We start from the raw sequence: 71087 nt of genomic DNA on the forward strand, positions 1-71087 counted from the left end.
GCATAATAATTTCTATAGGTCAATTAGAATAGGAATAACCCAAAGACTAAGTAAGGTGTCTATTTATTATAACTTTATAAGGCTTGATCTCTAGTCATTAATAGAGTTAGTATAGAAAATCTTAAGGTGCAATCCTTAAAAATTGGATGTAAATCGTAATACTAAACCATGATAAATCATAGTATTCATTGTCTTTAAGTCTTGCACTTAAAAATAAATCTAATTTACTTACCATCTTATTAGATGTCTATCATGAAAAATAAGAAATAAGTTAATTGATAGACACGTGACTGTTTTAAGGCTTGCATAAAATATTAAGGCTCTACGTTCTTTCACTTATCATATTAAAACGGAAAACCATCCCATCTACCTTCACTTTTAAGGAATTTCACAAATATACTCTCACCTTTAAATTTGAGCATTTCTATTTATTACCTTTGCATTTTTTATCAAATCTATTCAAGCTTATTTAGGTGTATGTCTTTGGTGATGTAGCATATAAATGTGTCTTATTCTTTTGCCAACATGGGATCTAGCCTGCACAAAGTCATCTCATCTATCCTAACTTTTGGCCATTTTTACAGATATACCCTTATAAAAAAAGGTAGAAACAACATAATTCTTCTTTTTGATAAAGTGATTTAGAGAGGGAAAGCACATGAATGTTTGCGTTTATAGAAAGAAAAAGGGAGAGAATGAGGATGGTGAAAACTACAAATATAGAAGAAAGAAAGACACAAAGCCGTCTTTTCTAAGAGCTTTTTCATTTTTGTGATATAGACTAATTTTGGGTATGAATCATATAGATGTTTTGATTGGATTTGTGAATATTCTATAGTTTGTCTCTCTATGAACACAAATCTTATTTTATTTTCTCCCTCTAATTTTTTTTTTCTATCAACATACCACTTGATCTAGAAGATTTTGATAAAGAAGAAAAGATAAAAATGGTGTCTTTATACTTTTTTTTTTCTTTTCATTAAAATTGATTAGTAAAATTGTGTGCTTTAGCTTGATGAGTGTATATATGCGAAAATGGATTTCATTGGGCTGTATTCCATGTTGGCAACAAATAAAATATGTTTATATGTCACATTATCAAAGCCACACGCCTAAATAAGATTGGATATATTTGGTAAAAGAGTTAATTACAAATGCCCCTCTGAGGTTGTACATATTCTGCACTTACATCCTATAGTTTTAAAAAATAGGCACTTTCATCCCTTCTTTTTGTATGCCGTTCATCGTAATAGTCATTTTGTTAGTACTCTATTAATTTAATGAATTTTAAGTTGGTCAAAGTACTGAGGTGTCATGTTTTATTAACTTAGGACATTTTTACTCTTATGTGAATCTATCTTAAACTAGAATTTATATTAAAATGAAATAAAGATAATTTTTCATTTAAATTAGGGAAGAAATGCAACATTTTATTTCTTCCATCTCAAAAAATAAAATTTCATATTTAAAAAAAAGTAATAAAAATGTAGAATTTAGCAAACTTTATAGTCCTTTTTAGTAATTTCATACAATACACACACCTAAATAGACGGGAGTTAATAGGAGGGATGAAAGTCCATATTATTAAAAAATAAGGAATGTAAGTACAGATTATGCCAAATCTCAGGTAGGTGTTTATAAATTTCTCTTAGTAAAAAAAAAACAAAAGTAATGGACCAAAATATAAAAATTTGAAAGTGCAGATATAATTACGAAAATAACCAAAAGTCAGGATAGGTGGAATGGTTTTATCTATAAAAAATATTTTATTCAATGGCTTTTAATTCAAAACAGTTGAAGTATCTATTACGATAGCTGCTTTAGATATCTAACAATGTACTTTTCAGTATAGTTAGATGTCTATGCATTTTACTTTATACAACCTATAAAACTCTTATATAATCTCTGAAAGTGTAATTAACCAGATGATTGCATTATCAACAGAACATTGATCTTGATATTCTTAATTCATCATTCCAATTGAGTGATAGACATCTTGTCGCTAGTTTGGCAACAAAATATTTTTACATCAATTTAATTTTATAAAATTTGTTACTAATGTATTGCTATTTATTTTAGCAATGAAATACTATAGTTTAGTGATAAATTTCTCCATCGCTAAATTATATATCTTTTATAGCCACTATGTCGAAGCTAATTGAACAATTTTATGGTAATTTTATTTTCAAAATAAAGCTTGTTATCTATAGAAGCAATGGAAAAAGATAAGCAATGAATACCACTGTAATTCGACTTGTAATTACAGGTTCTTGAATAAAAACAAGAATTACTGAAATTAAAATAGTATTAGAAATCTCAGCACTTGTAAACTTCGCAAAAAACAATGTAATTTATAAGATAATATAAAAAAATGCCATTTTCATGAGATAACATGATTACAATTTCTTTTTTATTATTCAATTTAGAAATTTATTTCTATAAGATTATTGATTTACATAAAATGAACCACATTTCATGAATTCATAAATTCTTATAACTAAAAGATAGCATGAAAAAAATTATTTTAACCTACCAAGAAGTCTAAAGATTTCGTTACATTTTGTAAGAAAATAGCTTTTTTGTGATTATTAAAAGTTATATTATTCTTTTGTTGATTTAGCAATTCATCTTAATTAGCAGTTTTTTGGGTTAAATGTTAAAAATAGACTTAAATTTTTAAAAGTGTCGATCATACTTATTTTAAATTAAGAATTTAATACAATTGAATTCGAAATTAAGGATTAATATAACAAAGTGTTCTTATATTTTTAAAACAATGCAATAATATATATAGCAAGAAAGTAAACTGATTTCCAATCTTAATACAAATCAAATGATGAATCAGTAGATATGTGTAATTGAGGAATGTAAGTGAACAAAGTAAAGAGAGGAAAAGAAAAAATAAAAAATAAAAACAAAGGCAGAGTAAGAGAGAAAGAAAAATAAAAACTAAAGCTCAATGGTTAAATATTCTTATAGTTCCATTAATATCATTGAGCTACAAATTTTGCCACAGTAAATATCAAAGAACGAATATGTAATGCTGAAGAAGCTTATTTTATAGAGTTAGGGCAAAGAAAGCTTAGTTGATTGATTCATGATAAATTATGGTTTTAGACTAGATTATCGAGAGGAACGAAGCCCATATCCTGAAGAACCTTGCCACATTCAGGGGAAGCTTTTTGCTTCATGAACCCAAGAGGATTAGTATAGCGGGTTGGCTGCACTACCCCAACGTTGTGGGTAAGGAGAACTCTTGCACGATCAACGCTCTTGAATGCTTCGGCACAATCGGGCTTTCCGCTCTTGATCAACTTCACCTCACATAGATCCTCTTCATGCTCACCCTCAACAGGTAGCCTGTATATACCTGATGCATCTGTCACACCCTCTACTGCATATGTCAATGTGTTGTTTTCACGGTTTTTGCATTCCAGCTTCACCCTAGTTCCTGCATTTTAATCAATCAAGGATTCACACCAAATACTTTCAGCATTCAGACCCTTGTCTCCAAGGAATATGAAAGTTCCATTTAATTACTGATTTATTATTACCTGGAATGACCTCGCTGAGCTTGGTTTCGAACTCGACCCGGCAAGTGTCGCAGTAGACTTTGCCTTCAACGTACAGTCCGGCGGTAGCCAAAGCGGAGCTGAGGAGAGAGGAGAAGCAAAGAGCCGAGGCGATGAGGGCACCGAATGTGAAGCTCTTTGCCATTGTTGTATAATTATGTTAGCTCCTGGTGTTTGATCAAGTTACTCTTAATGTTGGATGGATTATGAAGGTTTTGTGATATACTTTTATAGGGGGGAAAAGTTAGGCAAAGCTGTTAGTTTTGTGTGGGAGGTATTCATGCTTTTCTATTTTGAGGTAATTATAAATAGGGAAGCAGACTTGTTCAATGCTATTTTTTTTTTCTATTTTACTTTATTTATTCTGCAATGGCAGCCTTTATTGTTTCCTTAAGATATGCGACAGAATATGTAAACCTTTCGATTTTTGAAGACCTAAAAGAATGAAAAGGAAAATATTGAACAGGTCTCTACTGCTATACATGTAGCAGCGTTTAATTATTAAATTTATATTATCAATTAAAGGCTTAATATTCATTTATTCTTTTAAATCTATTAAGATTTCAGCAAGTTTTTTCCTTAAAATCGACACACTCTCGTGGAAAGGATCGATTTCATATTTAAAATAATCACTATAATCTTTCTATATACGTCTATATAAAAAACTGAAAATCGAACCATTTAAAGAGACAAATTAATAATTAATCCTCAAAAAGAGTTATATATTCATAATCATAACATATATAAAAGTGCGAAAGGGGAGAAGAGACAGAGAGAATTACTGAAAAAGTTTTCTAATTAGTGTTGTTAATATCGGTCGATATAATCTTTTATTAATTTGATATAATTATTAATAAGGAAAGTAATGGATAGTAGTAATATATGAATAAAATTTATATGGAAATAGGAAATTAAAATATTATAAAAAAAGAATAAAAATTATATAAGAAAGAAAAAATAAAAGAAAACATAGGTAGTTAGCAAATATAAATACCAAAATCATTAACAAATGTTAAAATACGATAGATAGCATTAAACAAGGTTGTTGGTGAATGATACTTTTAATCCCAACAAATATTTTAATATTTATTATTAAAGTGTTTTATTAATTAGATAAAACATCAAACAAGGTTGTTAGTTTAGTTTAACATTGTGGTAATTTAATAAACGCCACAATTATTAATATTTATTAATATTATATTAACAAGTATTGAATATTAAAATATTAAGAGTTTGAAATATAAATTTAAATTTTCATGCAAACAATTCTAGAAGTTTAAAAAAGATAATAAAATATTTTTATTATTAAATATAAAAAGAATTATAATATGCATATATAATTAATAGTACTTTTATAAAATTTATCACTTAAGTATTAATTAATATAATTAAAATTAAAAGTAATTATTATCAATACTTGTATAATTTAAAATAATAATGAATCAATTGTATTTAAGTATATATAATATTTTTTTATACTAAGAGTGCATGTGATTATATATTTAATGACTACTATTTACATATTAATATAAACATAAATCATATATATTTATATGCAATTTAATTAAATTAGAAAATTATGAATATACAATCTAACTAGAATATAAGGTGAGAATGATTAAAATAATTAATTAGTAACAATTTAATTTAAATAAGGAAAGAATTGATAGAATCCAACTAATATATAAGAAAAAATAGTTATTTATTATTAGTTCAAATATAATAAAGAAAACAAAATCTTGAATAGTTATTTATATAGTTATTTAGAAATAGCTATTGTGAATAGTTATAATTAGCACATGCATAAAAATTAGTAAATAGAAAATTATAAAAAAAAGAATTTAGTTTATGGGAATATTACTTACTAATTAAGCTAATTAATAAGTAATATTAATAATTCATTAAGCACATATTTAATTTTAAAAATCTAACTCTATTAAGATTTTTAATATTAACTATAAAATAGAATTTTTATTATAAAAAAAAGAAAAAACTATATTTTATGCATAATAAATAATTATTATCCAAGTAATTATTAATTATAGATAAAACAAAATTCATATTCCAAACAAAGATATTATTACATGCTTGGCCAAATAAAACTTAAATATTAATTAACAATGAATCAATTTATTAATGATAATAGGAGATTTCCTCATAATGGTGATATATGTTGTCCATCTAAATCTCAAGATCGGCACAATAATTTTATTTTTAATTATGAAAATTGAAATCAATTATTTAAAAATTCATGAATTAACTTAATTAATGTGTAGTAATAGTCAATCCTAATTGAAATATAGTTTAAGACTATGTAATATATTTACGAATTTATAAGTGTACAATTATTTAAGCTAAATTAATATATTTATAATGATATAGGTAAATTTTGATTTTTTTTGATAATATATTAAATTTATTTAACGCTAGCTATAGAAATAATTAATATAAATTTTATATATTATAAATAACTCATTTGTAAACGCATATAATTTAAAAATTTTATCATTATATTAATATTATAATTGTGATATTAAATTTTAAAATATATTTTTTATTTTTTAAATAATAACAAGTTAATAGTTAATATGTAAGTGTAACGCAGATGAATAAAAAAATTAGTTATAACATATATAAAAATACAAAGAGGGAGAAAGATGGATAAATTTACTAAAAATGTCTTATAATTGATGTTGTTAAGATTAGTTGATTTAGACTTTTACTAATTTAATAGAAAAATAATAGTTGGTTGTAGTATAAAGATAACATTTATTTAGAGATATGACATTATAATATTATTAAAAAAATAGAATTCTATTAAAATAAATAGGAAAATAGACACTAAATCTAATAAATTGAATAACAATTTTACTTAAATGTAAAAAGCAAACGTGTATCTAAGATTTATACAAGGAAAAGTCTCAGATTTTTATTCTTAAGAGGAAAATAAAAATTATGGATATTTAATTAGTTAAGATTTATAGTATAATAGATATTAAAGCAGCATGCTTTGTTTTCTTATAGCTTTGAGAAATATACTCCTTGAACTCGATCACGAATCTCTGCCAAGTCATCTCAACACCATGCAGATGGCACTCTATCCATCCATCCATCTGCCACCCCTTGCAAGAAAACCCGAGCTGTACTGATCTTCTTGGCATCTGACATGTCCATGTAAGTAAAAGCTTTCTTTATTTTCTTCAGTCAATTCACTGCCTTATCCGAGTCTAGAGAACCATTAAAGTCTTTTACCCTTATATGTGTGCAATGCCTGACTATATCCCAAGGCTTCTACTGATTTCTAACAGCCATTATTGCTGAGATAGCCTAGGCTAAGCCGTGCCAAAACTCGTATCAATTTGCAAAGCTATCACAGGAACTATAGCAACTAGAGGAACTAGTGTTGTTGGGGGGATTACAACACCTGAGGGAATAGGTGCTACTAGAGGAGGAGGAATTGGAATAATAGTAAGAGGTGCAGCAGGGCTGGAGGAACTCCAACAGTTGGAGGTAGAGCATAATGCGGAGGCAAAGCTGCTGAGCGGGAATCCGATATAGCTCCCTCAAAACCATAATCAACCTGTCACTCCTCTCCAGCTACAAACTCATACTCAACTGACTCTGGAGGTAAGGATGAAAAAGAGTCTATGAGGTTGGCCAACATCCTCTAATATGACTACATAACGACCTCGGCCTATGACACCTCTGATCTAGGGCGGCATCGTTTTGCATGAGAAGAAAAGGACAAGAATTAAAAATAAGACAACCCTATATAGTTCTATAGAAGTCTACAGAACTTGTAACCTAAGGTCTGACATCAAAATGCAACACCCGACCCTACACAGATAGTTAGGTGCCACAAAGATTATTACAATGATTTACTCGACAATACATCACTAAAATAATTATCATCAACACAAACCGGTGAACTAGAAAATCTAACTATTAATATCAAACTTTTAAAATTTGACAATCACTCGGAGATATCCGAACCTGAATTGTAAAATAAAGGTGATAAAATAAATTTAATAGCTCATAAGAAAATAAAAGAATAATACACAATTATAAATTAAAAAAAATAATAATTAAGTCTGTTGGCATAACCTCTACTAAAACTAACTAGATGCAGTGGAAACAATGACGATTCTTGAGGTCTATTAGAGGATCAGCAAATAAATCTGAAAGATGTTAAAAATAAAGGATGAGAATAAAACTGATTGAGAGGATAAGAATATAATAAGGATAACAACCAAGGGGCTAGTTCACAATATATATATATATATATATATATATATAACAAAACTTAAGTAAAACTTCACTGGCGGGATAAATGATGTCTAAATAAAATTCACTAAATTCGTAAGCATCAACTTCAAAGATAGATTACTAAGAACCCCTGCTGAAACTGTATCATGGGTGTTATGCTTAATAAGAAATATAATATTCATTATAGCACTATAAAATATAATATACAACAATATAAGCTCATCAATATTTCCTAAAGTATAAGAAATATATACTTCAGGTACTTAGATGTCTCATCTATACATATCCCAAAGTACAAACAACTAGTTATAACCGCACAAACAGCCCCCAAAAGGCAACCCCTAGTATACGCCCCAAAGGCATTGTGTACACTAAACGTTTGTCTTAAAGACAATATATTCTACTATCATCCGACGTCCAAAATGTAATTACATAGACTATAAAAATAAATATATACTTATTTATCCAGCTAATAAAATCTCTAGTTAACAGCATATAGAAAAAGAATAAAAATACCGTTATCCATTCCTAATTTCTCTAATAGGAAAATGAGACAAAAATTATAAATTACATTTAAATATACGACTTAAAAATAAATAAGTAATTAAATAAGTTGTAAAAGAAAACAAATATTATATTTGAAAAACTATAATGTTATATACTTATCCACTCATTTCGACTGTGATGGAGGAAATATTCTTAACTAGTAAATAGCCCACTAGGACGCGTAACAGACTCGAGTCATGTACCTAAAATAAAAATAAGATTTAAAAAGAGATAAGTATTCGAACCAACAATTTCCAAAAAAAATCGATTAAACGTGAATACAATGCAATAATTTCTAAAAAATTTCTACTGAAAATCTCATAGTATTTTTCCTAAAAATCAAACTAATTCCCTGGATAAGACAGGTCCAAAACCTACTAAAAGATCACTTTCATAATGTCCAAAATTCACTTGGCCTCCAAATTACATGTTATGCCTAATTAGTCCAATTCACGACACAAAAGGATTATCGGGCCTCATCGGCTTTTCAAACAATAATTTATAATAATATCACAATAAAATAAATTATTTTCTCAATCAAATTCCACTTAATTAAATCTTAATACTCGTATAATTTCTCACAACACACCATAATATAATAACTTTATTTATAGCATCCATATATAATTTTTCAGACCTATAATCATCCAACAACTCACAATTTAATGACAATTCATTCAAATTAAATATTCTAAATTTAATACCACAATTAACATTAAGAATTTATAACTAATTATCCGGAAAAAATTTAAGTGAACCTCGACACGCAAATGGAGACATCCCCACCCGCTGTGGCCGAAAAATTTAATGTTGCTGAAATCGTGATTCTAAACCAACTTGAAGCTTTCAATGCGAGGGTTCCATATATGCAGTTATTTTCATCTAACTCTTTACCATTTTTCTAAAAAATGGCTTGCAAGGGGGGATGCTTCGCGCGAAGCTCCACCATTCGATTCTAGTGATTGCAGAGTCTGGGGACGCTTCAGGCTGATGTCATTGGATGTGAGGAAGCTCCTAGCAGCCTTAACTTCCTAAGACAAGTGCTGGTTTGGCCGGAGAGACACCAACAGCCAATCACCATGTTGCTCCTTCTCTTTTGAGTCATTTTTCTGGCGATCGGGACACTTTTACAAATAATTGACGTTTCTGTCAGCGCTCCTTTTTCGGACCCATTGAGAGAAAAACGGAAGAACTTATGATGAGAGATACTGCTTTCTGGAGTCTCGAGAGGTGAAGAATATCAAAACTCATTAACAAGCTATTTGACATGATTACACAACTTCTATTACTAATCTAAAGGTTTTCTTTTCTTTGTCTGTGATGAATTAATTCCTGTAAACACAAATGACCATTTCCATACACTCTTTTATGTCATGCAAAGATTTTGATATATTTGTTTTCTGAGAAATGTAGATTGCTGTCCCCAGTCTGAAGCATCAGAATCCTTAAAGTTTCTGTTTCAGTCCCAGCTCCTAGCTCCTGTTAAAGAGCTTGGCCACTAATTGAACTACTTCATTGGCATTGAGGCAAGGTCAATGCTTCCATAAACGCTTAATCCCTTAGTTAATACCAAGGTCTTGGTGGGCCTAATATATCTTTTCACAATGCACGGATTAGCCAATACTAGAAACAGAACTTATGTAAACGCCTTGTGAATAATCTGCATTACATTTAACGATTCTTACTATGCAAAATCCTTAGGATTTCTCCATTAACTAGGCCTCAACGAATAATGATTCTAACTGTTATCATGTCCTTCAAAGCATAGTGCACACATCATAATCTATATATATATACATACGAAGAAGCTACGTGCACAGAGCAATAAGAAAAAATGGCAGAAAGAGAAGCAGAAGGAGCTGTGGTGAGAAAAGGTCAAGAAGGCCTGAAATTAGCAATCTCACTATACGAAGAATTTGGACTTCCACTTGGGCTATTGCCTCTCGAGGATGTGATTGAAGTGGGGTTCGTACGGAGCAATGGATACATGTGGATCCTCCAAGAAAAGAAAGTCGTTCACAAGTTCAAGATGATAGGCAAGCTTGTAAGCTATGATACTGAGATCACTTGTTACATTGAGAACAAGAGAATCAAGAAGCTGAAAGGAGTGAAGGCAAGAGAGCTCTTCATATGGACGCCATGCGGTGAAATCTTTGTCGATGACCCTGCTAGTGGGAAAACTCGTTTCAAGGCCATCGGTGGCCTTACCGTAGCATTTCCTGCGGAGGCTTTCGCCCTTGGTCAGTAATTGGATAATAATATAAATAATTATTGAATTCTAAATTTAATTTCAAATTTTATATCGAACATTTAATTTTAATTATGTTTTGATTTAATCGGTGAAGTATTGATTGACTCATGGTAAAAATAGCCAATATAAAGCAAATAATTAATTAAAAAAAGTGATGTTTTAATCTCATATTAGTATAATGATTAAATTATAATCAAAATTTAAATTGAGTTGTTGAAATAAAATAAATTAAGAAATGCTATAATTAAACTAAATAAAATATAAACTTCAGTGATATAAATTTGTGATGGTATTATAAACAAGGTGTCTAGTTGGTGTCTCTTATATATCATATTTGCTTTTGTTGCTTGAATGCCAAGAACCTTTGTCAAGCTCCATTCAGATTCTTAAATTACAATGGAACTTTTGGATGCTTGTTCTGGTAGGTTTATAATTGAAGTTGGAATAACATGATTGATAAATAGTGAATAATAATTTAAAAATTCTGAAGTCGTCTTCATCACCTAGAGGGAGCCGAATTTACCTAAAAGAATAATCAACGAATTTTAAAAATATTTGTAATATCTTTTAAAATAGATATTATACATATAGAAAATGACTTAAATGGCTATTATTCGAGACTTAAAATGGCTTATGTATTTCAAGCGTTCGCCATGCAGTAACATATTTTTTTCATTTTTTTATGGTATAAATATTTCTGAAAAGAAAAACGTCTTGCATTTTTTCAATATGCATCACAAAAATAATAAATTTTTTATAAATAGTCAAATATTTTTATTTAAGAATATTATATATACAGAGAATGAATATTACAGTACTAGATAATGAACATTGATATTAACACCGATGAATAATACATTAAACAAAATAAACATAAATATTAACCATAATGAATGTTAAGTTCATAGATAATAAATATTTAAATAAAAAATTAATTATTATAAAATATTACATCTAATGGATACTATACATATAGAAAATGAACTTTTTAGTATATGTAAATGAACAAAAAAAATATTAATATATATCTAGTCTAATAAAAACATTTTGACTTGTGTTACTATATTTTAATACATTTTATTTTTAATTTTAACACATGTACTTATTATTGACACGTAAAATTCAAGTTTATGTATAATTTTATAATTTTTTTATTAATTTATTTATAATTTTTATATTTCTGTATTGATAAAATCTTAAAATATAAAAAACCTAACAAAAATGTTAAAAATATTTAATTTATTATTATTTTTAAATATTTTAATTAATTAAAAATATTAAAAGATCTATTTAATTTTATATATAAATTTAATTTATATTATTATATTTATAATTAAAATAATTACGACAGAGTACAACATGCGAATAATCAACTAGCTTCATAAATATATAAGAAGATATATGTAAAATATTATTTTTAATAATAATATTAATTTATATTTTATTACAATTAAAAAATAAAAATTTTATGTGTCAAAATAAAAATTTTTAAATAGCGACAGTAAAATAATTATAACACTCACATAACACATAAATAAATAACTAATTTTTATAAATATATAAAAAATTTATTCAATATATAATTCTTTATATATAATATTAATTTTTATAAATTAATTTTGTTATAATTTAAAAAATTAAAACACTACTGTTTTAAAAGAATGTGAAGGTACAGGGATAAAAATTCCTGCATCATACAATTTGAAAAGAAGTGGAAAGCTTTTATATTCTCCCTTCTCCACACACACACACACACGTGCTGGTCCATGTAGAATCATGGACCGGAGTCCGTGTTGGAAGCATTGAAACCACATTGGTTAAATAAATATTTAACCCTTATTAATTTGTTAAGTTGACAATACATATGCATATATAGTCAATAATACAGATCATCTAACTGTTTAGCATTTGAATATTAAGAGTTTAACAGTTATCTTATCTCCTCATCAATCCTATACTTTTATACAAACAAAGAAATGGAACAAGAAAGAAAATATATTAGTAGCACAAATCCTAGAGAACTGAACCGCCTAAAAACAGCAAAAGGACCAGAACCAGATAAATAATTATACACCGGTCATGAGGACCCGAACCAATGCTATCCAAGGCACACATGAGCAACTGCATCTGAAAATGTAAGTTCAAGAATAAGACGGAGCCAAGCATTCATCAACCATATCCACTAGGTTTGGGTTTTCCAATGCTGCCGCCACCCGCTCTTTATCATTTAGCTGTTTGTTAACTGCATAAAATATAATAATTAGAAGAAACAAAACAGCAACTCTTTATAAAGACTTGATGAAAGTCAAATGCAAACAAGCGAAAGAGAAAAAATAGGATATAAAAGTTTCATCGCTTTTGGATGCAGAGGTTTGAAATTGCAAAAGATCAAATCTGAAAGTACATTGAACTTTTGTCATATCGCATATATAACAGGCAAATTTTATTTTAATGATTATCAGCACATATTGGAACTTCACCATATTTGTTCCTTGCCAATGATTTTGTAGCCACTACTCCTTTTCTTTTATCTCGTATTTTGCTCTCCAACCACTTTTAGCTTCAAAAATCTCTATGTTTTAAAAAATCGGTGATTGATTTTACTTACAGCTAACAAGTACCAAAGAGGAATTTTTCACCCTATTCTTCAAAAGACTAAGCTAAGTTTGATTTTCTTTCTTCTTTTCCCCCTTGTTTGTGGATTACTTACAGTTGACAACTTTGTTTTTAAGAAGTTTACTTTATACTATATTTGAAATGAATAACTAATTTCCCACACCGGAGTTCTGAACTTTTCACAAAATTTACTAAAGAAACCAAATCATTAACATCTCCCAGTGTCTTTTGACACTCTAATCCCGAAGGAAAGCTATCCTCTCCCTTCCAGTAAACCCATCAACATAAATAATAGATATCAATCAAGGTATAAATAAACTTTTTGATGCTTATTGGCAATCACAACTTATTTGATTCATTGAAAGTTGTATCAGAAATAGTAAAATCCTAACTGAAAATGGTCTAACCAACAAACTAAAAAACCAATGCATTGAATTGGTACAATCAGTAAACTACCAACCGGAAGATTTATTTTGGTTCGAAAGATTTCCTAGCAATTCAGTTAACTGACATGAATACTCCTACGAACAATTATGTAATTGATCCACAATAAAGAGAGCGGCAGTACCTGCAGCTTCAGTTGCATGGGTTCCAGGTGCCACCCTTATATCCACCTAAGCAAAATGTCAAATGGTAACTATGAGAGAGAGATATAAAGAAATAAAGCATTATTGTATATAAGCAATCAAAGAGTCAGCGAAACAATATTAATCTTAATACTTTTGCATGTACAAGTAACAATATTAGAAATAAGATTAATCAATCAAAAGCTATTATACAACTCTAAGATTGATATCAATAATTTAACATAAATGCACCAAAGAGTCAGCTTCGAATAAATCCAGACATACAAGTTCCTTCTCCTAGAAATGAATTCCTTACCAATGAACAACTACTTAGACTCAGAACTAAAATAATCATAAGAACTAAATTTAGTAGAAGCACAGAAATCCGAATAATCCATAATTAGTTCTGAATTAATATTTACTCTGGAATCTGAACACAATTAATACCTTGTAACGAGAAGGCAAGCTTCTCATGAGTTTCACTCGCAAGCAAAGACCAATAACAGTTGCCATGCTACAGTGTTCAACTGTTGGAGTAAACGTCACCCTGCATAACAGCAACATTAGTTTTACATGAAACCTAGAAACTCAGGACAACCATAAGTAAATAAAAAAATAGAAGCAAAAAAGATAAAAAAATCTTACTACCTGATGTAACTGTACTTATCATCAACCTCAATTGCATCTTCTGTAATGACTTTGAGCTCTTCCAAAGAGTAAGGATGCTCAGGGTCTTTTATGTCTCTAATATGATTTAAGAATGTTAAGAAAATATGTATTCCACAAAGATTGACTGACTTGCATAGTTTTCTACAGAACTCCTTAATCTCTTTCTGCAATATTTGGAACTAGATTCTCCCCATACATAATAATACCCACACATTGATAGACCCAAAAACTTATATCACATTAGACTCATATATCTAGGATTTAAGTACTTACATTCAAAAATCCTAAAATTGAATCTTTCTACAGGCTTTAAAAGACCGTTTACCAGCTCATGAGTGCTGAAACTTAAGCAATAGAGATGCTTTGATAGAAATAAATAAATAGATCTTTTAAGGAACACTTATAAAGAAAAAGAAATTTAAGACAGACATATTAATGTTAATAATTTTAAATTCAGCAAAGGAATAAGAAATTGGGAAAAGGATATCAAAAATTTCCTGTTGATCAATGGGCTCAACAGCATACTCATCAGCAGCAGCAGCATCAGTTCGGGCACTTCGAACCCTATTCTCTTTCTTTTGATAAACTATGGGATTGGGATTTATAAGCCCAGAAACCATTTTTCCTATAAATATAATTGCAAAGCAAAGTAAGCTATTGAAACTTAAATTCCACAAAAGAATAAAAATGAAAATTGTAAAAGCAAAGTCGCAACTCACAAATAAAAACAGTAATAATAGTTCAAACATTTCCAGGAAAAGTATAAAAATTGATAATTTTCCTTTATCTCTTTATAGCAAGTTCTTATTATCACAACAACATCATTCTCAAAATTGCCTGGAAGCCATTAGAAATAACTTATTCAGTATCCCATCTCAAAAAGAAAAGGCAGACATTGAGCCCTAAAAAAGTAACTTTAAGACATTTCCAGCCAGTAGTTTCAAGAAATGAAAACAGAAATTTCTCGGGCAAATTAAAACCATTGTAATACTTCAAATAACTCAAATATCAAGCTAAGACAATAACAAACTTCATTGCGTTGCGTACCAAGGCATATAAAGAAACAACCGGGCGAGCTGATTGCAATTTAACAGTAGTAGATATTTTGAAAATTTATGTGACAAATCACAGCAAATCACGACCACATGATATTTAATCAGGCTAGTCCACAGGAACTAAAATTTGCAGATATCTAATCAAGCTAGTCCAAAACGAAGGTAAAATGCTAACAAGAATTCAAACGAGGAGACAAATATGTGAAATGACAATAAAAGAAGCTATAATAGGCATATATATGGAGGGAGGGAGAGAGAGAGAGAGAGAGAAAGGTTTTACAGCCTCAGGCTCGCCGATGATCTCGGTGATGGTTCAGGCGGCCTCGGAGAGGATGCCGGAGTTGTCAACGCCGTCAAGAGTGGAAAAGACAAAAATTGGGTTCGAACTTGGAATATCGGATAAGAGTTACGGATCTGGGTTTAGGAATAAAACGGTGTAGGTTTTAAGGTTCATTTTTATTTCCTTTATTTATGGCCTAATTTTAAACCGAATTTTAATTAGTATTATCAACTTTGCACCATTTTCTCAATTGTTTTTTAAATATTATACCACCGTTTAAAGCTGCGGTTTGTACTGGTTGTATTCTATTAAAAAATTACAGCCAAAAGGGCAATTTGCTCTTTATGTTTGGATGTGATGTCCAATTAGTCTAGAATTTTAAATTTTGGCCCATTATAGTTATTTAATAAAATTGGCTAAATGACAAATATTTTCATATTTAATAAAATTGGCTAAATGACAAATATTTTCATTTTGGATGCTCGCGTGAGACTCAGATGCTAAATAAAATTTGTGAACTATATTATTTAATTTTTTTAATAAAGAAATTTAATTAAAAAGATAAAATTAGATTAGCAGGATTTCCTAAACCCAATTAACCACTTTTTTTTTTCTAGGCTCCATTTGTCTTTCTCTTTCTCTCTTTGTTTAGACAACAAAATCAAATCTCTAAAATTTGAAGTAGAAAAATTGAGCAAGATTAGGGTTTTGATATAAAAAAAAATCGAGAAATTTCTATAATGTATTACAATTGAGCATTGTGAGTTGAGAAGCACGACGACATTATGAGCTGAGAAGCACGAAATTTAGTTGTATTTTAAGCTAAGGCTTCTGCAATTAGGTGAGTAACTATAACTCAAACTGTATCTTTGTCTTTTTGAAACTTAAACTTTATTGTATTATAATGTGAGAAAGTGATAAGGAAGAAAAGCTAATTGAGGAAACAAAATATTTCACAAAGACAACAGAAACAAATATTACTGTAGAAAATCAAGGAAATATTCAAAGGAATCATTCTCATCAACTCATGCCTATAATTAAGGAGTTAATATAGTATACAGCTTGTATCTTGCTATCTTGCCTTTTTAATTCTCCTTTCTCTTTATATATAAGTCTGACCTGTTTTAGGAAAAATACACAGCAAATTGAATAAAATATTAAGTTTATAAGAGTTTTTCATGGTATTAGGAGCCTAGTTCCTCCATTTTCTTATTGATCAGTCATGGAAGAACCCAAGCTTACATTACAATCATTCCATCAATGTGCCAATTTGATTTCAATCAAACTAGGCTCCAATAACTATCTCATGTGGCGATCACAAATCCTTCATCTGGCTCGTAGTCTCAGCGTGCTTCATCATTTGGAAAAGAATGATGACAAACCTGAACGTCTGCTAAAAGATGGGGTTGTGAATCCAGCCTATACCTTGTGGTTAACAAATGATGGTCTTCTTATCTCATGGTTGCTTGACACAATGAAAGAAGTAGCTCAACCATCCATTGCAGAAGATGTTACTGCCTATGATGTGTGGAGTTCTTTAGAAGAACAACTCCTACAATCACAATTGAAAAGGAAGATCTTTTGAAAAATATGCTGATGACCATCAAGAAAGGATCACGATCCTTAGATGACTACACAAAAGAATTCAAATCAATATGTGACAACCTAGCAGCTATCAAGAAACCAGTGGATGATCTTGATAAAGTCTTTCAATTTGCACGTGGACTAGGAGCAAAATATGAAAGCTTCCGTCTAGCTATGGTAACTAAACCTCCTTATCCTAAATTTAATCAATTTTTACTTACTCTTCAGGAATATGAGCAGACCCTAGCTTCTCAAAAGGAAGAAGAGAATAGTTATATAGAATATAATCAAGCACTCTTTAGCCAACGTGGATGTGGATATAGACGTCACGGGAGTTTTAATTCAAAAGGTAGAAGATTTACTCCAGCAGGACGTTACAACAATACTGATTCCAATAACTTCAAAAAGGGGAGAGCAAACGAAGTTGTACAATAATCAAAAAGTGACAAACCAACATGTCAAATATGTGGTAAGCTGAATCACGTTGCTCTTAATTGTTGGTATAGATTTGACTATTCCTATCAATCAGAAGATCTACCACAAGTATTGGCAGCTCTCACCTTAAACAACAATGACCCTTCTTTTTACATAGACTCGAGAGCTACAGCTCACATGACCAACAATGCAGGTATGTTGTCTTATACAAAACCATATAAAGGAAAGGATGTTATCTATGTTGGAAACAGAAACAAACTTGATATAACACATACTGGAAATGCATATATTGGAAAATTAAATTTAAAAGATGTTCTTGTCGTTCCTAAACTGAAAAAGAATTTAATTTCAGTAAGTAAAATCACTAGTGATAACTCTTGTACTGTTGAATTCACACCATCTGATTTTGTTATTAAGGATCAAAACAAGAGAACAATAGGGAAGGGGCATAGATAAGGACAACTCTATGCTTTGGAACCTGATTTTTAAGAAGCTTTATCTGTAATAAAATGGGACAACTCATTCTCTTTGTGGCACCAACGCCTTGGACATCCAAGTGCAAAGATTTTATCTCTATTAAAAGGAAAGAAAGTCATTGATGTCACTAATTGGCAAACTAAGTCTTCTATCTACATTAGTTGCCAATCTGGAAAGAAATGTAAATTACTCTTTAATTTGAATAATGATATGTCTAATTATCCATTACAAAAAGTGCATTGTGATCTTTGGGGACCAGCTCCCATTGTCTTAAATCAAGGATTTCGGTTTTATGTTATATTTATAGATGATTTTTTAAGATTTTATTGGTTATATCCTTTAAAGAAAAAGTCAAATATTTTTCTTTGTTTTCAAAAATTAGTAGAAAATCAATTTGATAGAAAAATAAATTTTTTTTAGTGTGATGGGGGTGAAGAATTAACTCTTTTGATTTTCTCAGTCATATTATTAATTATGGTATTCAGCTCCAAGTTTCATGTCCTGGAACACCAGAGCAAAACGGAGTGGTCGAGAGGAAGCATCGGCACATTGTTGAGACAGATTTAACTATGTTATTTCAAGCTAACTTGCCATTATTTTTATGGATTAAAGCTTTTATTGCAGCTGTCTATTTAATCAACAGAATGCCAACCTCAGTTTTACACAACCAGTCTCTATACTATAAACTATATCACAAAGAACTAAATTACAAAAGCTTGCGAGTGTTTGGATGCTTATGCTTTCCTTCTCTAAGACATCAAGGAGGTGATAAATTTGTTAAGAAAATTTATCCTTGTGTATTTATTGGTATAGTCCTATTCACAAGGGTTATAGGTGCTATGAACCTCGAACAAAAAGAGTATATATATCAAGACACATTATTTTCGATGAAGGTAAATTCCTCTATAAACCCTCTGCTCAAGAATCAATTCATGTACCATTAGAATTTGCTGAATTTCCAGCACTTGATGAATGATTTAAAGTCACTCTCGAAGTTGAACCTTCAAAGGTAGAAACAAATGCAGAGTAAGCAACTCAAACATCTGTTATAACTACTAACGACTGTTGTGATGAAAATAATGATCATAACAGATGTTATAATGACAATAATGTTGAATCTCCTGACAATACTGGAGTTTTGCCTCATGTTAATGTGCTTCATGAAGATGAAACCTTAGTTGCAATTGAACTGGCGGATACACAAACTCTCACTTTGCTAAATGACTTGCCTAGGCATATTGTTGATACAAATATCGACAATAATGAAAGTGAAAATTATGTTCATCCCCAATGCCATAGGCAACGTCCAAAACATCTACAAGATTATAAATGCTATCTATCTCAACTCGAGTTACCTGTTGAACCCCGAAATTATCATGTTGCTCTAAAAGATCCTCGATGGGTTATGGCCATGGAAGAGGAACTACAGGCCCTTCATTCAAACCAAACCTGGTCATTAGTTCCTTGACCCCAAAATGTGAATGTTGTTGGATCAGAATGGATTTATCGTATAAAGCAACGAGAGAATGGATCTATTGAGCGCTTCAAGGCTCGTCTTGTTGCCCGTGGTTTTACACAAGTCTCATGTATTGATTTTGATGAGACTTATAGCCTAGTTATTTGTCATACTACTATTCGTCTTGTGATAGCACTTTCAACTTCTCTAAACTAGCACATGAAACAACTAGATGTGAAGAACGCATTTTTGCATGGAAATTTAAAGGAGATTGTGTATATCGAACAACCCCCTAGTTTTGTGGATCCACACAAACCTGATCATGTATGCCTTCTTCATAAGTCTCTCTATGGGCTAAAGCAAGCTCCTCGAGCTTGGTTTGATCGCTTATCTCGGTTTCTTCTTCATCTTGGTTTTTATTGTAGTAAGGCAAGTTCTTCTTTATTTGTTTATCGTCAAAATTCTGTTACAATATTGCTTCTCATCTATATAGATGACATATTGGTGACTAAAAATAATGACTCCTTTATCTCTAACTTAATTCATCAATTGAGTGTAGAATTTGCTATAAAGGATCTTGGATATCTAACATTCTTTTTAGGTGTGGAAATTAAATACTTCAATGGAGGAGTCATTCTCTCTTAAGGCAAATATATCAAGGATCTTCTCAGCCGTACAAAGATGGCAGATTATACTCCTAATGCTACTCTTATGGTTCTCAAAGAAAACGATAATATGTCAAAACAAAATGGTGTAGATGCTATTCATTACAGAAGTATTGTTGGTGCTCTTCAATACCTCACATTCACTCGACTAGATATTCAACATGCTGTAAATAAAGTTTGTCAATTCTTCAACTCCTCCACGGAACTACATCTTAAAGCAATCAAACGAATTCTTTGCTATCTTAAAGGTACACAAGACTATGGCTTACGGTTCATTTCTAACAGTCTTCTCTCTTTGTATGCTTTTTCAGATGCCGATTGGGCATGTTGTCCCTTAACCAGGCGAAGCACAACAGGTTTTTGTGCTTTTCTAGGTGCAAATTGCATCTCTTGGTGTTCAAAGAAGCAACAATTGCTCGATCTAGTTCAAAAGCAGAATATAGGTCCATGGCTTCCACCACAGCTGAATTAACTTGGCTCACATTTTTATTACGTGACATTGGCATCCCTTTACTTCATGCTCCATAATTATTCTGTGACAATATCAACGCTCTTCATATGTCGGTTAATCCTCTTTTTCATGCGAGGACAAAGCATATCGAAATAGACTATTATTTTGTCCGAGAAAAGGTAGCCATCAGTCATCTTGTCACTCGGTTTGTGCCATCTTCACATCAAATTGTAGATATTCTCACCGAGTCCTTACCAAAGGCACCTTTTGTTTTCCTTCACGACAAGATGAGACTCCATTTACACTCCATCTCTAACTTGAAGGGGGCTAATAAGGAAGAAAAGCTAATTGAGGAAACAAAATATTTTACAGAGACAACATAAACAAATATTACTGTAAAAAATCAAGAAAATATTCAAAGGAATCATTATCATCAACTCATGCCTATAATCAAGGAGTTAATATAGTATACACTTTGTATCTTGTTATCTTGCCTTTTTAATTCTCCTTTCTCTTTGTATATAAGTTTGACCTGTTTTAGGAAAAACACACAGCAAATTGAATAAAATATTAAGTTTATAAGAGTTTTTCATAAAGAACAAGTGGTTTCTTATGTGATTGTAACTTAGGTGTTTGGGTTTTGTAACATTCTAATATGTTTTATGTTTAGTTTGTATTTCTTTAGAAACTTGATTTTCATTTAATGATTTAGATTTAAAAAATTGATTATCGTCCAATTGGCCATATGTAGTATGTCTATCTCAGTAATAATTAAAATACATCATGTTATAAAATTTGTGAGGAATCCTACGATAAAGTATAGTAATGGAGAGGTAGAAGTGTTCCCAACAAGTGACATTGACTTGTTGCACTATCAGAGGGTTATGGACATGGTTAGTCTTTTAGGATATGTGAATAATCCTAGATTATTTTGGTTAAACCCTAAGGGATTTATAGATAGGGATTTACTGCATTTTTATGATGATAATACTATACTTATGATGTTGAATACTTATAAGATAGATGGAGTGTGATTGACTTGTATTGTGAACATGGTATTGATAAGACTGTGATATTGGATTATGATTTGCCTTTGCTTGAAGGTGCAACAATAGGGTCTAATGTGAATGAATTTGAAGTTGGAGGTAATAAAGAAGCTGGTGTGAGAGGTGAAAAAGAAACTGAGGAGATTGGAAAACCTGAAGTGCATAATATAAATGCATATGAGATTGATGAAGTTGATGACTTTATAATTAACCCGAATAATAATGCAAGTACAGAAAAAGATGATGATGAGTTAATAAATGCTAGAGAAAAAGAGCTTATGTTGAAGAGAAAAGGGTAGGTGCAAAGAGGAAAGCAGTGAAGAAGAAGGAGGCGGAATAAACTCTACTGAAGTTGTGCGTGAAACGGGACCAAGCAATCATCAATCTGAAAAAAGTTGGGATGGATGAGGAGTATCATGATAATGATTCTTATGACAGTTTTGAGGAAGAATCAGACATCGAAGGAAACATAATAGTTAGAAAAAAATAGAAAATAAGGTTGTTTATGACCCTAAAATTAAAGCTCTTATCTTTGTAGTTGGTATGGTGTTCAAAGTGCATAAGAGTTCAGAAATGCATGCATTAAATATTCAACTGCTAGGGGATGTTGATATTAACTTCAAGAGGAATGAAAAGGAAAGAGTGAGAATAGTATGTTACTTCAAAAATTTTCCATGACTGTGCTTTGCAAGTAAGGAGGGAAGCAGTGGAGATTTCAAGATAAAAACATATATTCCCAAACATAGATGCTTGAAGGCATCCACAAGTAGAAGGATGACATGTAAATACCTTGCATTTTACTTTAAAGATGTAGTTATGGAGAAACTGGCAATCAAAAAGAAAAACTAAGGAGGGAATGATTACAATTCTAAAAGATGATATTTTAAATATTATATTTACTAATAAATTAATATTTTAATTATATAACAATTCTAATTCTAAAAATAGTAATATCAATTATATTGATAGTATTAATTTATATAATATTAGAAATAATAAATAAATATTTTTAAAATAATTTTATATTAGTACACTAATAAAATCTGAAAATATTAAAAAACTAAAAAAATAATTAAAAATATCTAATTTGGGAAAAGATACAAAAGTGACCGAGTAAAAGGACAGGGATGGATTTATTAAGGGCATATAAATTTACTTATTTCGATTAGTATTTAGTTTATATGGGTTTTAACGATAACTTGGTGATTATTCAGTTGAATAAGTTCATATTCTTCAAGTAGAATGTAACATAATAATCTTAATTAAAAGACTATGTCAACATCCAACTTAACAACCAGCGAAATCAACTCTGGCCAATTCAGGAGATTTAGGTTGTTGTTATCTATTTGCAAAAGGTTCTTCAATCGCACTTTTTCTTTTTCTTTTTTTTAAAGGGGATAAGTTAAGACTTACAAATTTTCATATTATTATATGCAATATAATTGTTGTTGTTTAAAAGAATCATTATGTAATCATTCAAATGAAATGATTATTCAAGTCGGGAGACCGAATTTTGTGATTTGCATTGAAGAGAAGATAGAGTTTCTTAATGCGTTCGAGTTATTGGCTCATCTGAACCGGTCCGTCGAGCCTTTTGCACTTGACCTGTTGAACCCCCTTTCCCTACACGCGATTTAGCTTCTGAGGTCGAGCAGTCTCAATTTCACTCTAGGATTTGCGAATAAATGTTGTCTGAAAGAGGGTATTATTTAAGTCCGGAGACAGAATTTTGTGATTTGCAACTCAGTTGTTTCGTGCATGGTGTGTATGAGAAGGAGGAAGTAGTGTTACTATTGAAAATTGGGAGAAATTGGTTAGCAATATTCCACGTACACAGTACCATTAATTCACCATAAATAAATAAATGTGTATGAAAGGATAATATATATTATATAAGCAAGCAAGTAGTATAAAATCCATTTAATTATTTGTTGTAGAGAATTTGAAATTATTGAACAACAAATCCCACAATTTGTATTTGGACAATTCTAAATATATTTTAGAGGAACCCCAAATAGGTATTGGCACTCGAACATAAGAAAGGAACATGTAAATTCATTATATAATTAAGAAGAAACAAAAATGTGATGGCAAGGGCTACATACGAACATCGTCAGGCAACTTTATATAATGTTGTACCAACCCCTCTTATTCAGCACCATCATCTACTCTGTCTGGATGCACAATCACGTGTCAAATATTAATCCTTCCCTTGTCACCCTTCTCTATTACTGTGTGTCAAGAGGTATGGCATTAGTAGGAACAAGTTTAAACACTGTAAGGTGGGGGATTTGGTAAGTCTTTGACGAGGCCACAAAGTAATGCGTTATCAGGGATATTATATTCATCCCTCAAGGAGCGGGCCGGAGAAATAACACTTGCATAAAGTTGTTGGCCGAGATAGGTCCTCTCCCATACCTCAGACCTGATGTTCCACATTCCAGCGTTGTCGAATGTCAAGAAGATGGCTGCCCAAGATTTGGGAAATACCTGGACAGTGGTCCTGCTTACCGCATCAAGGAGATTGTAGTTCTTCCTCTTCTCGGGAGTCCATGTGCCAGGCTCCACGCTGTTCATTTAAATATTTACACGTCAGTTAAAGTTATGCATCTAGTAAACAGGAACAAGCATGCGAATATTAAGCAACAGGAATCAGTCAAACGCCAAATTCTTACGCTACTGCGAAGAAGGAATATCCATCCAAGTGCCAGGACTGAATGCTCTTCTCTGGGTTCTCAAAGATGATCTCCACAAAGTTACGGAATGTCATGTTGAGAACATTAGGTTGTGTGACAACTTCGGTAATCTTTGGTGGTGGGTCATCCTTAATGGTATCATACTTGAACACCTTGTCCGCAATTCCATAATACTCAGCAAGCTTGAGGGGAGTCTCTGTATCAGTGTGGGAAACACCATTGATAGCATACCGAAGCTTGCCCCCTGCTCTGCTAGGTGAGTTAACAAGTTTGATAGTACGGGTAATATTGATGGATCCATAATGGTAAGAACCCTGAGGGTTGGGCCTTGCAGCACTGGCAGTGAGATTCCAGCGGAAGGAACGGAATTGATTGAGGGACCAAGCCCATCCAACAGGTGCTTCAGGGAGCTCAGGTGATGCTGGTCCCTTGCCATTAGTGTATCTAATGATTCCCTTAGCAGTTTGGACTGTCTTCATGAATCGAGTGGAAGCCACCATGTAGTAGTCCTTGGGAGCCTGGTTAGCTGTCACAAGCACGCTAAGGCATTGACCGACATGCACGTCAAGGGACTCGTACACATTCTGCACCACATGGGAGCCCTCCATCTCCACCAGCTTCATCTCGTGGCCTTGGATCCTGAAGTTGAGAGAAGTCTTGATCCCAGCATTACATACCCTGTACTTGTAAGTTTTATCAGGTTTCATGGTAAAGAGAGGTTCGTCCTTGCCGTCTCCCTTTGCGTTTTTGCCATTGATGAGGACACCATCTGGTCTACCGAGCGAGCGTCCGCTATCCAAGAAAGTCCTAAGAGACTTGTGGCTCTTGGTGTACCAGTCGTTAAGAACGACAGTGTAGTCATCCTCAGGATCAGGATAAGGGACAGGGATTAGCAAACGGCTATTGATGTGGAGGCCACCAAAAGCGCCAGATGCCCTGTGCAAGGCGGTGCTTGGATAGTAGATGAAGCTACCAATTTGATCCTTGACTTGGAAATGATAGGTGTAGTTGCTGCCGGGGGGAATGGGGCAGTTGGTTCCTGGCACTCCTTCCTGCCACGAGTTCTTTCTCTGTTGAATACCGCTCCTAAAACAAATAAAAGTGCAAGTTGATTATTTAGCGTAAAGGAAAAGAAAACAGATGTAAAGATTGTTGAAGGAAGGTTAATTACCATGTCAAGAGGAATGGCTCATCGATGTTATTGAAGACATTGATAACAACATTGTTGTTGCTCGTTGAATTGATGACAGGTCCAGGAAATTGATTGTTGATGAGAATGACTTGCTGGGGAACTCCTAAAGGAGAGAGTGTACCGTAGGTGATATTCCATGTGAAAAACAAGTAAGGGTCTTCACCATGGACACCCAACATTGCCCCAGTCGTCAGACATAGCAACAGTATTAACATCACCCCTTCCATCTCCTCTTTCTCCCTGTTATTCTTTTATCCTTTTCTGCTATTATTTCTTTTTTCCTTAAAATATATATAAAAAAGAAAAAGAAGAAATTTCCTACTGCCTTGCTTTCTTTCAATGAATTATATATATTGTTTCTCTGGAAGAAGATGCTTTCTCTTCTTCTAAGTTCCTAATTAATGGGTCCATTTGTCCTGTTGTTTAAGTTTTATATATACCAATGAATCTTGTTTCATGGAGAAATGCTAACCATTTAAATCCCGTCAATTTCTCTTTGCTTTTTCTTGCCTGTTGCTCCTCCCATTTCGCCCTTCCTCACACTCGTTTGTTTCGTTCCTATAAGTTTGCTCTTGCTATAATTACCCACATACTTAATTTGGTTTCTTTCTGTTTCTCTTTTAATCTTCTAATCCTAAATTTCTGCTATCTTCTTTCTCAGAAATCCAATAATTAAATAAATGTATAATGTTTTGCTACTGCTTGTAATATATACAGTAGTTTCATACACAGCATGTCTATATATGTATTTACTGACGAGTTTCTCAGGCCAAGAAAAAAGTTTCACAAATTCTGATCTCTGCCACCGGCAGCTCCTTCAGCTCTTTATTAATTTCAAGTTTTGCTCTCTAATTCAATATCAAACTAAAAGGCTTTCACAAATTTTCTAAAAAAGTGTCAAAAATATTATTTTTACTGTCAACAAATCCTTTTTTAAAAATATTATTAGTTAAGCTTTTATTTTAAAAATATTGTAATGTTAGAAGCATCATTTTTGGACTAGACGACATTCAAGTGAATGAAAAATTTACAAAAAGTCATTTAATTCATTTACATATTTTTAATTAAAACTCTAAATTAATTTTTTTTTTTTGCAATACTATTTCTAAATGACTAATTAATTCATGTGAAATTAAATTATATTAGTTATTAAATTGTTTATTAATTTAATGTTATACTATCTATAAATTATATATACACTGATATATATATATATATATATATATATATATATATATATATATATTTATTTATTTATTTATTAATCTCCGAAACTTTTTCAGATTGAGAAACCATCTAGTATAATAAAAGTATTTTCATTGTTGTGGAATGAAAAGTCTTCATATCTTAATAATGATATAAGTGAGATTTTATCATTTTTATAGTAAGTACAAAAGATAATTATATTGATAAACAATTTATAAAAATAATTAAAAAATGATAAACTATAATATTTTTATATGAAAATATATACAAAATAGTATATGTTAGAATAAAAGATAGAATAAATTTTGAAAAATATTATGAATCATATATAATAAGTTATAACTTGACTTTATATCATATTGAAGTTATTAATATATAATTTATTTTTACATATATATAAATTAAATTTAAAAAATAGAAAACAATCATAAATTTTTTATAATATACAGTAAAATGTATATATTAAGTGTTTGTTTAGTATATGTTAATCAAAATATAAATTTATTCAACATATTTTAATTTCAAAATTCTTTTCTTTTTTCAATAGCGATGAATATAATACCAATATTTATTAAATATTATGAAATATATTTAACTTATTTTAATATATATTTTTATATGAAATATACTTACTATATTTATATATTTAAAAGGGATAAGTACATAAAAGTACCTTGTAGTTTCATCATTTTATAACTTTCAGTATGTGGTCTTTTTTTAGATAAAAAGATACATGTGATTACAAATCATGATAAAAAAATATATTTCACCATTAAAAAGTTTTGATTTGCAAGGATTTAGCCATTTTCACTTCAATCAGCCATCATTATTATGTTTCTTGTATTTGATAATATGGATTTAGAGCTTAATAACTCAAAATATCATTTTTTGACCGTTAAATCAATATCGTCAGCTTAATGACTTTTTAAATTATGGTTTAACGGTCAAATGTTGAAATTATGAGAACTTAAACATTAAACTCATGTTATCAAATACAGATAACATGATAATAATGGCCGATCGGCATAGAAATGACTAAATTCTTGCAAATCGAGACTTTTTAACGGCAATTTACTTTTCTTATCACGATTTATAACTACATACCTCTTTTTGTCTGAAAAAAAATCACAAACTAAAAGTTGTAAATTGATGAAACCACATGGTACTTTTGTGTACTTATCCTTATTTAAAACAACACAAGCAAAAGTTACAGTAAATAGTATATGTTTTACAGATTTGTGTATATATTTTATATATATTTAAAATAAATTTGGTATACAACTAGTGTATGATTTATTTTACATATATGTCAATTATATTTTAATTTGTTTAAAATGTATACCGTAAATATATATTTATAAATGTATAATATATGTTAGCATTTTGGTATCTAGTTAGTATCTAGTTAGTACATATTTAATATATTTATAGTAACTAATTGGTATATATTTAGTATATCGTTATATATGAAGTGCGAGACTCTTAATTTTTCTTACTATTTTATTATATAAGTTATATATAGATAATAGGGAAAGTATAGAAATATACCTTGAAAAGTGTAGAAATATACCTTGTGGTTAGACACTTTTGCATTGAGAGGACTATGATTTTTTTCGTAACAAAAAAATACCTTGTAATTTAGTTTTCTTACATTTTTACTATCTTACAAATTAATATTCTTAGAATTTTATGATTAATATTAGTATAATATTCATTTTTAAAATAAAATTATTTTATAAGTGATTTACTTCCAAATCAACTATCATTGATATTTCTAAAAATATTATAATTTTATTTTTTATTTTTAATAAAATTAAAAAATATATATTTGTTTTATTTAACATGAATTCAGTGTAATTAGTTATATGCTAAATCACTTAATAAGTGATTCTGTTATTAAAAATGAGTATTATACTAATATTACATTATAAAAATTTAAAAATATTAGTTCGTAAGGTAGTAAAAATGTAAGGAAACTAAATCACATGGTACTTTTTTGTCACGAAAAAAACTACAATCCCCTTAAGTGCGAAAACACTAAACCACAGAGCACTTTTTTGTACTTTTTTCGAAATAATATGAATACAATTCACATGCAGCTCTTACACCACTAAAAGAATTGAAATAAGAAAATAAACTAAAAGGAATAAATCTTAAAATGTTATGCATGCTAATTATAAGGAAAGTCTCCATTATATGATAATAATATAAAATGAATGATTAAATAGTATAAGATTTTTCAATTGTAACACCTTTATAAAAAATAATAATTGTAAATATAAAAATTATTTGAAAGAGCGTAGTAATAAAAATAAAAAATAAAAATCTATAATATATTTAAAAGAGTGAATTTTTGAATTGACTAAAATACCCTAATAGAATTAATTACAAATCACCTATAAAATGTTTAAATTTGTAAATAAAAATTATATTGAAATACTTTATGAAAAATATAAATTAATTCTTTTATATTTTCTATTGATATTTATGATACTAAAATAATTATTAGAAAAATTAAACAAATATAAAAATCCAACTATTAATATAGTTTTTTCAGAGCAATTAATATAATTTTAATTAAAAAATATAACAATAAAAAAACTCAACTTGTAATTCTCTTTTGAAAAATTTAATATAATTTTTATTATTTCTTAAATATTAAAAAAAAAAACTATTCCAATTGCAAGTATTACAAATAAATATAAAAGGCAAAAAGAAAAGAAAAGTGACTTAAACGTAATCTCTCTTCCTTTATTTATGCTAAGAAGTGTAGTCTCCACTCTACTCTTCTTAAGAACTCACGTGACATATATATATATATATATATATATATATATTTTGCTTTTTGCTTTTTCTTTGTGTTGGTCCATGATACTAAATGTAGACAGATACATGATATAATTATCCAACTATTGCAGCTGATTCAATTAGAAGACACAAATCTACAAGAGAGAAAAGAAGAGTTCATTCTGTAAGGTATTGGGGTTTCTAAAGTGCAATGTGGACAATTCTTCACTTGTATGGCTGCAGCTGGAAATGTCCTCAAACATCACACTAGTATAAGATTCTCGTATAAGCTCTACCTTTTGTGTCGCTAAATCGCTAAATCTCACTCTCGAAAGTGCAATGTGGACAATTCCTCACTTGTATGGCTGCAACTGGAAATGTCCTCAAAGATCACACTAGTATAAGATTCTCGTATAAACTCTACTTTTTGTATTGCTAAATCTCCGGAGAGTGAGAAACTAAAAAAAATATGAGATTCATAATGACCCATTCAAAAAAAATACTTCATTTTTTATGACACTAACAACAAATATGTACTAATCATATCTCTGGTTAAAAAGTATATCATATAAATTATACGCATACGAAAGGCTCTGTAGAAATCAGGTCAATCCCTTCTCATCCCATCACTGAATGAACTTGATTATGAGATTACTATCTTATGTTAATTCTTTTTTTCTCTATTAATAAATAGTGCTTATATTATGAAAATGAGAGTAATTGCATGAATTATGTAAAATTTGTTATTGATTAATTAGCTCTATGTATATACAAAAACTAAAAAGAGAAAACTAACTAATCACCTTAACTAACCATTGCCAATTCAGCAAAGGCAACAATCTATTTGGCTATTATATAACAGACTTTGACTTGATTCTAAATGAAATATACTAGCTAATTTCTTTTGTGCTCTACTGCAATGTAACTTCAGATATATCTTGACACTCTCCTTCAAGACGAGCATTTATATAATACGTATTCATCTTGTCAATCAAGTAGCTAAATTGTCTTGGATGTGGCACTTTAGTAAAGACATTTGCAATCTGTTACTAGTTTTCACATGGACAATTTCTAGTTCACATGTAAAGATCTTCTCCCTTATATACTGATAACCCATCACAATATATTTTGTTCTTTTATGAAACATAAACCTTCTATAATGTGGAGAGCTGAGATGTTGTCACAATCGATTGTTTATTAGGAAGCTTGAGATCTTTTAACAAGTAATTGAGCAAAACCCACTTCTCTAGCTACATGGCCATAACCCTTTACCTTGCCTCTGCAAAACTTCTTGACATAGTATTTTGTAACTTGTAATAGACTTTCTAATCCCCTTAAATATCCATATCCACTATCGGTATAGGCTTTCAATTGAATTTATGAATTAGCTAAGAAAAACATCCCTCGTTTAGGAGCATCATCATCATCATCACAATAATAATAATTAAATACCTAAGTACGTACATAGCTACTGTCAAATGCACATTTGCTGGACTGTCCATAAATTTAGTAAGCACACGCACAATATCCAATGTGTCTGACCTAGTCATTCTTAAATACATTAACTTGCCTTTTAATGTTTTATACTCAAATGGATTGTCAAGCAATGAGTCATCTTGATGACTTAGATGATGATTAACAACAATAGGGATCCTAGAAGGCTTTAGCAAATAACCCAAATTCCTGTAATAACTCGAAAATACTTTCTCTAAGAAAGAGCAATACCCTCCCTTGATCTAGCTATTTCTAGACTTAAGAAATATTTGAGCTTTCCTAAGTCAACATATTTTTCACTGCCTAAATTAAGGACTCACTATTTGCTATGCTAACACAACTCTACTATTTACTTAAGGAACAATTTAGTCATTTTGTATAATTATTAGGATTTATATTAGAGTTATTATGAAATAATATTTGATGGAGATAAGAATATCTATAGTCTTATCTATTAGATAAATTTATCTTGGATATATTTATTTTTAAGGAGACTTATCATTGTGAAGGACGCTTCTCTCTATATATATCAACAAACCTAGTTCTAAAGGAGATGGGAGAAGTCTCTCCTATCTGCTCTCTATTACATCTCTCATCTGTATCTGTCCATCATTCTTGTCTCTATAATTTTCTACTATTATTCATTAAACAATTTAGCTTTAGTTTTCATAATTCTTTTAAGATCTAGAAAGCTTTTTAAGAAGTGGAAATTGATGACCAATCATCTTCTTATTTGAAGAATTCTGGATTAAGGGAGCTTTTACTTTTACTTTTATTTTTGTCTTTTTATTTAATAACCATGATCATTGAGTTAAATATGATAGACTAGTTTTTTTAAGTGTTTAGTTTAACTTTTTTTTTACTTATGTATGAACCTTGTTATCTTTTTATTTAATGAATGATTTTTTGTCTTCATATCTTTATGAGTTTCATTTATTATTATTATTTGACCATCATATCAATTTAATAATAGTAGCTATTATGAAAATATTTAAGTTAATTGTATTAAAAACACTATTTTTACTTTAATCTATATTAGTAGAAGAAGCTTTAGTTGCATCATTAGCTTGAGTAATTAAAAAAACAGGAACATCAATATCTCATTCATTAGATTTATGCTTAAGATTAAAACAAGAGGATTACTAAGTTATTGGCTAAGCTAAATACTATTTTTATCATGTAGTTTTAAATCATAAAGCATTAGCATTGGATATTTATTTATTGTTTGGTTACTTTACTTTATCAATATTATTCTCTCAAAATATTAGTATAGAGTGTTTAGATTTACTTTTATTCTTTTGTGTTGATAATTAATTTATATAATAAGTGGCCTTATAAAATTATAAATCAATTATTTTGTAGGTATACTTATTTTTGAAACTCTTCTACTAGAATAAAATTGTAAATTATGAAGAATATATAACTGAAAACCTTGAAAAAAAAATCGATGATTGGAAAATCCCAAAAGTCGATAAAGAAAAAATTTATAGAAGCTCAAAACTTAATCATTTTAAAACTGTTTTACTATTAAAATTAAAGAAAGAGATATTCAGCTTTCAAAATCTTTTGAAACAATAAAATTTTTCTATGCAAAGGCTTTACATACCTATAGGGATAAAAACTTTAAAATATTCACATAGGATTGGCTCAAGTTGAAATTAAACTTTTAATAAAAGAAGGTTTAAATACGTCCATCTTAGGAGTTCTTAGAGATGATAGGTTCATAAATTTTCAAGACTGTCTACTTAGTTTAGTAGAGTGTGCCTTTGTAGTGGACCAATATGATTTGTATATTATCCGAACATAATAATATTTTTAAATAATAAAAGTATTCTGCAATCTTTGATATTGCAAATTAAAACCTACAATTATAAAATATTAGAAGGATCAATTTGAGTGGCCTTAATATATAAAATCCATTATAAGCCTTCGCAACTAAAAAAGGTTCAGTCTAGAAAAAGAGAAACTCTTCTTTTAAAATAAACCTTATAAAGTCTAACATTGTAATCCGTAGATCTATAAAAGAAGAGATATAATCCTTCGAGATAAATAGATCTCAAGAGCAATAGAACTTAAGAAAGAAGAACCTTCTGAACCTCCCAGACCAAATAACCATATCAGGAAAAGAATTTGATATAGATAAAAAGTATTCACATAATGATTTCTATTCTAAAGAAAACAGAGAAAAAAATTATGCTTCTTTAAGCATTTTATAAACACAAGATCTGAAAATTTTAAAAGAATTTTTTGATTTTGTCCTATAAAACAAAGCACATATTTTAATCTTTGATTGGTTTGAAATGCATGCTTCAAAAAATAAAATTTCATACCCTTTTAAACTTTGAATCCTCTCACAAGACCTAAAACTGTAGATTGGAAAACAAATGAGGGAAAATTAGAATATGTTCATCCTTCTGTTAAGCAGATAAAAATACTCTATTTAAACTAAACTGTAGAAGCTTCACCATATAAAACTTTAAACTAAGATACAAATGTAAATTATAAAAATAATATTTTATAAAATAATTGCACAAATGTTCATTTGCATAACATAGGAGAATATATCAACAGGATAGAGCAATGTGTACAAGATCTTTACATAATTAAACAAACAAATAAAAAAAAACTAAAGAGTTTTGTCTTTAAACCATATAAAATTTTCAAACAAAGTCAAAAGGATATCTAATCAGGAAAATCCGACCTTATCAAAGCCATTAAGGATCAATTGGAAATGATAGAGTCATATTCTATTGGCCCGGTTGTTCTTGACACAACATAATAATAAAAAAAATTAAAGTAGAATTAATGTCTTGGAAAAAATAGATTCTACTTCTCATGATTCTAATAAAGCAGCTTTCTAAGTGGACAAACCTTTTATAAATAAAATAACTCGGTAAAACAATTAAATATAACCGATAGATATATGGTTAGAAAATAAATCTCGTCTTGTATTAAACTAAATTTAATACGACAACTCTATATGAATGGAACCTAGATAGAAAGATAGAAAGTCTTAGGACTCCTTTAGTAGATGACTATGGCAGCAAATGCCTATAGAATCCAAAATAAAGCTGGTGATAAAGCTATCGTTGAACTCCTTATTTTAGATTTTTCAAGACAACTCAAGGGTTGGTGGATTACCATTTGATCCCTAGATAACACCTAGGCACCTTGAATGCAGTCCAAATAGATGAATCAGGTAATCTAATCCTAGATGAACTTGGATAGGTTATCCAGGATACCGTAAAAACCCTGATGTACACCATCTCTTTCTACTTCATTCGAGACTCTTCGCATCTTAAGGATAAAAATGTAGAATTATTATCCAACTTAAGATATAAAATAACTAAGTGATTTGGTATAAGACTACCTTCCTAACTAGAATCATGCTCAGGGAGGATCCAAACTTTTCGAAAAAAAAGAAGTTCGTAGCAGGACTCTTGATCCTTCTAGTTGAAACGGTCAGAAATAGAATTAAAAAAGAACATTTGGAACCCACAAGATTGACTGTAACAACTTGACATATGGAGAACTGGTAAGTTTTACCCAACTTGATATATAGACGATGTTTTAGTATTTTCAGAGGCTATAGTACAACACTTTAAATACTTGAAAACCTTCTTCGTTATAACCAGAAAAATAACTTAGTGGTATCCAAAGCTAAAGTGGTCCTGTTACAGAAAAAAAATTAAGATTTTTAAGACATCACATCACACGAGAATGATAACTCTAATAGAAAGGTCTTGGAGTTTGCAAACAAATTTCTTAATAAAATCCTAGATAAACAACAGTTGCAAATATTTCTAGGAATTTTAAATTATGTGATAAATTTATGTCTTAGTATAAACCTCTTAGCTAAATTTTTGCATGATAGGCTTAAAAATATTTAGTAATCTGGATAGATAAGCATACTAAAACAGTTTAAAGAATTAAAACCTTAGTCTTAGAAATCTTTTGCCTTCACTTAGCGGACCCTACTCTAATAAAAATAGTAAAAATTGATACTTGAGATACAAAATGGACATGAGTGTATCATCCAATTCATTTATGCATATTAGAATGATTATCAAAAAAATTATTCCATTATAATAAAAAAATCTTGAGCATTGTCATGTACATCTAAAATTTTCAAAGTGATTTGCTCAAATTAATATTTTTACTTCGTATTGATTGTAAATCTATTAAAATTTTTTACAAAAAGGATGTTCAAAATATTATATCAAAATAGACTTTTACCATATTGCATGCTATTCTTTCACTATTTGATTCTGAAATAGAATTTATCAAAGGCGATATAAGTTCAATTCTAAATTTTCTAACTCGAGAATTTTTGTAAGATAGATAAATGGTTTGAAAAAAATTAAGGAACAATGGTTCAAATTGAACCAGAAAATCCAAATAAAACTCTAAATAAAATTCCAAACATAAAACCTATCTCATCTTTTCAACTAATAACCTCATGGATTGAAGCAGTGAAAAAAGATGAAGGTGCTCAAACCAGTGCCTCTTTCTCATCCCTAAAACAGCAACAAGTTTAAACATGGGTTGAATACATTTACTAAACAACCTGAGCTCACAACTTGTGAACTTAGCATTATTTCAAATCCTGAGAAAAAAATTCCTTTCTCAAGAAAATTCTCAAAACACAATTAAAATAATTTCTCCAAATACCTAAATTGGTTTTTTCCCAATTTGAGTATTTTTATAGAAAAATCTCCAAAATATTATCATGATGGAAGCTTTATAATTTACAACTAAAAGCTTTATTATTAAAAACTTACAGAGGTTTTAAATTCTTGATTATTATTGTTACAAGAAAAGATATACACTTGAGATACAGTGTTTGGTTTTAAAACAAAAATAAAAATAAAAAAAATCTTTCTAAAAGTTATAAAAAAATAAACTTAAGAGATGAAATTCTGCTTTTTATAATTCTTGGAACTAACTTCTATCTTCCTCTTGCTTGGGTTTTCTCTTTTATAAAAGTCTTGGGGTGTTCTTCCCCATAACAGGAGGTGGACGCTAGCTCATCTTCATATGAAGTGGTCCTAAAAGATAAGTATTTCAGCTTATTTTTACATGGAGTTGTTTTTATCCTCTTGTATTGGTAAGAAATGCATTTTAAAAAAAAAGTCTATAAAAATTTTAAAAGTTTTGTATAATATAATATTTTTTTTATTTTATTAGACCACCATGTTGATTTTCAGTCCATCAATCCTAAGTTAAATATATACAGGCACATTGGGTTGTTTAAAGTTTTATATACAAGCCCATTGAGTTGTACAAAGAATATTTTTCTAGAAAAAAAAACAATGCCTAAGAAATTCTTTAATTTTATTTACATGAAATGCAATATTTCGCACTCGTATTACTTTTTTTTTATAAATATGAAATACAATTTATCATTTTATTTTTTTTAGTGGCATATATGTGAAAAGATATTCTTATATTAATAAATATAATTATATTAATTGATAAATAATTATATATATATATATTCGATACTCTTAAATTTGTAAATTTACCACCAATTATATGCATTAAAATAAGAAAAAGAAACATGTGGAGAAAAAGTATTTTTGTTTTTCTAAACATTTCTTGTAATAATTAATAATTATAAGGAATTTCTTAAAATTTTATTAATTATTAATTATTCAATAAAAAATAGAATTAGTTATTGAAAATTTAGAGATATTTTTATCTAAATTTGGTATACACACCACAGTTACAAGTATCATGAGTATTTTACAGTTTGACAGTGAATAATTGTCACATATACTTTATGAATTTGATAAATAGATAAGAACAATACCTTAAATCTAGATATTCATTTTTTGAAAATTTATTAATTAATATAATCATTAATTTTGTTAATTTTAAATATAAGAAAATGAATTAAAATACCATGGCAGCTAGACAGTCCATATATATATATATCTCTGCGCGCGCATGGGTTTGTATTCTTAATATGGGAACTTGAAAAGTAAGTCACAATGTGGAACTGGAGGCATGCATGCATGGGTTTTAAGGCTTCAACTAGCAGTTGTTGCTCGTTTTCTTAGCTATCCTTTCTAATGGGTACTCTTTGAATTATTATTATTATTATAGGCCATGTACTAGTGGATTCAAATTCCACAATAAAGCCTGGATCTAGTTGCTGCCTTGTTATTCAATTGAATCCTTTCTTAATAAGTTTGGTAAAAGAAAGAAGAAAGAAAACGAGGATTCATAGGCGGTCAAAGTGGTGGTAAGAATAGGAAAACAGAAGTTAGTATTTTCCTTTCATTTTTGTGTGGTAATTAATTGGCATAGGTGTAAGCGGATGATGCGGGAAACTTAGTGGTTTTTGTTATGGCATGGAGGAGAATATATTTGGTATAAAAGGGGAGGCTACGGATACCCCATGCAAAAGGGTAGAAGAAGAGAAATAACTTCTTCTTCTTCTTCCATTAGAGACTGGTAAAGCACATTCTTAATTCTATAGGGGGTGGGCAAGGGTTGATTTCACTTCTTTTAACAGAAAAATTAAAAGGTGGGGGGGAAAGATGGCTGGGGTGATGCTGATGCTATTTTTATGTCTCTCTGCTGGGTCATTACTACAGGTCCATGGCGAAGACCCTTACTTGTTTTTCACATGGAACGTTACCTATGGTACCCTTTCTCCTTTGGGAGTTCCCCAGCAAGTCATTCTCATCAACAATCAATTTCCTGGACCTGTCATCAACTCTACCAGCAACAACAATGTCGTTATCAATGTCTTCAATAACATTGATGAGCCATTCCTTTTGACATGGTATCTCTTTTTTACTTCTTTTCTTTTCCATCACCTGTTTCTTGATTTATAAGATTAAAGCTTAATCAATTTGTAAAAAAAGCAAAGGAATTAATAAAAATAATGTTTACTAGTTGCTTTGTTTTAACTCTCAAATCTTTTTGGTATAGGAGTGGTGTCCAACAGAGAAAGAACTCATGGCAGGAAGGAGTGCTCGGAACCAACTGCCCCATCCCCCCTGGAACCAACCACACCTATCATTTCCAAGTCAAGGACCAAATTGGCAGCTTCATCTACTACCCAAGCACAGCCATGCACAGAGCAGCTGGAGGCTTTGGTGGCCTTCACATCAATAGCCGTTTGTTAATTCCTGTCCCTTATCCCGATCCTGAGGATGACTACACCGTCATTGTTAATGACTGGTACACAAAGAGCCATACAAGTCTTAGGAAATCCTTGGATAGTGGAGTTTCTATTGGTAGGCCAGAAGGCGTCCTCATTAATGGCAAAACTGCCAAGGGTAATGGCAAGGATAAGCCTCTCTTTACAATGAAGCCTGGAAAGACATACAAGTATAGGATCTGCAACGCTGGGCTCAAGACATCCATTAACTTTAGGATTCAAGGTCACACAATGAAGCTTGTGGAGATGGAGGGCTCCCATGTGGTGCAGAATATATATGAATCCCTTGATGTGCATGTCGGGCAGTGCTTTAGCGTGCTTGTCACTGCTAACCAGGCTCCCAAGGATTACTACATGGTGGCTTCCACCAGATTCCTGAAGACAGTCCTCGTTGGCAAGGGCATAGTTCGGTACACCAATGGCAAAGGACAAGCATCACCTGTGCTCCCCAAGGCACCTGTTGGATGGGCTTGGTCTCTCAATCAATTCCGTTCCTTTCGCTGGAATCTCACAGCCAGTGCTGCCAGGCCCAATCCTCAAGGTTCTTACCATTATGGATCGATCAATATCACCCGGACTATCAAGCTCGTAAACTCAGCCAGCACGACCGGCGGCAAGCTTCGTTATGCCATCAACAGTGTTTCCCATGTTGAACCAGAGACCCCGCTCAAGCTTGCCGAGTATTTTGGCGTTGCAAACAAGGTCTTCAAGTATGATACAATTCAGGATAATCCACCAGCTAAAATTGGCAAAATCGTCTCACAGCCCAATGTTCTCAACATGACATTCCGTAACTTCGTGGAGATCATCTTTGAGAACCCTGAGAAGAGCATACAATCTTGGCACTTGGATGGATATTCTTTCTTCGTAGTAGCGTAAGTATTAATTCTTTTTTTTTTTTTTAATTTGATTCAATAGATATAAGATTGCATGTCTTATTTACTAAAACGTATATACATTGACAACAGCGTGGAGCCTGGCACATGGACTCCTGAGAAGAGGAAGAATTACAATCTTCTGGATGCAGTGAGTAGAACCACCGTTCAGGTGTTCCCCAAATCATGGGCAGCAATCCTATTGACTTTCGACAATGCTGGAATGTGGAACATCAGGTCTGAGATGTGGGAGAGGACATACCTCGGCCAACAACTTTATGCAAGTGTTCTTTCTCCTGCACGCTCTCTTAGGGATGAATACAACATTCCTGACAATGCTTTGCTTTGTGGCCTTGTCAAAGGTTTACCTAAGCCCCCACCCTACACCATTTAATCTCCCAAACCGCCATTCTGCTATCACTAGATATATGCCATATTCCCGGACTTCTGATCAATGATAGATGGTGATCAATTAAGCGATATATTCTGTTATGTGCTCTCCTTTTCCAAATGGCAATAATAATTTTATTAATTCTTGTTCATCATGCTTGCCCCTTGCTCCCTTCTGTGGTCAGTCAGTTTGCGGCTGTCCCTTGTTCTTGGCCTTTTTCATTTTTTAAAATACATATTAATTAACTATGACCATCTCCACAATGCAATGGTTAGTCCAGAGAAAATACAAAATTGAAAACTAAACTTTAACGGGAAATAAGCATTCGACTTAATCCTTCAATTTTTTAATTTTATTTTATTCAACTCTTTAATTTATATATTTTGTTTTATTAAATCTTTATACGTTTATTTTTACTTTTATTGAGATATAATAGTCCTTAATAAAAGAAATAAAAATATAAAAGCTTAATAAAATAAATAAAAATCTCATAAATACATATAAAATTTTTTAATAAAATTAAAAATAAAAATATAGAAATTCAATAAATTAAATTAAAAATTTAATAATTTAATAAGATTAGAAATTTAATAATGAGTTTTTCCTAATAATAACAATGTAATATACTCCTAAAGTAATGTTTTACTATTAGTAATATGGTCTAATACTCTTGCCAATACATTATTCTCATTCTATTCCGAATTATAATTTCCAATAAAAAATATAGCTCCATGAACAAAATTATGTCGGATGAGCTAACTCTATTAAAAAAAATAATAATAATACTATGTTCATAACAACTATAAATGGAAGGAATTAGAATCATATTCTAATACGGATAATGACTTGAGAAATCCTGAAATTTTATTGGTTCTTACAAATAAATTCAAAAAGCATTTTCTTACAATCAAATTTTAGAAATTTTTAAAAGAATCCTTTATTAATTGATCATCAATATATATATATATATATATATTTTACATTCCAATCCTTAAGCTTTTTAAAAATATATATAATTTTGAACCTTTTTTGTCTAATCTTTTCATAATATTTTGAAAAATGAAATACTTTCTAAAATCACAGGGAGAAAAATAAAGTTTCACCCAATAATACCAATCAATCCTTTTCAATGAGACTATATTTTCATCAAACTATGTTACTACTTTCAACAACTTCTTTCATCAATTATACTTCACTCATTTTTTGCTTATATTTAATCTTCTTTGTTTCAGAAAAAAAAAAAAAAAAACAATTATATTATTTTTTGTTGATATGTTGTTAGATTACTTTGAAAAATGGTAATTTAATATATTAAACATATATAATACCTTAATGACATAAAATGTCTAGAAAAGATTGTATGCATTGGATTTTAGAATTAGAATTGAGTAAACTATTTTATCCAATGAATTGTTTTGTTGTATTCATTTCAAGAATCAATCAATTACAATATTGCTTCTACAACATTTCGTCAGCTCATTTCTCTCTTCTCTCTCTATAACTACTTCCTTCCTTCCTTCTCGTTTTTCTGTAACTACCTTCTACTTCTCCAATCATCATCTTCTTCTTCTCTTCTATTCCACTGCTACTGTTATTCTTGAGTCATAGCTATGGTGAGGCATAACATTCGGCTCTAATAAGTAGGAAGACAGTTTGCACCATTCTTAGTATAAAGGAATCTTGTTCAATATCCAAGTACATTGGAGTACCATTTGAATAGGTTGATTAAAAAAGAGATTCATGCAATGGAATGTTTTTTTTTCTATTGATAGACAGAATGATCAAATGTCTGTAATCCTGGAAAAGGAAATTCTTATAAGAAGCTGCGTGAGAAATCCTGCTCCAATCAGAATTTCGTTGATTGGATTAACAAGATTGATAATAAGGCATTTTAGTTACAGAACGGTGTTCAATATGCAGCTGTAAGATGGCAATGGAAATTGCAGCTCGAAGCCAGACTAACGTCCTATACTCAACAGCAGAAAGTGGAAAAGCAAATGCAAGAACATCATTCTTCATTTCTGCAATTATAAGAAGACTGTTACAACCAAATGACCAGAACAAACGTTTGACTTTGAAGCTGGACAAGAACATCTAGAATGGCATTATTGCAAATGTAACAAGGGTGCCAAACTATCAAACAGACAATTACAAGTATCTGGATTTGTTTCTTCTATTATTCCCTATTTAAAGTTTCTGGCTACTATCCCCGAATCTTTTCTGTTCATCACACAGAGAAATCGGATTATTTTCAGACTCGAATTAAAGAAGGGAAGAATTTTACAAGAAACAAATGAAGCATAATCTCACCCATAATCAAACACCTATTTGCAGCATAAACCAACCACCTTAGCAAATATAAAAATCAGTTCCATCAAGAGACAAGAGTCATCAGCCTTTAGATTCTGCACAAACCCCAAGTTATTCATCTTTGTGGGGGATCCACAGTCCGAACATTTGCCCCTGTCATTCCTTCGATTCTATCTTTTGTAATCTCCACAAAATGACCCACTATTTCATGAAACTGCTTCAGCCCAGACAGTGGGAGAATTATGGAAGACCTGTCAGAACCAGCAACCTGCAATTCAAAACACCTCTAATTGAGCCAGAAGCCAAAAGTGATATAGTGAATTACAGTTTAATTACACAGAAAAAGAAAACAGTAATTCAGCTAAATATAATCATTATTTCATTTCTTTTACATCCCTCCTTTTTATGTGTCCAACTTCTCTTCCCCTTTTTTAATATCAAGCATGAGCTCTATCAAGTATTCAAATGTTGACCTCTAGTCTCATTTCAACCATAAAATAGACTGGGAAGCATCTATAGCATTTTATCTAAGCAAAAATTGCGAAAACTATTTATTATGTGGAAAGATAGGTTCACATAGAAGCAAGTGGTAGGTAAGTTGTTTATTTGAATATAAAGGGGCATATCAACTCCCACCAAGTGAAATCAGCACCATTCGTGTCACCCCAAGACCACCACCATCAGAATGCCCATTCACATTGCCTCCTCATAGTAACTACCACCAATAGCCATTGTTCGCATTACCCAACCGGCCAACTATCAAATGCCTCGCAGCAACTACATTACTCATGAAAAATGCAAAAACCCAGAATCACAGCCTTCATCACTCAAACACCTCATCTAATCCCTAAATTAGCCACCACCTGTCACTTAATAAAGTATGCTAGATACCGAGTAGGCAGGATGTCAGTCTATGATATTAGTTGTAAGAGGCATGCTTGAGGTACAAGGTGCATAGAGCCCATAGTCTGCACCTCGACTAGGATGGGACAAGACAATAACTGAGGCATGTGTCTTCTTTGAGGTGCCTAAGTTCCAATTATTAGTTCTTATGTCGTTAACAACAGCTCAAATTCCTATAATTATTGTGTAAATGCCAGAGACTTTCCAGTTGACAGAACCATAGACGCTATGCAAATTTTTGTTAACACGGTTATGCCCTTAAGTTTCCTCTTCTAAAAGAACGGGTATTTTACTTTGAATTCAAGTATAGTGCAACATTTATATGCGGATGATGACTTGGCTCCTTTGAGTTGAATTCAGTATCTGAACCCAAAAACCTTTACAGTAGAGTGAGGAAGAAGATCATGCTGGATGTGTTGTATGTTCAATAATTAAGATGTCTGGTTTCCCTTGTTCCCGACCTTGCTCAGGTGCATATGTCTGCAACTTGTGCCTTGCACCTAATGCCCAACACCCCTTTCTGCCTTAGATGAATATTATGTATATAATTGCTATGCGATTAACATGCATCACCAGCCATTGAACATTATTTTAACTTGATCACCAAGTCAACCAAATTCAAACAGAATCCTCCTTGATTTTGCCATTGCCCTGTTGAAGATCTCTGATAGCTTTCTTTATTTTATTCTTTCCAAATGCATGTTATTAAATTCTATACTTCTTGTAAATCAGTATTTGATCTTAGTAACATACATCCAAAAGTCAAGATCTGATCAAAATCTGAAATCATGAACCTCAGTTCCCATGAGATGCTTTTAGGATTCAGATCTAGATATGGAGAAAACAAAGAAAAGATAAAAGGGGCTTCTCAGTGTCACACCTAGAAGTTCTTAGACATCACACCTAAGGGGTTAAGGCATCGCATCTAGGGTTGAATTGCAATCGCACAACTTGAAATAGCAAAGCTGCCATAATTTTATTAAACTGAACTCCAAATACTGAAAATAAACTATTACCAGCCTAGATTTTTATGGGCTAGAAAGTGATCCTAACATTACTAGGATTAAAAATCCTAAACTAGTAAAATTAGAAACTAATACTAATTAGGGAAATACTAAACAAATACTATCTAGAATAGAATCAAATTAATTTCTAATGTTCCTAATGACAGTAGATTCCTAAATACAACTAAATTTAAACTTTCTAAATAATAATTCAGGGGAAAATTCTTAATTCCATAATTAAGAATTGAATTTCTAATTCCTATATTCTTGTTCCACATCAAAGTAAAAATGTCATTATATGGTCGATGGTTAACTAAAATAAAATTCAATGAAATATTATGACAACTATTGCTTTTGGTTAATAACTTTTGTAAAGCTTTTAAAAATCTGGACTTGGATGAAACTGTTATGAAAAGTAATAGGATATGATGGACTTATTTATGGCACAGATTTACAGTTGCAGAAATCAAGAGTCAAGAAGATGTGGAGTTTATGATTTGAAGACTTAGGGAAGTTGTTCAATTGTAAAGCTATTCTGAAATCTATAAAGTAGTTATTGTCCTGGTTGTAGTTTTCCTTTTCGCAAAAATAATTCCTTGTTATACCTGGTGCATTTCCTTGCAGTACTGTTTATCAGTGAATTTCTTTTCCATTAAAATAATAAAGTGCGGAGTTACTCTTTTATTGGATGCCTAGTATCAATCACATGCAGTTATCCAAAACAAATATATTCACACAATGAGAAAGAACACAAGTAGTTCATATCTATATAAAGCTCCATTAATAATTTCTGTAAAAAAGTTACCTCGGAAATTCTTAGGAAATGACCTCTGTTGTTGCTGCCAAGATCAAAGAAGAATCTTTTCTGATCAGCTCTTATTACTTTTGAAACCCCCATGTTACCAATATCTTCCTGTGCTGGCAGTTCAACTGACCTATCTACATTTAATTCAGATGCTGGAGCAGGTTGATTACTGTGCCCAGAAATGAAGCCAGCCCCTACATCATCTGAAAGGCCAACAAGGCGCTCTGAAGGTTCAGAATTTTGCTGTTTTGGCATGCATGAAACAGGTGATGGAAAATTGGCAAGTGAGATCCCTCTTATATGTATGTTCTATCAAGGTAAAGGGAAGAAGCATGCGCATGCAACAAAAAGAAACCTGATTGGGCAGTATAAAAAGCCTTGAAGTTTCATTAATCTCTGCCAAAATGTTCCTGAATGCTGCCCAACCTTCATCCCGGGTGCTTCCAGCAGGAACTATAATAGTACTGCGGTTTCTACTAACAGAAGCTTCAGATACCTGCATGCATTAGAGCAGTTTAACATATAGGAGGTAATAAAATTAACAGAGCCCCGAATAAAGGGGAAACAAATGAGAAACCAAGGGCCTGTTTACTTATAGAGAACTGCGTCATTTTTCTAGAAAATTCTTCAAATAAAAACAGAAGATAGAACTTTGTGTTTGCTTGTGCTATATTTTCTAAAATGAAAATAGAAAGCGATTTTTTATCTTTTCAAATTATAAATAAAAACAAGTTTAATATGTTTTCTATATTTCTCTTTATATATGAAGTCACTTTTTTTCAAATGAAAACAAGGAGTGTTCACTTCATTTCATTCCAAGTATATCCTTTACAGTTAAATACTACCCAATGAAAATAACTTTTTTTTTTATATAATAGTAAGTATACATATTTTACAAGTTCTCTATAAAAATGAAAAGTTTACATTTTCCTTAAAAATTAAAAAATAAAAATAAAAAAAATTCTCTATAAGTAAACAGGCCCCAGGGGTGCTTCAAGTTCCACAATTTCCTATAAATAATTGCAGTCGCACTAATTCTCATTGAGGGAGGAATTGGTGTTTCAAGTAACAATATGCTTATAACCTAAAGTAGTTCATAAAATTGGAATATCAATGTGCTCATAGAGGAGAATGCTAAAGAAGTTCAACCAATAAGAACCTAGTTGATCTTCTAAGAAAATACCATAAAACATTGAGGGAGGTGAGGAACCGAGGAATTCTTTCCAATTTTGCAACTGTGATTTAGGTTTAACAATAAGCAGCCCTATTGGCAGAAATCCGCAATGATATAGGCATTGCAGCCTTGAAGACAGATCAGTATCCTGTGCCTTTTGAACAAAATCTTTCCAGCAACATATGTCAGGTTCTATAAAATTCAGGACTACAATGACATTGCTCCTATCCTGTGACTACTGCTATTGTTGAGTTGCCAGCCGTGTATAAAAACTGGAACTTGATCATTCAACAGCAAAAAAATGCTCCAAACATGTATCACTAATGATGAGACCCCACATCAGTTAACTGCTAGATGCTCTAACCCCATTAGATATGTATTAGGTCATTAATGGTTCTCAAGGACACAGCATGTAATTCAGCCCTCATTATGCAACCTCCTTCAGCATGACTAAGCAAGCAACTATACTATTCTGAAACTGTATCTTGGTTCTGCAAGAGCAGTTAAGAGATTGCAATATAATCTAGCCAGATTAAACACCATCCACACTTCAAGATAACATAACAAAAGCTTACTGTCTGCTGTCTAATATGTTTTGGCTGATAAACAGCAGATATTTTCATTCTGGAGAAAGAGAAAACAAAAAGCTAGCTGCTTCTCAAAACCCTGGAAACGCATTTTTTATTTATCCATTTATTTGCATAGGCAGCATCGTCAAAATTACCTCCGAAACCTATAGGTGTTCAGACTATGACATCCAAGACAGTTACTTCTGGCTATTCGAACCATTAACTTCTACTTTTCTAAAGAAAATAGGGGGATAGAGGATGCATGTTCTTAAGTCAGACTCATTCGCATTGGTGCCTTCACTGATTAATTAAGATAAAGCGTAAATATGTTTTTCTTTAGGAAATCTGGAATACACCAATGAGAATGTTTCAACACGATTTATAGTGCAGACTATATTCCACATACACAATATAACCCAGCATCCATATATCTCTAGACAAATGTAAGATAACATAACCAAGATCTTTCTTTTAAGAAAAACTTTTTGAACATAACATAATTAAAATCTAGTTACAAAGCATTCAGCTGGAGTGAACTACCAATGGGGAGACATTGAGGAAAGAAAAAAGAAGGAACTAAACAATTGATATCTACATTCTTTTAAGAAGCTATACGAACATGGAATTAGGAGCTACATAAGCTACAACAATTAATAAATTAAGAAATGAAGAAAAGCAGTACAAGTATAAAACAAATAGTGCGACTTTTTACTGCAATTATCAAGCAGCATAAAATAGTTGCACATATATGCTTGCTAAAAATTCACAAGAAATGAGACAGCCACATCAGGTGGATAAATGAGGCAGTAAATTGGATAAATTGTTGAAAGGAAAGCAATCAGAGTACTGTAGGAATTGAACTTTAATCAAGGATTACAAATTGCAAAAGGAATTTCATCCAATGTAGAAAAGGAGGAAATTTGAAACAGCAGGATAAGAGATCCAAAAATTTGAATCGAAACAAAAAGCTACCTTGGGCTTCTCAATTTTGAAAAGGGAAACCTGTAGATTAAAACCTTATATTCTAAAGTCCAAAACATTTTACCCACCAAAGAATATTTTGATTTTAGAGCTAACCCTTTGATTTTACAGCAAAGTCAACAGAATATACCAAGAACATGAATTTCTATCTTGCAGGAGCTTAATCGACTAGATGCCCACTGCTAGATAGAATGGAAAACCACTCATTGGTAACATTATCCCTAACTATAGTCATATTTTAAAAGTTCTGTTTTATTCCCAGCTGCTGTGATGTGGCAGTTCATAACCTTTGGGTTATTGAATAGCTTTCCACTAGAGAGATACGAAAGATAATCATCTGGAGCCCTATATTCGCAATAAATCACCAAACTCAGTCAACTCAAGCAGATAAGGAGGAATGTAGCTAGATTTACAGATTTTTGAACCATTAGGAAAATGATGAAGCTACCAGCCCATTTTAATAATCCAAACTCGTAAAAAAAAAGGCACATTTTATGGTCCATGTTCAAGAGTTGGTATATAGAAGTTGACATCAACATAGGGAAAACATATGGAATCAACTGTTAGCCTCTTTTTGTCCCTTTTCTAAAGAAAGAGAACAAAAGTACATATAGGAGTACAAGGTATAATTCAAAGGAGGGTTGTCCTCTTACTAAAGGCAGCAGCCTTGGAAGAATCATGATTTGGTGATTCAAACTTAGAATCTCAGAAGATGCAGGATGGAAGTGGACGCAGTGCAAGTGTTTTGGGAAGAAATACCTTTAAAAAGCGGCCTCTCCTGTTCTCACCAATGTCAAAGTAGAAGACCTGCAATATAAGTAGAGAGATAAAAAAGAAAAAGGAGAATGAATATCTAAGAATATATATATAGAAAAAGAGAAATGAAAGAGGGGATGATGGGTTTGCCTTGGAATCGAGCTGCAACTCTTTGCTAAAGAGGTCGTGATCATCAGAATTGACATAATAATTGAAGAGATCCAAGAACCAAGAAATCCCAGAGAAGGGAACAATGATAGTAGACCTAGTGGCAGATGTCTTCTCTGATATCTTCAAGTAACGCCCACGTGGATTCTCCTTTAGATCAAAATAGAACAGCTTGTGTTCAACTTGCAGTGTTTTGCACATCAGCTCCACATCTCCACCACCACCTGTTCCCACTCCCATTCCTGTTCCTGTTCCTCCGGTACTGTTATTATTCCCTCCACCACCTGAATTCCCCTCCATTCTACAAAACCCTAACCAATTCAATTCTATAAATTTATCCAACAATTTTCCTTGGCGTTGCTTTGGTTTCAGTAAAGAAAAAAGAAAAAGAAAAACCCAGATAAGCTCGATTTAAATGGACCTTTGTTTCCAAAGGTAACGAGTGAAACTACAAAGCCAGATCTGCAACAATTCCTTCATAAGTTACTTAGCATAGCATAGCATAGCAAGTGGATGGGATTGACTTTGTCTCATTTTTCTTTCTTTTCTATTTTATTTTTATTTTTATTTTTATTTTTATTTAACAACAAGATAATTATTATTATAATTGACATTATTATTATTAATAATTCTGTTTCGTCTCTCTCTCTCTCTCTCTCCCACAAAAACAAACCATAGTTGCGTTTTTTACGCTCTGCTCTCTCACATAGCTTAGCTCATCCTAATGCCAATGCTTTAATGTTGTCTAGTTTGCATTAAAGTTTTTAACATTCTTCTTTTGTTTGTTTGTTTGTTTCCTCTTTTTCTTTTTCTGTACTTTCTAATGTCTGCAGTATCCCTTCCAACCACTTCTCTCTCTTTTTTCGGTTCAAAAACAAGAAGCAATTTGATAATATGTATGGTATAGGTAAAAAAAGTAAAAAAGTAAAAAAGAAACGAGGGTGCAAAATGCTTCAGTGGTCGTCTTCTTCTGGTGCAGTAAAGCAAGTCATATGGTTGCTGAACCACTGCTCTAATCTGAAACACTTGCACCAAACGCATGCCTTTATGTTATGTAGAGCACTCGATCACGACAACCTCTTACTTTCCCTATTCATCCAGTCTTCTTCTTCTCTCGGCTTTTCTCTTTACGCCTATTCTCTCTTTACCTCCCTAACTCACCCTCCTAACATCTTTCTCTACAACACCATCATCAGAGCCCTCTCTCTCTCCCCCCAACCTTCACTTTCCATCTTTCTTTTCAACCGCATTCAGTCTGCCCGCTTGCGTCCCGATTCCTACTCCTTCCCCTTTGCCCTGAAGGCCGTCATTCGGTTGTCCGCTACCAAAACTGGTTTGCAATTTCATTCCCAAGCTATTCGCTTTGGCTTACATTCTCACCTTCACGTCCTCGTTTCCCTCATTCGCATGTACTCCTCTTCTCACATTTCCGATGCTCGCAAGCTGTTCGATGGGATTCCCCTCACAGCTAGAAATGTCGCTCTTTGGAATGCTATGCTTACTTCTTATGCCAAGATCTGCGACATGCCAAATGCTCAACATTTGTTTGATTCTATGCCCCAGAGGAATCTCATTTCTTGGACTGCTCTCATTTCTGGCTATGCTCACATCAATCGCCCCCACCAAGCAATTGCCATCTTCCGAACAATGCAGCTTCAAAATGTGGTGCCTGATGAAATCACCCTGCTGGCTGTACTTTCTGCTTGTGCCCAATTGGGTGCTTTAGAGTTGGGGGAATGGATACGTAACTACATTGACATCCATGGTTTACATAGAAATGTTCCTCTTCATAATGCCCTCATAGACATGTACGCAAAGTCCGGCAATATCAAAAGGGCATTGCTTATATTTGAGAGTATGAAGCATAAAACTATCGTAACATGGACAACCATGATTGCTGGACTCGCCCTCCATGGACTCGGAACACAAGCTCTTGAAATGTTCTCTCGCATGGAAAGGGACAGAGTTAAGCCAAATGAAATTACTTTTATTGCTGTCCTTTCTGCTTGCAGCCATGTTGGATTGGTTCAATTGGCACGATCATTTTTTACCAACATGAGATCAAGGTATACGATTCAACCCAAGATTGAGCATTATGGCTGCATGATAGATTTACTTGGGCGTGCTGGCTACCTTCAGGAGGCCCAACAACTGCTTCAACAAATGCCATTTGAGCCTAATGCAGCTATATGGGGGTCTCTTCTTGCTGCTTCTTATACTCATGGTGATGCTATGCTTGGGGAGCGTACACTGAAGCATCTGATAGAGTTGGAACCAAATAACAGTGGAAATTATGCACTTTTATCTAATATATATGCTTCTCTAGGTAGATGGAAGGCATCTAGGATAGTGAGGAAGATGATGAGGGATAGAGGTGTTAAGAAGATACCAGGAGGAAGTTTCATTGAAGTAAATAATAGAGTTAATGAGTTTATTGCTGGAGAGACATCACATCCTCAATTTGATGAGATCTATGAAGTTATATACAAGATAAATGAGCAGTCGAGACTTTCTGAAAGTTTGGAAAAAGAATGCTTTGAGCTGCTTGAATTTGGTGAGGAATAGATGTACATCTGCTTCTGACTGTACAGGACCTCTTTCAAACCTAATTCTGCTAGCATTAGGTAACTCAATATAGTAACCACTTGAGAATTGGGATGCTGCCATTCATGCCCATTTTACAGCTGACCAATTAATTAAAGCTTTCGATTATATTTTCTTCCTTCTGGACTTGATTAAGCTTACTGACCTCGCTAAATGGCTTAGGTTCTGGTTCACTTTGGAGGTAGTTGGGAATTGTTTCACCTCGTAGCATCTACCATTTGACTTACTTGGTACTCTTGTTCCAGTTAAAGCATTTTAATAGCATCAAATTATGTATTCTATCTTATTAACAAGAGGTAAGCTTTTATAAAATCTGAATCCTTTCTATGCTGCTTGTCAATTTTCTTTTACACACCTGCATGGCTTATTCTTTTTATTCTTGTAATATAATTAGTTTGTTGCACAGAATGAGATGTCTGGTATAGCATACAGAATCAACAACTTTGATCAAAATGTAAATCAAAAAATGAATATTCATTTTTGTTTTGTTCGATCTAGCAAATGCCATGAAACAGTTCATGTTATCCATTTGTTGATATAAGGAGCTAACACAAAATGATAGCTCATACTTTGCATGATTTCTGTCGGCCAATGGAATAATAATTGAAGCGTTTCTAGAAAGCCAATTGTTATAGGGGTTCGGTTACATTTTATCTGTTGGTTACTCTTCACGGATGCTTGTGCAAATTAGAGTTAGTGAAATACTAGGTAAAATGGGTTGTGGGGAAACTGATAAAGATAGGTGAAACTCAGAAGTATTTAGTTATGAATAATCAAAAAACTCAATTAGTTAACAATTCATTTTATAGGAGTATGATATCTTATAGCTCAGAATTTTGCAAGTGAGGATGTATGCATATCTCTGTCTGTTTCAAATCATCTGTTACTGAAATTATACATCTTTAGTGTTTGAGGCACCTGCAGTTCTAGTTCACATTGTTCTTCTGCTATTATTCAAGTCATTTATTAGAATATTCAGCAGAACGAATTTAATTGTATACTATTTGAAACAGCATAAGGATTCTGTTGGCATGATAGCTCCAGAATATCTTCTTAAGTCTACAGGTATGGTAAAACCAAAGAGCCTATTAGATAAGTATAACTAAACATTTAGATTTATCTGTACATAAATCAATAAATTAAGTCTACCTGATGCACATCTAAAATTTTGGCATCCTCTTGTTTGTTCAGAGATATTTTCCAGCTAAGGAAGCTGGAGCAAAACTTCGAGAAGTTATTTCCTGCTGTAGAAGTAGGCATGGAGTTTCATTTAATCATTTAACTGAAGGCACGAAAACCATTTATACCTGCTTTATTGCCCAAATATTAAGCACAATGCATTGCTTCATCAGGATCAAACTTGCTCTCTAGCATATAGAAAATAAGGCTTGAATAGTGAGCATTTGTAAGGTTCCATTGACATCCAACCCCCACTTCAATCTCCACACCTTCCCCTCACAGAAAGAAAAAGAAATGGATGTCTCCCTTTTTCATCCAATGGTGTTGCTTCAAAGCATTAAACTGTAGAAGAACTCATGCTCATATCCCAGGCTGTAAAACCCCAATCCTAGAAGAGCACTAACGCATAGAGTCTCGATTTTCTGTTTAAGAACATGACATATTCCTGGAAAAAAATACATTTACAGTAATAAAATTGAATTATACTCTTACTACAGTTGGATAATCATAAGATGCAAGTAATTTCTTATACGTCCTAATGAGTATGCAAGTGTAGAATGAGTTTTTTTTTCTTTCATTTTTTTTGTTCCTTTTCTTTCTGGGGTGAGGAAACTGGCTAAAAGCTTAATGAAAGTATTATTTTAGGAATATATAAGAGAAATATTTTGTTTTGACTAAAAGCTTTACCTCTAGTCTGCATTTTTTCTTGAGATTTATCAATTTGCTTCATTAAATCTTTCCGGTTTGAAAAGTTCATAAATAATGCTTTCTGCGCTCTCAGTTGGAGTATGTCATGCCTTCTTTCTTTTGCCAAACATTGAATGGAGACTTCTGAGTCATTCCTTTCACTATCTTCAGTATTCGATTCCATGGGTAGTTTCTGACAGCATAGTTCAAGTTCTGACATGGACACAGAGTCACCAGAATCCCCTTTCATGTAATGGATACTGCCGTCTGAATCAGATTGCAAAACTTCACAGTTTCCATGGTTTGTCTTCGACTGAGAACTATCTGAAATTTGTTTGTCTTCCACTGTTTCCATGCTTGACAATGCATTTGCTCTATCATCTTTATATTCACAAAGTCTGTGACAATTCAAGTCTTCTAGAGAACAAATGCTCCATTTATCATCCTCTGTCCATAAAATATCAAGAGATTCTTGTGCTTGTTTCATTCTCTTCCCTTCAGTTGTCTGAGATACTGGAATAGAATTAGATTTTGACTCCCCATTGAATAAATCCTTCAACATTGTCACTGATGGTTTATCAACCTCTAGTGTTGATGTGGCCCTTCCAACTCCTCCATCAGTAACCAGCTTGTCTTTTTTATTCTGGCTCACTACCTTTTGCGTTCTGAAATCGTATAAAATATTTGCTTCTTCATTAAAAGACTTCTTTGTTTTTCTCTGCTCATTTCGCCCATGTTTCTTCTCAGGAGTAGGAACAGCTAAAACCCGCTTCATCCTATGAGTATAACCACTCATATTGATTCCATTCTTTTGTAGATCAAGCCAATTGTCAACCTTCAAAAATTTGTTATGAGTAGTCTGTCCTGTCCGTCTAATTGTATTTTTCTGAATGTGACTAATATCACCCATTTGACTAGCTGAACTCCTTGATGCTTTTTCTTGCTCTCTGAGATCAGTCATTTTAACATCAATTTCAGATGTTTCTTGGCTGTATTCTGTTGCATTATCAGCATTATTTCTTGTGTCCAGTCCCACCAAACAGCTAGCTCTGGTAACACTATGATCTGATTTGAAATCTGAGTGATCCTTCACAGGGAAAGTCACAGACTCAGCACGATGAGAGGATGGCCTTCTTCTTTCTGGCACTGGGATGTTACTATCTGAGGCTTGGAAAATTGTCCCTGATTTCCGTTGGCTGCAAATGGTTGCCCTCATAAATCTTGGTAACTTTGAAATGGGTGCTACTGCAGTATCTGCAGCGCTGTTCTTCGTAAGTGGCTCTTCAGCAATACTATGTGCCTCAAGTTGCTCTTCATAAGCTAAGCTTTTTCCTGTTAGTTTTTCTAATTTCTTCTCTAATTTTTCAATTTCTCTTCTAGCATGCAGTCTCTCATGTTCAATCTCTATCATCTTTTCCTGCAGATTTTCCATTGCTACTTTCTTCTGCTCTCTTACTTCCTGATTTTTAAAAACCTTATTGGTTAGCACCTTATTTGTAATTGCTAATCTCTTTTCTTCAGTCACTAGTTACTGAATTTAATTCAGCGGAATGTGTATTTTTTTTTTCTATGCTATATTTATTTTACTTGATATAGTTTCTTAACTACATAGTAGTCTATGTTTGCAGAAAAAAGATTTTTCTCCAACAACACATCTAGATCTAATCAATTACCAGTCTGAATATTCATGAACACAATACTTGTGATACAGATTTTAGATTGTTATTAAACACAATTTTAGATAAAATATTGTGTTTACTTACTATTATATCCTCGTTTCCTAGGTGAATGTTTTTTGCCCTTGTTGCTAAATTTAAAGAACATATGGTCTCACACAAATCTTCTTCTTTAGGACTGACATGGACTAGCATTAGCGTTTTTGAATCATCACCTGGAGATAACAAGGAAAAGACCTGAGTGAGAAAGAATATCTGAATCATGGGATGGATTATGCAATCCTTCACATGCCAAAAATTTAGTTTTTTTCATCCTTCAGAAATCATTTGTTTGGAATAAGCCGTTTATCTTTTATAAATATGAAGAATGACTGTTGTCTAAGTTCATCTTTGTAATGTCTTCAGAGCCCATTGGGTTTTCTCTAGAATGCAAATCGTGTATTAAAATCTCATGTATGCTACTTGGTATACTAAAACTTTGTATGAAATTTCATGCATTCGATGCACTTCTAATCACCTAGAAACAAAATCTAGGTTTCTTGTAACTTCCAAAATACTATTCAAGTTACGTATAATTTTCTAGAAATGAAGAAGTGATGGAGTGTTGAAATGGCATTCCTTTCTGTTCCAATTCTATTTTTATGGCCAACCAAATGGCTGCTAACAGTACTCCTTGTTAGAAAACTAGTAACAGAAGAGCACCCCGCATAGATTTCTGGCCATATAATGTTTTAGTATGACTGGCTCCTTGAAATTGATGCAGACAGATATGATTACCCACCCAGAGAATCTTTAAGAACTTGTGTCAGCTTGCTATTCCTGTCAAAATTAAAAAGATGCAAGTTAGGTTTATCCTGTGATGCTGGAGGAGCCCCCACTAACTACCCATAGTGATCCATAGGTTGGATGCACAGTAGAGAAGCATTTCAGTTTCATGCATGGATTTATGTAGAAAAACTATATGTACTTTTCATTTTAATCCTGAGAATGGTCTAGGTAATGCAATGTTTGCTTATTTGGTCCCCCTTCTTCTGTGAGCAAAATGTTAACCATTATTGAAATAAGCAAATAACATACCACCGTATAGCCAAAAACCAAAAGATACCTGTAAGGTATGTGCCGCTTTTTCCTCTGGAGGGCATTAATAACATCTCCAAGAGCAGAGAGAGACAAATTGATAGCCTTTCCTTCGTCAAGTCTTTTTCCCCATGCCTTTGTCTTGAGGACACGCTCACTTCCTCCAAGGTCCACTAACCAAATTTTATTTTTTTTTCGTCGCCTCTCAGGAGCATCAAAGCATGTTATTACTATGCGTATCATGCTATTAGGGAAATGGTAAAGAAGTTTAGCTAACTGTATTATTATTGTTCATTATCAAGGCTGCTGATAATTCAGGACATTTTTCATTGTTTTACTCAGGTCGTGCAAAAATGAACTGACAATTAAATTTATAATCAGGTAAAGTGATTACCAATGGGATCGGCTAGAAGTTATGTTGGAGTTTGTTGAGGCAGTTGATCTGAAACGACAACCTAATCTGTACAGCCTCAAAGCTTGGTGGAAATCATTCACTTGAATTGACACAAGGTTGTCAATTTCAATTCCTCCTTCTGGATCTGTTTGAACTGAAAGGCTAAAGAAAGAGATGCTGTATTAAGGTGCATAGGACTGTTCTAATGCATATGAAAAGAAAACAAAAAGTTGAATTTTGTGTGTATGTGTGTGTTTTTTTTCCTTGTACAACTGCTTTGAGTGGTCATACTTGCATTTAGAGTTGCAAATACTGGTTTTGCAATAGCAGCCTTCTCTGAATTGTCAAATAAGATGGTTTGTATCTGCCTTAGTATGTTATTATAATCAGACCAAAGGGGAATTTATAATCACATAGCAATCTAGACTGCAGCCGCAATCCTTTTCCAATCCCAAGTCTTTACCAATAATCAACAATCATGTATTGATATTTGTTTTAGTTTCTGCATATTTTTCTTTGTGAATGAAACAATATGCCAAAATAGCCGGTCTCAGAAACATTTCTGGTGATGTTATAAGAAGATAATAAGTGAAGGCTTAAATCACTCACCAAGCTGATATAGGATCTGTTGGTCTTGTTGGCTTGGGGAGGAGCAAGTCCTTGAGATTTCCCATGTAAATTTCAAGCATACTGAAATTGATGAGAAACGAATGGTTACTCTCAACTGCTTGTTTAAAGAGTGCTTCAAATGTGCGAGGCACCACCCCAGGTTCATCTGGCGTACCTTCCTGCAAAATATTTCATGCCAGGAATAAACTCAATTAGAACTGGATGCTTCCTTTTTCCTGTTGGATACCATACAATTATAAATTACAGTTACTGAATTGCTTGAACTTGTAAAAAGAACAAATATATAGAGTATTGGATCAATATGATCGCCTGTAAAATATGTAGTCCTCACCATTGTGAAAGTTTTTCCCGTGCCCGTCTGCCCATAGGCAAAAATGCAGGCATTGTAACCATCAAGGACTGATTTGATAACTGGTTCAACTTCAGAAAAAACTTCATCTGCAAATTCTTTTTAGTACTTTGATGGGTCTCTCTTCATATATTTGTGAGAACCAAGAAAAAAAGAAGCAAAAAGTAAGAAGAAATAGCCAACAATACTACTCACCTTGTACTGCTCCTGGGTGGAAAACCCTGTCAAAAGTGTAACTCTTGCTCTTATTATCAGCAAGTTTTAGAAGAACATCACTTGAATTTACAGCCACTACCCGACCAAAATTCTCCCCCAATGTAATAGGCCTTATGCGACAAAATACACGAATGTTCCCTGCAGTTTTGAAGTCAAATTCATAACCTTGTATGTTGAAGCCAAGCTGTTAGGTCACTAATCTAAATATCAAAATGCCACTCGAGCCAAAAGCCCCAACTCATGGACGAGCAAATATGACTGACCTTTCAAGTAGAGAAAATCATTAAGTGCCTGCCTTCTCTGTATGTTCAATTGATTTATGGAGGTAGTTAAAGCAGCAAGTTCATCTGCTTACCAAGGAAACACTTGTCATGATACCGTAAGTCCATACATGCAGTCTGTAATCAGAAGAGTTACCTTTTATCTTGGAAATGGTATTGCAAGAATCATTATCATCATCTTCTTCTTTAGCATCTGTTAAGTTGGATGGGAGGGTTTTTAGTATGTCGCAGACTGATTTGACCCAGTTGGGAGTTAGATGTGCCTTTAGCCCCAGCAGCGATTCAAGAGTCTCCCCAAGGTTTCGAACAGATTTTCTTGAACCCATCTGAGACTCCAGTAATTGCAAACAAACATGTGTCTGACTCCCACATTCACTATTCCTTACTCACATTCTGCAACCTGAATAATTAACAGGTTTATCGTATTAGAATGCTAAAAGCAATTCTTATAAAATGGAACAGGACGAGAACAAGAAAAAACAAGGGACTGTTTGCTCTTGGATTGTACACTTATAAACAGAATAACAACCACCCATTAGGACTTCTAAAAAATCTGCTCCTACACTTGGGAAGAAAAGATATACAATGATAATGAACATGCATGCAGCAATACCATTCATTATAGTCATCCAAATTTCGGAATTAAATTGAGCATCCATTTTGGACCAACAACCAATTGGCTGCTTCAACTTAAGATAAATAGTCTGTATAATTATTATTATTATAATTTCTTCATGACTAGCAGTAGTAGATACAAGTCACATTGACTGACACAAATAACTTTGAAGAATTACATCATATAGCAAATAATTCTTGCTCTTTTACTATATATGTTCATTAACATGTCTGTCTCTGAAATCCCATGTGAAACCATTCAAACAAAAAGACAACACTTGGTTGTATAGATAGATTATGTAATTGTAGGCTAACTTGGCTTCTACCATCAAGACAAAAAAATATTATATACCATCGATCCCTTGCATCTGAAAGAGAAAGAGATAAAAGAGAGTTAACCCTACTGTTGATCAGGGTCCCATAGGGCGTTGGCTGTTTGCATGATGCATACATACTGTAATTTTCACTATAATTTTCTTTATATACATTGTTAGACTAAAACATCATCTTCTTTCTCTATCTTTTCTCCTTCATATATATATGAAGGAAGCCCATTAACCAGAAGTGCATTGGCAGCTCAGCGACCTCTGCTACAAGAACCTAATCCTTTACTTTCAGGCATTGGGTTTATCAAATTTTCACTACAAGTTTTCTACGTTCTTTTTTCTATTTCTTTTTAAAGGGGATTTTTGGTGTGCAAACCACGTCATTAGAGACCAATCAATGGGTCACAGAAAATACTGTTCCAACTTACAATGAAATGACACAAAGAACAAGATTATGAAATACTAGTTCTGATTATTTTTTTCCTAGTACCATGAATATTTGGGGAATGACCATGATTCTCAACATTACCCAACAGCTCAAAACATTCATTGGATACCAAAACAGTATCTTATTTAGGAGACAAGATCTCCCTACATTCCTACTTATTTAGGACTTTGGATAAATAGTCGTTATTATTTTATGAATTTCTTGACAGTCCACTATTCTTTTGTTAATGTTTCTTTTGGGAAAGCACGACTCTCTGCATGTGAACTTGTTGCGACAATCCACACGCCAGTGATTATCACATTAGACTAAAATCAAACTTCAAATTTAATTAATGCTTCAAATGAAAACTGTTAAATTTGGAATTGTTTTGGTGAAGGAGAAAAGTTGCCTTGTACGGAATTCATTATGGCATGACAACAATTACTGATGAACAATAATAAACACATGATCTGCGTACATCTATTGGGCAACAAACATGCAAGTGATTTAAGCATATATACATTTGCAATTGTGATCTCTATGATTATATATATAATAACGTCTTTGCTTTCCCTGTTACAGCTAATCCACTTCCCAGATGACAGTTAAATATCCAAGAGGGAATGAATATTATTTCTATATAAATAAGAAAGTAACTGGTTGAGTTGGGAATAATATTATGGAAGAGTTTTAATATTGAAAAATGTTTGTTGTTGAAGACAAGTGTGGGGTCTTCACTGTGACATCAGACCCAAACTGAATCATTGGGGCCCATGTACCAAAAATACCTTATTATTAAGCTATGCTTTCATGGATAGGATTCACAGCAAAGAAAGAAAGAAAGAAAGACTTCATGGCAAAATAATATTGAGCTGGGGAAAGCAACATCCTCCTACTCCTAATTAGATCCACGGTGTCTTCTTCTTTTTCTTTTCACATTGATTTTCTAGGTTTTGAAGGCTCAAAACAAAAAAAAAAAGGAGCTAGAGAGAGGAACACCCTCCTACTCCTAATTAACTTTGACAATGTCTTTTCTTTTCACATTGATTTTTAAGTTTTTGAAGGCAGGAAGTTGTAGTTAGTGTGTGAAAAATTAATCTCTCTCATTTTATAGTGCATTATATATTATAAGATTGAATCATAATGAGTTCATGTGACTCGTTTATTGGTCTCTTTTCTTTATTATTACCTTTTATGAAACTTCAAATAATCTAATTGCAAATGCACGTTACAAATGTTACACATCCTTAAGTGTTAGTCTAAGTCATTTTATGACTATAGGCATCCTTGATTTTGACCTTGACAATTATATTGAACAATTCAAATATTGGCTTTGAAGTGTCTCTTTTAAAAGAATTCATTCTACTTTAGAAAGTTCACATTTCTACTTCTGTCTCCTAGATCGCGACCTCCATCAGCTATAGTGACATTCATAATTATGTAGCCGTTGCAGCAGAGGCTAGATCATGACTGCGAGCAAGGACATCACAACCGTGAGAAATAAAGAAATGAAGGCAGTAAAGATAGCAGCCACCATCGCGACGACAATCAAGCTTACTATCTCAAATTCCTTATTTCAGGTAGATCGCGACCACGATGTTCACACTGGTTAAAAAGATTGCCAACGGTTAGCTCTAATACACAAATCACAAAGTGCCACGTGGATTATAAATAATGTAACTTTAAGTATCACGACCACAAAATTTTAGTTGCGAGTGCAATTCAGGTGTAGCAACCATGATTGTGCTCTAACGGTGCATTTAATGTACTATCTAGAGCTTTAAGCAAAGATTTAGTCTATGGATATAGAATAACGTCTTTTTGGTGGTTTGAGATTATAGATACCACCTCCAAACAATATTTATGGTTGATCAACAACCTCCTATTGTGCCAAATTAATTGTTTAACATTTTTACACCTTTGATATTTTTGTGTGTATCCAAACCTTAATTGTTTTAGAGCTTTGAATGCTCTGACAAAAGTTTGAGTGTCAGCCTAATCATTTGGGTAGGATTTGAGAGTTAGCCTTTAGGAAAAACTCTTGTAAAATTGTATGTGAGCCTTAAACATAAGTGTGAGGCTTGGTATGAGCCTTAAACACTAAGTTGGGAGTGAGCTTAGAGAAAACTTTATTGTATTATGTATTACGTTAGTGGAAACCCAATTGGATATTAGTGAATGGATATAGGGTTGCTAATACTCGAACTACTATAAATCTTATGTTCATTCTTCTCTACCATTTCTAATCCTTTACATTTTTTTTCATCAATCTTTCATTCAGTAATTCAACCCTCTTCTTGGTTTATAAAGGCAAACACTAATTAATACTTATAAACGCAAAGTGAATATAATGTAGCAAATGAACATAAAATGGTAGTTGCATATGCACAAAAATGCCTTGAACTTTATTAAGAAAAATAGAGAAAAATGAGATCCAAATTGAGAGAGTTTTTCACTTTAAAATGGAATACATACATCTACAATATCAACTTGGATTATATGTAAAATGTGTACAAAAGAGAGTGATCATTACAAATAAAAGATTTCTCCTAGCAGCTACTCTATTAAGTTGTCCATGACAGCTTACCATATGTTTCGTTGACATATTACTTGTCTCAAGAAATGCATAACACACTTATGATTTGTACTTGACTAGGACTGAAATTACAACTAAATAAGATAAACATTACATGAGAAAAAGAACAATAAACTAGACATTAAAGTAAACTAAATTATATGCAGTTTGTCACTATTCATCTGCTGTAGAAATTTATTCCATCTAAAAGCAGCTTTCAGCTTCATTATACAAGAAAAATCTCATGAACATTAACATTCCTAAAGACTTACCTTGGACATCCAAAGCTTAATGTTAAGAAATTCTAACATTATTCTTGGCAAGGATTTAGTCATGAAATCAGCAAGCTGCAAATCACTTAAATAATGGTGCAACTTCATAAAAAAATCTTCTTGGCTTCCTTTATAGAGTGAAGTTTCACATTGATGTGCTTCGTCCTACCATGTTGAACAGAATTTTAAGCAATGACAATGGTTGACTTATTGTCATAAAAAAATCAGTTGGGAACTCTTGAATTTGTCCTAGATCATCAAGTAGCTTTCTCAGGCATATAGCATGTTTTGCAGTAGCTGTAACTAAGATATACTTAGCTTTCGCAGTTGATTATGCAATAACATCTTGTTTCTTTGTATTTCAATCAATGACTCATGAGCCTAAAGAGAAAATATAGCTAGAAGTACTCTCCATATCATCACCACTTATTAGCTAATCACTATCTACATAACCAACCAGCTTTATATTTCTTGTCTTGTACCATATTCCATGTTCTGTTATGCCTTTTACATCTTTGGCACCCTTCTAGTAACTCATATATGGACATTATTAGGTGAACTCATGAATCTTGACAGCATACTAGTAGGGGACATCAAATTTGGTTTAGTTGTTGTCAAATATAACAATCTCCCTACAAGAATTCTATAAGTTGAGGGTTCTTCAAGCTTCTCAATATCATCTTCAGAAACCCTTTCAGTAATTTCTTTACAGGACTCTAACTTGAACTTCTTAAGAAGATAAATAACATATCTTCTCTATAAAATAAAGATACCCGAGGTGCATTGGTGTATCTTCATTCTAAGAAAGTAGTTCATGTGACCTAAATCAAATATTTCAAACACATTTTTTTATTTCCCTTATGAATTCAATCAAAGAGGTTTGCATCATTACCTGTCATTAAGATATCATCAATATAACGTGACACTACAAGCTACAAACCATCATCATTCTCTGGGTTAAATGCCCCGTTGGTACCAAACCTTCGCACTTTTTTCTAATTGGCACCAAACCTTCAAGTTGTTTCTTTTTGGTGCCACTCCTATTATTTTTGTATCTCCCGCCAGTACCAATGAGGAATCCGGCACTTATTTGCTGATGTGGCTGCCAGATTTATGAAGAATAATACACCACTTGCCACATCTGTTGCTGACTCCTTCACTTTATCCTAGTCAGCAATTAACTAAAAACCTTTAACTTGAGCTACAAAATTGAGAGACATTGATCAAATTGTTTTCATCCTCTAAGCTAACCCAAAAGTAATCGTTGGTACCAAACCTTAAAAATCAACGTAAACCACTTGAATTCCACCTTCATTGTCAACACTCTCTAAATCTCTCGTTTCTCGTCTCTGACCTTCTGCTTCGTTCCTGCACATTGCGACATTGTGGAACAATGACACTCGACTGGCGAGTAAGGGAGAAAGCCGAAGACCCACCACTATACTATAAGTACAAGCGCGCCGCTAGTTATTCTATTGCTATTGAAAGCTATTTTGCATCTTTCAATGCGTAATGCATGCTGTATTTCTTTGGAAGTTAACAATGCAGGGGGCTAGGTTTTCCATAATTCCTTTTTAATGATGTTTGTTTATTAATACTGCTTGTGTGTGGTTGTTTCATATTTGTTTAATTTATTTATTTTGTAGTGCCTAATTCCGACTACTTCAGTTTGTATTGGCATGATTATGGAATTGATGGTCGAGGTAAACCTAAGCTATGGGATATAGGAGCTGTGGATTTTTGTAGTTCAGATAAGATCTCTAAGATAGAAATAGATTTAATGGCTAGAGAGCTAGGATTGAATCCTGAAAGAAAGCTTATTATGTGGAAGGATCCTACAAAGAATATGAGTGATGGGTTGAGAAGCCTTAAAACTGATAGGGATGCTTTAGAAATGGCAATGGTTGTGGAGGGTTCTAAATTAATACATATATTTAGTAGGGATAAGTTTGAAGCTGGGGATTAGACTGTGAAAAATATGGATGATGACAGTTGTAAGGATAGTGAGAATAGTGATGGCGATTCAGAGGACAGTGAGTTTGTGGACTCTGATTATGACCTGAGGGATGAAGATAATGATGATGATGTCATGTTTGATGAGTTTGTTGATAAGGAGCTTTAGAGGGACAGACCTTCTGGTTCTAGAAGTGCTAGGCAACCTGCTGAGGAGTTGTCTGAAGAAACAGATGCCACAGTATATGGTCCATCAGATGAGTTGTTGTCATGCTCCTCATCCGAAAACAGTGATGCAGATTCAAGGAAGCGGAGATGGCCTGTGTTTAATAAGGAGACAGACATGGCAAATCCCAGCTTCAAGATTGGAATGCTCTTCAGTTCTTTCAAACATTTCAAGGATGTTGTTAAAAGCTCATCAATAAAAAGTAGAAACCAGGTTATATTTAGGCCAAATACAAGGCAGAAATACAAGGCCAAATGCAAGAAAAGATGCCAGTTTTTCATTTGGGCTTACTTGCTGAACTCAGACAAATAAACAGTGTAAATCAAGTCAGTCAATTTCACACACACCTGTTCAAGAGAGGCATACAATAGGCATGTTAATGCCAATTGGATAGCTCAACATTATGTTGAAAGGTTTAGAGCTGATCCCAGTTGGGCAATGCAAGGGATCATACAAGCTATAAAAGAAGACTGTGGTGTTGAAGTTTCCAGACTGAAAGCATGGAGAGCAAGAAATGCTACTTTGAGATTTATCAATAGTGATGAGACATAACAGCTTTCTAACCTTCATGATTATAAGCTAGAACTCTTGAGAAGTAATCCATGAAGCACAATAGTTTTTGGTTTGAATGAAGGTGTTTTTAACAGTATGTATGTGTGCTTTGCTGCATTGAGGGAAGGATTTAAGTCTTGTAGGCCTTTCATATCTTTGGATGGGTGTTAGCTGAAAGGAGTATTTGGAGGACAGCTTCTCATAACTGTTGGTTTAGATGCAAATGACTGCATCTATCCAGTGGCATGGTGTGTTATGCAAAAAGAAAACAAGGAGAACTGGAAATGGTTTTTGGAGCTACTGGCTGAAGATTTGCAGATAACAAACAGTTATCATTGGGTGTTTATGACTGACAGGCAGAAGGTAAAGACTCTTCACAAATTCCTTTTCTATTCCTTCATATATTTTGGCATAATGGTATTAATTGTGTGTTGTTCTTTTGGAATAGGGTCTTATTCCTGCCATTGAAGAACTATTCCCTAATTCTAAACATAGGTTTTATGTTAGACATGTGCATAAGAATTTTAGAAAGAAATTTAATAGTCTAGGGTTAAAAGAACTTGTGTGGGGTGCTACTAGGGCAAGTTATGTCTAGATATTTCAAAGAATAATGGAAAAGTTTGCATCAACATCACATCAAAGACATAACTACATGAATAGCATCCCCCCTCATCACTGGTCTAGATCTCATTTTAGGACTGATGCTAAGTGTGACATGTTGTTAAATAACTTATATGAGTGTTTTAACAATTTTATCTTAGATGCTAGAAGCAAGGGTGTAATAGCTATGAATGAGGTTATAAGAACAAAATTAATGAAGAGGATACATAAGAACAGGGATGCTATGAAAAGAGTGGCATCTGCTTACTACCCTAAGATCTTGAAAAAACTAGAAAGTCCAAAGAATTTTGCTGGATGTTTACAACAGAGTGGTCTGGAGGTGAGAGATTTCAAGTGGTTGGCCTAGGGGGACAGTTTGTAGTTGACAAACAAGAAACGATATGCACATGTAGGAGGTGGGATCTACTGGAATACCTTGTTTTCATGTTGTATGTGCAATTTGGTATAACAATGAGAACCCTGAATATTATATACATGACTTCTACAAGGTTGAAACATACCTAAAATGCTATAGCCATTTGATTAACTCAACCACCAGTAAAGAATTTTGGCCTAAGGCAACTGCCCCACCAGTCTTACCCCCCAAAACCAATCAAAATTAGAAAAGGCAGACCTGCTAGAAAGAGAAGGTTAGAGGAAGAAGAGATGGAGGGTCTGATAAGAAATGACAAGGTGATCAAGAAGGGCTCTGTGATGACATGCACAGTTTGTGGTGGTAATGGCCACAGCAAGAGGTTTCATGATGCTGGTGTTGGTGCTGGTGCTTCTACAAGGCAACAGAGGAGGAAAAAACTGCCTGTAAATATGCCATTCCTCTCATTTAATTATACCTCCACTTATATCAAATCGGTACCAAACATTAGTAACTTATATCCAATTGGTACCAAATATTGGTTACTTATATCCAATTGGTACATCCAATTGGTATTAACCCTTCAATTTCTTTCCTTTTTATACTAGGTGATGAGGAATACAAAGAAACAGCAAAGGGAAAAGGAATCAAATGCTGAAAATACTGCACAGAATATTCAAACACATGAAGATGACCAACCTGATAATGTAGCTCCTACAAGCACAGCTCCTTCAGGGACAGCTTCAACATTTGATAATTTGTCACCACTAATACCATTGTCACATGTAACTAATATATCACCTCTAATATTTATTCAGTAATGTCAACTGTATGCTAACTTGAGACTTTATTATACAATTATTCAATGTAACACCATCAGTAAAAAAATGCAGTTCAGCTTGGCATACCAGCTCATTTAGTTGATTGTGGTGATTATGCTTCACAATGGAAAGCACATTTACACTCTACTACATCACCTTCAAAAGCTACCAGCAAGAAGACTAAACCATTAATGATTTGTTGAGTGAGCTGCCACAAGATCTGGATATTGGAAGACTTTCACAAACACAGAAATGAGGAACTGAAGCTAAGGGAAAAAAAAGAAGACTTTCAAACCCCCAGGGTTATTGAGCAAAGATGTTGGGACTGAAGGAGTTAGCACAATAACAAAACCAGACAAAGGAAAACAGAAGATTGATGAAAGTGTTTCAACAAAGAATAGAGCTTGGGTGCCATCAGGAAATGCAAAGAACAAAGGAATTATAATTGGAAACCCTAAAAGATAATGTTTATTTTGGTTGTTGTGTTGTTAATATGTTAATATATGTGTGGACCTAACATGTGGTCTTTTGACAGAATTTCCACATCCATGTTTTTTATAATGGCTTTTAACAGCCTTAGGCGTAGGGTTCATGTGGATAGAATTTCCACATCCATTCACTTTTTGTTTAAAGATTTCATTATTTAAAGTAATCTACAACCTCACTTATTTATCGCATTGTCACTCAATTTGTCTGTTGCTGGGATTGCTCTATATGACATGTCTGTGCATATTTATCATAACAGTAACATTCAAATGAAGCAATAGTAATCAATTACTGTAAAAACCAAATACTCATTTATCATTTCATTCATTCATCATTAAATCACATAAGTAACAATAGTTGTAAATACTATTGTATCCAAAGTACATCTTTAAGTTAAGCTAACAAAAGTATATCTTCTAAATAACAATCCTAGCCACACCATAACAACCAAGCTTAGACAGGTCCATTCTGTACTTCACGCTCCTTCTTTCTTCTTTAATTTTCTGCAGCTTTGAATTTAGCAAACTAATCATTTTTGTACTCATTCAGCAGCTCAGTTGTTAGGTCAGATTCACCAATATCCATTCTTAACTTAATAAAATGACAGATGAAGAACCTGTACAAGAACTTCATGCTCCTTCTTTCTTCTTTCTTCTTTCATTTTCTGCAGCTTTGAATTTAGCAAACTAATCCATTCTTGTACTCATTCAGCAGCTCGGTTGTAAGGTCAGATTCACCAATGTTTATTCTTAAGTTAATAAAATGACAGATGAAGAACATGTACAAGAATATCATGCTCCTTCTTTCTTCTTTCATTTTCTGCAGCTTTGAATTTAGCAAACTAATCCATTCTTGTACTCATTCAGCAGCTCAGTTGTAAGGTCAGATTCACCAATGTCCATTCTTAACTTAATAAAATGACAGATGAAGAACCTGTACAAGAAGAAACCTTCATTACAACTAAAAACATATCAATGTAAACTAAGAGAGCATCCCCAAAACTTGCACTCGGGTTCCCTTCCATTTCGAGAGACGAAGCTTCACTTTCAGTTGTTTTTGGCAAAGCTTCACTTGCCATTCCACATGCACATATAGATCAGTGGCTCAACTCCAACACTAAACACACTTTCAGTTGTTTCTTGCTCCATTTATTCTACAAGATAAAGAACAACGAAGCTACATAATCGATTATTAGAGAAAGTAAATCGATCGAAATAATTAAAACTAGATTTCATAAATTGGGAATTTTCCTGATTTAGGGTTATTTATTTGGGGTTGAGATGTTGTTAATTGCTGACTTGGATAACTGTTTATTGAGTCAGCAACAAATGTGATAAGTGGTGTGTTATCCTTCATAATTCGACAGCCATATCAGCAAATAAGTGATGGATTCCTCATTGGTACTAGCGGAAGATACAGAAATAATAGGAGTAGTACCAAAAAGAAACAAATTGAAGGTTTGGTACTAATTGGATATAAGTGACCAAAGTTTGGTACCAGCGGGGCATTAAACCCTCATTCTCTTCCAAATGCAAAGTAGCTTCACTCATGCTCCTCCTGAATCCTTGTTGGAATATGTGAGAGTCAATTTTTTGTTGGACCAATCCCTTGGGGCTTGCTTTAATTCATAAAGAGCCTTATTGAGTTTGTAAACTTTGTGCTTTTGGCCAATAGGCTCAAATCCTTTTGGTTGCTGCACAATCAACTCCCAAATTTCATTTCTTTCAATCACATCAATTTCTACCTTCATAGTCCCAATCTATTGTTACTTCTAAACATGAAGTAGGCTCTATATATAACAGATTACATCTCTCATAGACTTTAGATAATGGCTTGACTTTTAGGAATGGAGTGTCTGGAGTAGCTTTAACATCAAATACACCTCCATTAGTAACATCCTTATCTAATAGAAGAAGGTTTGAAGTGGATTGAGTAACATAATCACATTTTTAACTCTTTTAAAGTCCTAATACCAATAAGCACCTTCATTAGAGTGCACATCTCCATTAATCACAATAGTCATATTACTCAAATCATAAATTTTATAACCCTTCGTTTTTGTTGTATATCTAACAAATATTCCCTTCTTAGCTTTCTCATCAAGCTTTTCTCTTTTAATTGATGGAACATGATAGTAGCACATTGAACCCAACACTTTCAGTTGCTCAACAGAAGTTTTGACACCAGACCATGCTTCAATTAAATTTTCCCCTCAACAGACTTATTCGATAGTCTATTTAGTAAATACACTGAGGTATTTAAAGCTTCAGCCCATGAAGCCTTAGGAAATTTCTTTTCAAACAACAAGCACCATGACATTTCCATTATTGTTTTGTTCTTTTTTTCAGAGACTCCATTCTATTATGGTGAATATGGGACTATTAGCTGATGCATAATTCCAACTTCTTGACACAAAGAATTAAACTCATGTGAGGTGTATTCCCCATCATTATCAGTTCTAAGAATCTTAAGCCTTAAACCATTTTCAGTTTCTACCAACTTCTTGAAACTTTTTTTTGACACTCAGCTCCTGCTCCCCAATTGTGGCCCTGTGATGATCGCTAGAGACACCATTCTAGCTCAGAAGTAAAGATATTATGGGTCCAAAAATGTTGGGATAGACCCGGGATGCATTGGACCCTGAGGATACCCTTTCAAATGGTGTTTAAATCTGAACGAGGAAGAAACAACCTTCGACAACCCTAATTACGTGTGTGCTTAAGGCAAGTACGCATGTACTTAGCCTAAAGCCACATGCATTCAAGGAGGCTTAAGTCATGTGTACTTAGGCTAAGCACCTGCACACTTACCCTAAGTCTACACGTGTTTAGCAAACATCGGCCTAAGATGCCAGGCCCACCACACATTTAAAATGAGCATAGTTAAACCTAGATACGTGCGGACTTGGCAAGTCCATGCTTCCTAAGGCAAATGAATAGTGCTAACGCATGCATACTTAGGCATAGGCACATTCATACATGTTAAATACATCCATATTTAGAAAAATGAATAGTGCCTACATGTACATGCAAAGCGAAGTAATGATGATTCAAGGTGGTGACCAACTGTCACACGTCGCGACGCAAATAACTTTTCCGACGTCTTTAAAGAGTAAAAAAGTGATGAATGTGGAAGTACTATCAGCTTTAATTAATGAGAGTATATATTTTGGGCGGTGGTACAGTTGATAAAAGAAGGGATAGGATCTCTAGTAATATAGGAAAATAGATGAGGAGGAGACTAGTGTCTAGAGGGCAAGAAAAAATACATAAAAAAATAGAAAGAATAAAGAGGACACATAGCAAAAGAAAAGAAAAGAAGAAAAATAGACAGAAAAAATGAAAAGAATATGAAAATAGGGTGTGGGCGGCGGTTTCAAGCACGCATCCAAGTGTCTTTAGCGACTACGGCACAGTAAAGCTTTTCAACCCTAATTGGGAATATGCTAACTAATCACTAAGACTAGTCGCCATCCGTGTCTACGAATCTATTCTAACTATCAAAAAATTCCTAGAATTTTGGGCGGGATGGGTATTGTAATTCTTTCTACTTCTCGGGATCACTGGGGCACTTTTACTAATGAGTGGCGTTTCTTAAATTCCATAAGGAAGCTTACGCTACAAGTCCAGATATGGATCCAAAAGCCAACTTTCTTAATTGGAATTGACTAAGCAATACGTTTCAAGCAAATATAAGAGTAAGACTATAATTACCACATAAAATGTATTTAATAGTATATAGTATACTTCGAATATATTATGAGTAGATAATGAATATATAATCATTATATTAACTAAAACTAAAACAATAATAATAAAAGAAAAAACAAAGAATAGAAAGCATGATATGGAATTCAGATTTTAGTACCCACAAGAAACGGTCAAAATTTTTCCTTAGTCTCCTTCTCATATTCTTCCATTATATCTTATCCCCTTACCTTATCAATTTTTCAACCCTCAAATATCACATACACTTCTCTCTTTTTTTTCTTTTTCTCTCTTCTCACATTCTCTCTCAACTTTTACTTATTATATAGGTAATAGTTGGTACTATTCTAAAAGATTTTTAGTATTAAATGAAGAGTAAAATTAAAAAAATAATTATTTAAATAGCTGAAAAAGTAAATATTTAAATAAGTTATTTTATGAATACTATATTTTCACTGGTTAAATATTAATATTCTAATATGAGAAATCAAATAATTAAGTATCTTAAATATTAAAAATTTATCTTTTTGTAATAATATTTTCAGATATTGAAAAAAAAATGAAAGAATATAATAAAATGATGATTTAATGTTTTTTAATTTTACTCTACGATTGTATGAAAAGAAATTGAACAATTGTTT

General features: G+C 32.4%; 8 protein-coding genes across 23 annotated transcripts; 3 read left to right on the forward strand and 5 right to left on the reverse strand.

Moving 5' to 3' along the window:
- Positions 1-2956: 2956 nt before the first annotated feature.
- Positions 2957-3784, reverse strand: LOC8282136 (olee1-like protein). The gene is made up of 2 exons (XM_002523332.3): positions 3555-3784; positions 2957-3451 (listed from the first exon to the last, which is right to left on the reverse strand). The coding sequence occupies exons 1-2, from the start codon at positions 3715-3717 to the stop codon at positions 3114-3116; spliced, it is 501 nt and encodes a 166-aa protein (XP_002523378.2). The 5' UTR covers positions 3718-3784; the 3' UTR covers positions 2957-3113.
- Positions 3785-10020: 6236 nt separating this feature from the next.
- On the forward strand, positions 10021-10661 carry LOC8282137. Its single transcript, XM_002523333.2, has one exon. The coding sequence runs from the start codon at positions 10219-10221 to the stop codon at positions 10630-10632; it is 414 nt and encodes a 137-aa protein (XP_002523379.1). The 5' UTR covers positions 10021-10218; the 3' UTR covers positions 10633-10661.
- A 1776-nt stretch (positions 10662-12437) lies between these two features.
- LOC8282138 (protein AE7) lies at positions 12438-16007 on the reverse strand. Of its 2 annotated transcripts, XR_007217465.1 has the most exons (7): positions 15822-16006; positions 14974-15111; positions 14466-14571; positions 14265-14364; positions 13820-13865; positions 12723-12877; positions 12438-12684 (listed from the first exon to the last, which is right to left on the reverse strand). XR_007217465.1 is itself a non-coding variant. In XM_015721903.3 (6 exons), exons 2-6 carry the CDS (start codon positions 15104-15106, stop codon positions 12777-12779), a joined length of 486 nt encoding a protein of 161 aa, XP_015577389.1. In that variant the 5' UTR covers positions 15107-15111; positions 15822-16007; the 3' UTR covers positions 12438-12776. The 2 variants fall into 2 exon arrangements, 1 of the variants encoding a protein (XP_015577389.1); XM_015721903.3 differs by having other exon boundaries at positions 12438-12877; positions 15822-16007.
- Positions 16008-23970: 7963 nt separating this feature from the next.
- LOC8282139 (L-ascorbate oxidase homolog) lies at positions 23971-26239 on the reverse strand. The gene is made up of 3 exons (XM_002523335.3): positions 25803-26239; positions 24611-25717; positions 23971-24504 (listed from the first exon to the last, which is right to left on the reverse strand). Exons 1-3 carry the CDS (start codon positions 26048-26050, stop codon positions 24204-24206), a joined length of 1656 nt encoding a protein of 551 aa, XP_002523381.2. The 5' UTR covers positions 26051-26239; the 3' UTR covers positions 23971-24203.
- An 11479-nt stretch (positions 26240-37718) lies between these two features.
- LOC8282140 (L-ascorbate oxidase homolog) lies at positions 37719-39901 on the forward strand. Its single transcript, XM_002523336.4, has 3 exons — positions 37719-38103; positions 38253-39359; positions 39453-39901. Exons 1-3 carry the CDS (start codon positions 37856-37858, stop codon positions 39751-39753), a joined length of 1656 nt encoding a protein of 551 aa, XP_002523382.2. The 5' UTR covers positions 37719-37855; the 3' UTR covers positions 39754-39901.
- Positions 39902-41748: 1847 nt separating this feature from the next.
- On the reverse strand, positions 41749-48929 carry LOC8282141 (transcription factor Pur-alpha 1). 2 transcript variants are annotated; one of them, XM_015721924.3, is made up of 5 exons: positions 48403-48929; positions 48256-48303; positions 45128-45268; positions 44773-45015; positions 41749-42328 (listed from the first exon to the last, which is right to left on the reverse strand). In XM_015721924.3, exons 1-5 carry the CDS (start codon positions 48718-48720, stop codon positions 42176-42178), a joined length of 903 nt encoding a protein of 300 aa, XP_015577410.1. In that variant the 5' UTR covers positions 48721-48929; the 3' UTR covers positions 41749-42175. The 2 variants fall into 2 exon arrangements, with proteins under 2 accessions (XP_015577410.1, XP_025013893.1); XM_025158125.2 differs by having other exon boundaries at positions 48256-48929.
- A 167-nt stretch (positions 48930-49096) lies between these two features.
- Positions 49097-56449, forward strand: LOC8282142 (pentatricopeptide repeat-containing protein At5g56310). Of its 12 annotated transcripts, XM_048379642.1 has the most exons (4): positions 49097-51320; positions 52038-52089; positions 53986-54371; positions 56025-56449. In XM_048379642.1, exon 1 carries the CDS (start codon positions 49315-49317, stop codon positions 50983-50985), a length of 1671 nt encoding a protein of 556 aa, XP_048235599.1. In that variant the 5' UTR covers positions 49097-49314; the 3' UTR covers positions 50986-51320; positions 52038-52089; positions 53986-54371; positions 56025-56449. The 12 variants fall into 12 exon arrangements, with proteins under 12 accessions (XP_048235599.1, XP_048235593.1, XP_048235597.1 ...); XM_048379636.1 differs by having other exon boundaries at positions 49097-54224; positions 54314-54371; XM_048379640.1 differs by having other exon boundaries at positions 49097-54161; positions 54314-54371.
- On the reverse strand, positions 52180-58549 carry LOC8282143 (kinesin-like protein KIN-14T). Of its 3 annotated transcripts, none has more exons than XM_048379634.1 (12): positions 58533-58549; positions 57650-57913; positions 57496-57579; positions 57212-57370; positions 56999-57105; positions 56647-56825; positions 56038-56199; positions 55672-55887; positions 55348-55385; positions 54654-54781; positions 52891-54349; positions 52180-52648 (listed from the first exon to the last, which is right to left on the reverse strand). In XM_048379634.1, the coding sequence occupies exons 2-12, from the start codon at positions 57837-57839 to the stop codon at positions 52533-52535; spliced, it is 2838 nt and encodes a 945-aa protein (XP_048235591.1). In that variant the 5' UTR covers positions 57840-57913; positions 58533-58549; the 3' UTR covers positions 52180-52532. The 3 variants fall into 3 exon arrangements, with proteins under 3 accessions (XP_048235591.1, XP_002523385.1, XP_048235590.1); XM_002523339.4 differs by lacking the exon at positions 58533-58549 and adding an exon at positions 58127-58286; XM_048379633.1 differs by lacking the exon at positions 58533-58549 and adding an exon at positions 58022-58096.
- Between the last annotated feature and the right edge of the window lie 12538 nt (positions 58550-71087).

The sequence above is a fragment of the Ricinus communis genome, chromosome 9, assembly GCF_019578655.1.
Source record: "Ricinus communis isolate WT05 ecotype wild-type chromosome 9, ASM1957865v1, whole genome shotgun sequence".
Taxonomy (NCBI): domain Eukaryota; kingdom Viridiplantae; phylum Streptophyta; class Magnoliopsida; order Malpighiales; family Euphorbiaceae; genus Ricinus; species Ricinus communis.

Bases quoted from the DNA above. Each gene is read 5' to 3' on its own strand.
- LOC8282136 (XM_002523332.3), bottom strand. From the start codon at position 3,717: ATGGCAAAGAGCTTCACATTCGGTGCCCTCATCGCCTCGGCTCTTTGC. The intron at 3,452-3,554 runs GTAATAATAAAT...ATTAAAATGCAG, and splicing joins GCTCAGCGAGGTCATTCCAG to GAACTAGGGTGAAGCTGGAA.
- LOC8282137 (XM_002523333.2), top strand. From the start codon at position 10,219: ATGGCAGAAAGAGAAGCAGAAGGAGCTGTGGTGAGAAAAGGTCAAGAA.
- LOC8282138 (XM_015721903.3), bottom strand. From the start codon at position 15,106: ATGGTTTCTGGGCTTATAAATCCCAATCCCATAGTTTATCAAAAGAAA. The intron at 14,365-14,465 runs GTAGTAAGATTT...GCTGTTATGCAG, and splicing joins GATAAGTACAGTTACATCAG to GGTGACGTTTACTCCAACAG. The intron at 13,866-14,264 runs GTATTAATTGTG...CATTTTGCTTAG, and splicing joins GCTTGCCTTCTCGTTACAAG to GTGGATATAAGGGTGGCACC.
- LOC8282139 (XM_002523335.3), bottom strand. From the start codon at position 26,050: ATGGAAGGGGTGATGTTAATACTGTTGCTATGTCTGACGACTGGGGCA. The intron at 25,718-25,802 runs GTAATTAACCTT...TATTTGTTTTAG, and splicing joins GAGCCATTCCTCTTGACATG to GAGCGGTATTCAACAGAGAA. The intron at 24,505-24,610 runs GTAAGAATTTGG...TTAAATGAACAG, and splicing joins TATTCCTTCTTCGCAGTAGC to CGTGGAGCCTGGCACATGGA.
- LOC8282140 (XM_002523336.4), top strand. From the start codon at position 37,856: ATGGCTGGGGTGATGCTGATGCTATTTTTATGTCTCTCTGCTGGGTCA. The intron at 38,104-38,252 runs GTATCTCTTTTT...TTTTTGGTATAG, and splicing joins GAGCCATTCCTTTTGACATG to GAGTGGTGTCCAACAGAGAA. The intron at 39,360-39,452 runs GTAAGTATTAAT...CATTGACAACAG, and splicing joins TATTCTTTCTTCGTAGTAGC to CGTGGAGCCTGGCACATGGA.
- LOC8282141 (XM_025158125.2), bottom strand. From the start codon at position 48,720: ATGGAGGGGAATTCAGGTGGTGGAGGGAATAATAACAGTACCGGAGGA. The intron at 45,269-48,255 runs GTATTTCTTCCC...TAATGCATGCAG, and splicing joins GGAGAGGCCGCTTTTTAAAG to GTATCTGAAGCTTCTGTTAG. The intron at 42,329-44,772 runs GTAACTTTTTTA...TTTGAATTGCAG, and splicing joins ATTTCCTAAGAATTTCCGAG to GTTGCTGGTTCTGACAGGTC.
- LOC8282142 (XM_048379635.1), top strand. From the start codon at position 49,315: ATGTATGGTATAGGTAAAAAAAGTAAAAAAGTAAAAAAGAAACGAGGG.
- LOC8282143 (XM_048379634.1), bottom strand. From the start codon at position 57,839: ATGGGTTCAAGAAAATCTGTTCGAAACCTTGGGGAGACTCTTGAATCG. The intron at 56,200-56,646 runs GTGAGTGATTTA...CTCTTTCTTTAG, and splicing joins ACAGATCCTATATCAGCTTG to CCTTTCAGTTCAAACAGATC. The intron at 52,649-52,890 runs GTAAAGCTTTTA...ATTTTTTTCCAG, and splicing joins AGAAAAAATGCAGACTAGAG to GAATATGTCATGTTCTTAAA.